The sequence below is a fragment of the Nicotiana tabacum genome, chromosome 3 (genome assembly GCF_000715075.1).
Source record: "Nicotiana tabacum cultivar K326 chromosome 3, ASM71507v2, whole genome shotgun sequence".
In the NCBI taxonomy this organism is placed as follows: Eukaryota; Viridiplantae; Streptophyta; class Magnoliopsida; order Solanales; family Solanaceae; genus Nicotiana; species Nicotiana tabacum.
The window spans coordinates 178,164,752-178,236,840 of record NC_134082.1 but is presented as its reverse complement, the minus strand read 5'-3'; the positions used below and the strand labels follow the sequence as shown (position 1 = coordinate 178,236,840).

General features: G+C 38.7%; 3 protein-coding genes across 7 annotated transcripts in view; 2 read left to right on the top strand and 1 right to left on the bottom strand.

Annotated features, from left to right (window-relative positions):
• LOC107810743 (uncharacterized) overlaps positions 1 to 2,930 on the top strand; it is a 6,750-nt gene extending 3,820 nt beyond the window's left edge. The window contains exons 3-4 of one of the 2 annotated variants that reach the window (XM_016635555.2): positions 782 to 868; positions 2,421 to 2,930. In XM_016635555.2, coding sequence (XP_016491041.1) covers positions 782 to 868; positions 2,421 to 2,579 — 246 coding nt within the window. In that variant the 3' untranslated portion in view covers positions 2,580 to 2,930. The remainder of the gene's footprint in view (positions 1 to 781; positions 869 to 2,420) is intronic. The other variant, XM_075250263.1, reaches the window with a different exon arrangement.
• Positions 2,931 to 34,160: 31,230 nt separating this feature from the next.
• On the top strand, positions 34,161 to 39,494 carry LOC107810741 (transcription factor VOZ1). 3 transcript variants are annotated; one of them, XM_016635552.2, is made up of 5 exons: positions 34,161 to 34,297; positions 34,877 to 35,144; positions 35,560 to 35,691; positions 38,131 to 38,644; positions 38,763 to 39,494. In XM_016635552.2, exons 2-5 carry the CDS (start codon positions 34,917 to 34,919, stop codon positions 39,317 to 39,319), a joined length of 1,431 nt encoding a protein of 476 aa, XP_016491038.1. In that variant the 5' UTR covers positions 34,161 to 34,297; positions 34,877 to 34,916; the 3' UTR covers positions 39,320 to 39,494. The 3 variants fall into 3 exon arrangements, with proteins under 3 accessions (XP_016491038.1, XP_016491039.1, XP_075106363.1); XM_016635553.2 differs by lacking the exon at positions 34,161 to 34,297 and adding an exon at positions 34,398 to 34,535; XM_075250262.1 differs by lacking the exon at positions 34,161 to 34,297 and adding an exon at positions 34,518 to 34,646.
• A 1,185-nt stretch (positions 39,495 to 40,679) lies between these two features.
• LOC107810742 (transcription elongation factor 1 homolog) lies at positions 40,680 to 44,356 on the bottom strand. 2 transcript variants are annotated; one of them, XM_016635554.2, is made up of 6 exons: positions 44,164 to 44,356; positions 44,034 to 44,070; positions 42,459 to 42,582; positions 41,750 to 41,820; positions 41,026 to 41,047; positions 40,680 to 40,934 (listed from the first exon to the last, which is right to left on the bottom strand). In XM_016635554.2, exons 3-6 carry the CDS (start codon positions 42,569 to 42,571, stop codon positions 40,871 to 40,873), a joined length of 270 nt encoding a protein of 89 aa, XP_016491040.1. In that variant the 5' UTR covers positions 42,572 to 42,582; positions 44,034 to 44,070; positions 44,164 to 44,356; the 3' UTR covers positions 40,680 to 40,870. The 2 variants fall into 2 exon arrangements, with proteins under 2 accessions (XP_016491040.1, XP_075106362.1); XM_075250261.1 differs by having other exon boundaries at positions 44,034 to 44,180.
• Between the last annotated feature and the right edge of the window lie 27,733 nt (positions 44,357 to 72,089).

Below are 72,089 nucleotides of genomic sequence, written 5' to 3'. Positions count from 1 at the left end.
TCCATAATGAGGAAGAGCTAATACTTCGTCATGATCTTTTTTCATCTTGAAGATTGACACGACGAGTCAACAATTGTTAGCCTATTGATAAAATTGGGAGATTAAAAAAATCACAATAGTTGCAGCTGCTTGCCAATGTTGACCTTTAACTAGTTTTCAATGGCCATACAACAACAACAACAACAACAACAACCCAGTATAATCCCTCTTAGTGGGGTTTGGGGAGGGTAGTGTGTACGCAGATCTTACCCCTACCCTGGGGTAGAGAGGCTGTTTCCAAATAGACCTCCGGCATCCTTCTCTCCAAGAACTTCCCACCTTGCTCTTGGGGAGACTCGAACTCACAACCTCTTGGTTGGAAGTGGAGGTTGCTTACCATCAGAGCAACCCCTCTTGTCTCAGTCAATGGCAATAGAGAATGAAAATAAAAGATTTATTGGTCTCTGTCAGCAGCTGGATAATTAGAGCAGCTATGCTGCGATGGAGATGAAACACAACTTCCAGTATAGTTAATGGAACAGATTTCATTCCATGATTCACTTCCTAAATTTCAATTTCAGTGCAACAATAATCTGTTCCATTAGTTTGCCCATTTCATGCAAGTGACACAGTAATAAATCATGAGTAATGCACCACGGAGGGCATCCTTATATTTGGTTGATTCTGTTGATAGTGGCGGTCAGTTTGGAGCGGTGTAATGGCACTTGACTTGGATATCTTGCATCTAGCACCTCTATGTTGCCTAATTTGTGCTTTGGCAACTTTTTAAATCGCTGAACAGGTTGCAGTTGCTGCACTTTACTTTGAGGTGCAAAGAAGTTCTCGATCAGAAGCTAAAAAGGAGGAAGTTCGCAGGCAAGAGATGGAGGTATACTCTCAAATTCTTTGATTACTTGTTTGGTCTTGATAAACTCTTCCATTTTATCAATGACCCAGGCCAAAAACATTGGACACCCCTGAAAGTATTTGCGCTGTTCCTTTAATGTTATCTCAGTAAACATCTACTTTAGCATTTCCTTTTCAAGTTTCTGGTTACTGATTATTATTCTTAAGAGTATCGTGCATTGATTGAGGAATAAGTTGTTATCTCCCTATGGTCTTTGGCATTACTCACCTGATGAGCTAACATTTGAGGTTGAGCTAGACCAAGGTCCATTATTATTTCTTCATTTATTCATTTATTTTGATAAATTGGTTTATGGTTATTTCTATCTCAATGTGATTTCATGGAATGGCACCAAAGCAAGCACTTTTTGGTATACAAGTTGCTGATCTAGTCCCTGTGATTGCCAATTAACAGACCAATTTTGCTTCACATCCATTAATACTGTTGCCTATAGCCCTTAGAGCAGATAGGTGGATGTGCCATGTATCCCTCTAATTACATGCTGTTATTTCTATTACTAAACCTGTAAAGCACCCTAATTTACCTGGCTCATTATTGCTCCTTGCTGCAGAAGAAGGAATTGTTGTAATTTGCTATTTTGAGTTCTGGAGTATTATGTGACAAAATAGTACCACTGATACTCAAAGGTAAGTTCTATAAAGCGGTGATTAGGCCGACCATGATGTATGAGGCTGAGTGTTGGCCGGTTAAGAAATCACATATCCAGAAGATGAAGGTAGCAGAAATGAGGATGTTGAGGTGGATGTGCGGGCATAGTAGGATGGATAAGATTAGGAATGATAATATTCGAGAGAAGGTGTGCGTGGCTCCCATTGATGACAAGATGCGGGAAGCAAGGCTCAGGTGGTTCGGGCACGTTCAGAGGAGAAGCCCAGATGCTCCGGTAAGGAGGTGCGAACGACTGGTTGTGGAGGGCTCGAGAAGAGGTAGAGGGCGGCCTAAGAAGTATTGGGGGAGGTGATTAGGCAAGATATGGCGATGCTTCAGATTTCCGAGGACATGACACTTGATAGGAACATGTGGAGGTCGAGTATTAGGGTTGTAGGCTAGGAGTTAGTTAAGTCTTGCCTTATGCCATAACTTTGGGAGACTAGTTTGGTAGGGATACTATTTTGCTTTTGCTTTGTATCATTCCTCTTGATTTCATGTTCTTATTTTTCATATATATATATATATTTCATATTATTTCTGTGGTGTTACTAATATTGTCTTCTTTTGTCCTTTTGTCTTCTTGAGCCGAGGGTCTTTCGGAAACAGCCTTTCTATTCCTTCGGGGTAGGGTTAAGGTCTGCGTATATATTACCCTCCCCAGACCCTACTAATGGGATTTCACTGGGTTGTTGTTGTTGTTGTTGTTTGAGTTTCTATAAATTCTGTCTAAAACAAGTGCTTTTCTTTTCTATTACATCATTAGTGGAGTTCAAAACCTCTGTTAGTTGTCATAATAAACTGAAATTCTATCATTCTATAACTTTGTTTGAGTTATATCTGAGGTCCTTGTGTTTTTGTTCAGCAAATGCGGGAACGAGATGAAGCATTGGCAAGAGAAATGGAGAGCCTAAAAAGCAAAATTCAAGAGCTTGAACAGCTAGCTAGGGGACGAGGACTTGCTGGAGTGTTCAATCTGAGACCTTCTCACGTTGAAGAAAGCAAATCCCCAACACCTGCATGATCTATTGCGTGAAGTTTTGGCGGCAAAACGATACAATTGTTTTTCTCATTCTTTGGATCCAAGAATCCTATCTGGCTTTTTTAAAAGCATGACAAAGCCTAAGCTTCTGTCACTGAAAATGAATTTGAATCGTGAAAGTTTCCATTGATGTGATCAATGTTGCTAGGTTATGTAGTAAGAATTGCATGAAGCAGCTTGAATTTTTGTTATGTCCACCTTTGGATTGTGCACTTTCCTCCTGAATTTTACATTTACCTAACACCACAGGCTTAGCTTAGGAGACTTGTGTACTATGCTGATTATACTGTGCAAAATTGTGAAATATTGGGTATTTTGGAGATTTTTTGTTCAGCCATGTTCTATAGTACTGGTGAAATTATGTCAAGATGCTCCTTACCTGCAAAAGTTGTACGATGCATTACAAAGAAGAGGTATTTACCTTTAATACAATCAGACGGGCTTGAATTGAGCAACATTGTGATGACCCGATAGGTCATCTTATGAACTAAAACCAAATTTTGTGTTCCGATGCTTTAAAAACTTCATTTTATCCCTCATCGATTTACGTGCGCAGTTTGGACTTGTTTCCGGATAGCTTTTATGTTGAAAGTTGATAAAAATAAGGAATTTTGCTCAAAAACCTCATTTGAGTTGACTTCGGTCAACATTTTTGGTAAACGGACCCAGACTTGTGTTTTGACAGTCTCGGTGGGTCCGTATCGAAATATGGGACCTAGGCGTATGCTCTGAATCGGATTCAGAGGTCCCTAGCCCAAGTTATGATTTTTTGTTAAAAATTGAAAGTCTGAAAATTTATTTATTTTTAAGAAATTATTGATGTTTGATCTCGTTGATATCGAGTCCGTATTTTGGTTCCGGAGCCCGGTACAGGTCCAATAATATTTTTCACTTATCTGTGAAATTTGGTAGGAAACGGAGTCGGTTTGACGTGATTCGGACGTCCAGTGGTAAAAATAAAGATTTCAAAGCTTTCTTGAAAATTTCATTTGATTTGGTGTTCAATTCGTAGTTCTAGGTGTTATTTTGGCGATTTGATCGCGTGAGCAAGTTTGTATGATGTTTTCAGACTGGTGTGCACTTTTGGTTTGGAGTCCCAAGGGGCTGGGTGTATTTTTGGATCTTTGGTTGAGAGACTAGTAAAGTTAAGAAATTTGGGAGTTTGACCATGGTCGATATCAGGTTAAGACGACCTTTTTTTAGTGTTTTAAGTGCGCGAACAAGTCTGTAGCGTGTTTTATGATTGAAATTCATATATGGTTTGTGTCTGGGAGGTTCGGATGAGTTTCGGAGTGGTTTCGAATCATTTCAGAGAAGTTTTGGGCTTTGCTGGTTTCTGGTGCGATACTGTTCATTCGCAATTGCGAACCTTTTATGACAATTATGAAAATACTGTTCATTCGCAATTGCGAGCCATTTATGGCAATTGCGAAAACACTGTTCATTCGCGAATGCGAAGTTTTGTTCGCAAATGCGATACCTGCAGCTGAACAAAAGATGACTTAGACGAGATTTTTGATTCATTTCCCAAATTTTCAAAACCTAAACTACAAGAGACGATTTTTCAAAGAACTTTTCTTCCTCAATTCATTGATAAGTGATTTTAAACTAATTTCTTTCAATATTTCACTACTTTTTCATAAAATTCAACCAAAAATCTAAGGTTTTCATGGTGAAATTGGGGGGTTTTGGGGTAGAAACTAGGCATTTCGAAATTTGGGGATTTAGACCTTAAATTGAGGCCAAATTCCAAAACCAATTATATATTCAGGCTCAGGGGTGAATGGGTAATCGGTTTTGGTCTGAATTTCGAGTTTGGACCAAGCGGACCCGGGTGTTGACTTTTGTTGACTTTTTCAAAAATGGCCTAAATGAAATTCTTTGCAATTGTGGGTAGATCCTAATGCTTTATTTGAATCGTTTGGTTGGTAAATTGCTAGATTCTATCAGTCCGGAGGCTTGTATGAAGGGAAAAGCTGTGATTGAGCTGTGAGTTTAGCCATTGGAGCGAGGTAAATATCGTGGTTAACCTTGACTTGAGGGATTAGGTATTATTTGCCTATTTGCTACGTGTTTGGATGTTGAGTACAATGTATAGGTAAGGTGACGAACACCTATGCGTTGCTGTCGAGTCATAGCATGCGAGTGAGTCTTATTCTTGTAATTGTTGTATTCTTTGATCATATTGTTCATGCTTAGACTAGCTATTCGTTATGTTGAGAAACTCTTATCATGTTTTACGGAATTTGGTATTGATTGAGTATTGACTCAAAGTTAAGGTTGGTATTGTGAAACTAAATGTTGAAGTATGACTGGTTGTTGATATTGCTATCCCGCTGTTGTTATTGTTCATTGTTTTGGTAAGGGATAGTGTTAAAACACGAAGGGTGATGCCGTGCAATATTTTGTGAGTGAGAGTTAATGTACGAAGGGTGATGTCGTGCCAGATATGTGAGTGTTAATGCACGAAGGGTGATGCCATACCGTTTTTTTTGTTTATATGGTGAGGATGAGAGGTAATGCACGAAGGATGATGCCGTGCCGTTTCTGTTAATTATTATGGTGAGGTTGAGAGTAAAAGCACGAAGAGTGATGTCGTGCACCTGTCTTTATTGTGTTTAATACTTTCATTGGTGCAAAGCATATTGTCTGCTGTGGTTTCTTTACTTTTACAGTTTTCTTTATCTTGTACTCCCCTCAGCATGTTTCCCCTCCCGTTATTATCTATTCAGTTTCTATTAGTTGTTATCATGCTCGTATATTGTTTAACTGCACAGGTTTATGAATGCGTCTTGTCTTAGCCTCGTCACTACTTCGCCAAGGTCAGACTTGACACTTACCAGTACATGGGGTCGGTTGTACTGATACTGCACTCTGCACTTTCTGTGCAGATTTTGGTACCACAACGAGTTGACCTTGAGTCTAGCTGTTGGCTTGATATGTTTGGAGACCCAAGGTAGTCCTGTTGGCGTTCACAGAACCTGGCGTCCGTTTCTATGCATATCCTTTACTGTTTCATTTGTATTCATAAATAGTTATATTTCCTTCAGACACCTTACTTGTAGCTAAATCTTAGTAGTTCGTGGATTGTGACACCAGATTTTGGGTAGTTGTGTATAAGTATAGAAGTTATGGATTTCCACGTTTTTCTTTTACCTTGTTATGGCTTATTTGATGTTTATCACTGAAAAACTTAAGAATTTGGCTTAATGATCTCTATCGTTGGCTTTCCTAGCAAGTGAAATGTTAGGCATCATCATGGTCCCGACGGTGGGAATTTCGGGTCGTAACAAGTTGGTATCAGAGCACTAGGTTTCCTAGGTCTCACAATTCATGAACATGCTTAGTAGAGTCTGGAGAATCGGTACGGAGACATATGTACTTTTCTCCCAGAGGCTACAGAGTTTAGGAACAATTTCACTTCTATTCTTCTCTGTCGTGTGATTTTATTCTCTCCATGCTAATCGAACTCTTCTACTCTTGTCCTTCGCAGATGGCGAGAACACGTACCGCATCTTCAGCTGAGCAGCACCCAGAGCCCCAGTGGCAGCTTCTATAAGGGGCAGAGGTCGAGGCCGAGGTCGTGCCAGAGGACGAGGCAGGGGCAGAGCTCAGCCCCGAGCTCGAGCAGTAGCACCAGCAGTGGGGCCTCAGGTTGAGTTTGACAAGGAGGTTCCAGCCCGGACTGTTCCAGAAGGACCAGTTCAGGTCCTGGAGGGCTTCATTGCCACCCCAGTGCTTCAGGACGCCTTGGTCCGTTTAGTGGGCCTTATGGAGAGTGTAGCCTAGACTGGAACATTCCCTATGGCACCAACGTCTTCAAGGCTAGGGGAGGAGCATAGACTCCCGCTACTCACACTCCGAAGCAGATGGCTCCCCAATTTCAGAATCCAGCAGCCCAGCCAGTTGGGGTAGTTCAGGCGGGTGTTGCGACACTGACCGATGATGGATCAACTATGTCTGTCGATGCTTTATGAAGGTTGGACAGGTTTACCAAGCTCTTTCCAGTTCACTTCAGTGGTGCATATTTAGAGGACCCCCAAGATTATCTTGACAACTGTCATGAGGTGTTATGAAACATGGGCATAGTAGAGACCAATAGAGTCGATTTTGCTGCATTCCATTTGACGGGTTCCACCAAGAGATGGTGGAAGGATTATATATTGACCAGACCAGCTGGGTCGCCTGCTCTTACTTGGGACCAGTTCTCTCAGCTATTCCTCGAAAAGTTCCTTCTTATCACTCAGAGAGAGGACTATCGGAGGTAGTTTGAGCTTCTTCAGCAGGGCTCTATGTCTATTACTCTTTACGAGACTCAATTTGTGGACCTGGCCCGTCATGCTATTCTTCTATTTCCTACCGAGAGAGAGAGAGGGTGAGGACGTTTATTGAGGGACTTGCTCAGCTTATCAAGTTGCATATGGCTAAGGAAATTGAGAGTGAGATTTCTTTTCAAATGACTGTCAATGTTTCCAGGCGAGTCGAGATGGTTTTAGCTCAGGGGAGTGGTCAGGGATCTGACAAGAGACCTCGTCATTCTGGTAGGTTCAGTGGTGCCTCATCTGGAGGCAGGAGTACTTTTGGTAGAGGCCATCCTCCCAGGCCGTTTCATTCAACACTCCAGGCTTCTCATGGTGCTTCACGTAGTCGTGGCCCTCATATGCATTATTCCGATTAGCTAGCCTATAGTGCACCACCAGCTCCTATTAGTGCACCTCCACTCCAGAGTTTTCATGGTGTTTATTCAGGCCGACAGGGTTAGTTTGAGGGTCAACAGTCTCAGCAGTCGAGGTCTTGTTATACTTTTGGCGATCCGAGGCATATTGCTAGATTTTACCCTCGAGCATCGAGCAGTTCTTAGCATCAGGGTTCTCGTGCCATGGTTACGGCACTAGGTGCTTCACTGCCTGCACAACTAGCTAGAAGTAGGGGTCAGACAACTAGAGGTAGAGGTCGAGGCATTAGAGATGAAGGTCAGGCCGCTAGAGGTGGAGGCCAGCCAGGGCCCGTCCTTGAGATGTAATTGAGAATGGTGGGCCCCAACCCCGATGTTATACTTTTCTAGCCAGATCGGAGGCTGCGTCATATGACACAGTTATCTCAGGTATGATTTAAGTTTGTACTAGAGATGCCTTAATTCTATTTGATCCGGGTTCTATTTATTCATACGTGTCATCCTATTTTGCTTCATATTTGGTTGTGCCTCGTGATTCTTTGATTGCTCCTGTGTATGTGTATACACCTGTGGGTGATGTTAATGTTGTAGATCGGGTTTATCATTCGTGTGTGGTTACTATTGGAAGTTTTGAGACTCTTGTAGATCTCCTACTTCTCGATATGGTCGACTTTGATGTCATTTTGGGTATGGATTAGCTGTCACCTTATCATGCTATATTAGATTGTCACGCCAAGACAGTGACCTTAGCCTTACCGGGTTGCCTCGATTAGAGTGGAGAGGGACTCCTGGCCATTCTACTAGCATGGTTATCTCTTATGTGAAGGCTCGACATATGGTCAAGAAGGGGTGTCTAGATTATTTGGCTTATGTCCGTGATTCTAGTACGGAGGTTCCTTATATGGATTTTGTGCCCGTTGTTCTTGATTTTCTTGAGGTGTTTCCTGCAGATCTTCCAGGGATGCCACCCGACAAAGATATTGACTTCTATATCGATTTGGCCAAGACTGCTTTGACTACGACATCAGTATTGGTGTTGCCCATAAGTTCAGGGCCTTATATAGTATATTATGATTAATCTCGTATTGGACTTGGTGCGGTATTGATGCAGGGTGGCAAGGTAATTGCATATGCTTCAATACAGCTGAAGATCCACGAGAAGAATTACACTGTTCATGATCTAGAGCTGGCATCCATTGTTCATGCGCTGAATATATGAAGGCATTATCTTTACGGCGTGTCATGTGAAGTGTTCATAGATTATCAGAGCTTGCAGTATTTGTTCAAAAAAAAGGAGCTCAATTTGAGGCAGATGAGGTGGTTAGAGCTACTAAAAGACTATGATATCACCATCTTGTATCATCCCGGGAAGGCCAATGTGGTGGCTGACGCTTTGAGTAGAAAGTCAACTAGTATGGGCAGCCTTGCGTATATCCAATTGGTGAGAGACCGCTTGCATTGGATGTTCATGCCTTGTCCAATCAGTTCATGAGGTTGGATGTTTCTGAGCCCAGCTGTGTTCTAGTTTGTACAGTTGCTCGGTCTTCCTTGTTTGAGCGCATCAGAGATCGGTAGGATGACGATCCTCATTTTTTTGTCCTTAGAGACATAGTGCGGCACGGTGGTTCCAAGTAGGTTACTGTTGGAGATGATGGAGTTTTGAGAATGCAGGGTCGTATTTGCGTGCCCCACAGTTCCCGATATTCTATTTATCCAAGCGCCGCCAAGATGTATCAGGACTTTTGGCAGCATTATTGGTGGAGGAGGATGAAGAAGGATATAGTTGCATACGTAGCTCAGTGTCTAAATTGTCAGCAAGTGAAGTACGAGCATCAAAGACCTGGTAGTTTGCTTCAGAAGATAGAGATTCCTGAGTGGAAGTGGGAACGTATCACTATGGATTTCATTGTTGGACTCCCACAGACTCAGGGGAAGTTCGACGCAGTTTGGGTCATTATGGACAGGCTGACCAAGTTAGCGTATTTCATTCCCATGGTAGTTTCTTATTCTTCAGAGCAGTTGGCAGAGATCTATATCCGTGAGATCGTTTGTCTTCACGGTGTGCCCGTGTCTACCATTTCTAATCAAGGTACGCAATTCACCTTACATTTATGGAAAGCAGTACATCATGAGTTGGGCACGCTGGTTGAGTTGAGCACAACATTTCATCCTCAGACGGACGAACAGTCCGAGCGCACTATTAAGATATTGGAGGATATGCTCTGCGCCTGTGTTATTGACTTCGGAGGCTCTTGGGATCAATTCTTGCCACTTGCAGAGTTTGCCTACAACAATAGCTACTAGTCGAGCATTCAAATGGCCCTTATAAGGCATTATATGGTAGATGGTGTCGATCGCTTGTTGGATGGTTTGAGCCGGGGGAGGCTCGATTATTGGGTACAGATTTAGTATAGGATGCCTTGGATAAGATTAAGATCATTCAGGATAGACTTCGCTCAGCTTAGTTCAGGCAGAAGAGTTATGCCGACCGTAAAGTTCGTGACGTTGCGTTCATGGTCGGAGAGAGAGTGTTGCTCCATGTGTCACCCATGAAGGGTGTAATGAGATTTGGGAAGAGAGGCAAGTTGAGCCCTAGGTACATTGGGCCTTTTGAGATTCTCCAGAGAGTGGGTGAGGTGGCTTACAAACTCGCATTGCCACCCAGTTTATCAACAGTTCATCTGATATTTCATGTGTCCATACTCCAAAAATATCACGGAGATCCATCTCATGTATTAGACTTCAGCATGGTCTAGTTGGACAAGGATTTGACCAACGAGGAGGAGCCGGTAACTATTCTAGACCAAGAGGTTCGTCAGTTGAGATCGAAGAGTTATCCTTTAGTTCGAGTGTAGTGGAGAGGTCAGCCTGTTGAGGCAGCTACCTTGGAGTCTGAGTCCGATATACAGAGTATATATCCCCATATTTTCACCAGTCCAAGTACTTTTCTATGGCCGTTTAAGGACGAATGATTGTTTTAAAGGTGGAGAATGTAATGACCCGATAGGTCATCTTATGAATTAAAACTAAATTCTATGTTTCGAGGCCTAAAACCCCTCATTTTATCCCTCCTCAATTTACGTGCGTAGTTCGAACGTGTTTCCGGAAAGCTTTTATGTTGAAAGTTGATAAAAATCAGGAATTTTGCTTAAAAACCTCATTTGAGTTGACTTCGATCAATGTTTTTGGTAAACTGACCCGGACTCGTATTTTGACAGTCCCGGTGGGTCCGTATCGAAATATGGGACCTGGCCGTATGCCCAGAATCGGATTCAGAGGTCTCTAGCCCGAGTTATGAATTTTTGTTGAAATTTGAAAGTCTAAAAATTTATTTGTTTTTATGAAATTATTGATATTTGATCTTATTGGTATCAGGTCCGTATTTTGGTTTCAGAGCCCAGTACATGTCCAATATAATATTTTTCACTTATTTGTGAAATTTGGTGGGAAACAGGATCGGTTTGACGTGATTCAGACGTCCGTTGGTAAAAATAGAAATTTCAAAGCTTTCTTGAAAATTTCATTTGATTTGGTATTCAATTCGTAGTTCTAGGTATTATTTTGGAGATTGATCACGCCAGCAAGTTCGTATGATGATTTTAGACTGGTGTGCACTTTTGGTTTGGAGTACCGAGGGGCTTGGATGTATTTTTAGATCTTTGGTTGAGAGACTAGTAAAGTTAAGAAATTTAGGAGTTTGACCATGGTCAATATCGGGTTAAGACGACCTCTTTTCAGTATTTTGAGTACGCGAGCAGGTCCGTAGCATGTTTTATGATTGAAATTCATATATGGTTTATGTCCGGGAGGTTCCATATGAGTTTCGGGGTGGTTTCGGATCATTTCGGAGAAGTTTGGATTTTGCTGGTTTCTGGTACGACACTCTTCATTCGTTATTGCGAACCTTTTATGGCAATTGCGAAAACACTGTTCATTCGCAATTGCGAGCCATTTATGGCAATTGTGAAAACATTGTTCATTCGCAAATGCGATACATGCAGCTGATCAAAAGATGACATAGATGAGATTTTTTATTCATTTCCCAAATTTTCAAAACCTAAATCACAAGAGGCGGTTTTCCAAAGAACTTTTCTTCCCCAAATCAGTGATAAGTGATTTTAAACTGATTTCTTTCAATATTTCACTACTTTTTCATAAGATTCAACCAAAAGTCTAAGGTTTTCATAGTGAAATTGGGGTTTTTGGGTAGAAACTAGAGATTTCGAAATTTGGGGATTTAGACCTCAAATGGAGGTCGGATTCCAAAACTAATTATATATCCGGATTCGGGGTGAATGGGTAATAGGGTTTTGGTCCGAATTTTGGATTTGGACTAAGCGGGCCCGAGTGTTGATTTTTTCAAAAAATAACCTAAATTGAATTCTTTGCAATCGTGGGTAGATCCCAAGGCTTTATTTGAATCATTTGGTTGGTAAATTGCTAGATTCTATTGGTCCAGAGTCTTGAGTGAAGGGAAAAGCTGTGATTGAGTTGTGAGTTTGGCCGTTGGAGCGAGGTAAGTGGCGTGGTTAACCTTGACTTGAGGGATTAGGTATTATTTGCCTATTTGTTACGTGTTTGGATGTTGAGTACAACGTATAGGTGAGGTGACGAGCACCTATGCGTTGTTGTCGAGTCATAGCATGCGAGCGAGTCTTATTCTTGTAGATATTGTATTCTTTGATCATATTGTTCATGCTTAGACTAGCTATTCATTATGTTGAGCAACTTTTATCATATTTTACGGAATTTGGTATTGATAGAGTATTGACTCAAAGTTGAGGTTAGTATTGTGGAACTAAATGTTGAAGTAAGACTGGTTCTTGATATTTCTATCTCTCTATTGTTATTGTTCATTGTTTTGGTAAGGGATAGTGTTAAAGCACGAAGGGTGATGCCGTGCAATGTTTTGTGTGTGAAACTTAATGCACGAAGGATGATATCGTGACATGATATGTGAGTGTTAATGCACGAAGGGTGATGCTGTGCCATTTCTTTTGTTTATATAGTGAGGATGAGAGTTAATGCACGAAGAGTGATGCCGTGCCATTTCGGTTAATTATTATGGTGAGGTTGAGAGTAAAAGTACGAAGGGTGATGTCGTACACTTGTCTTTACTATGTTTAATACTTTCATTGGTGCAAAGCATATTGTGTGCCGTGGTTTCTTTACTGTTACAATTTTCTTTATCTTGTACTCTTCTCAGCATGTTTCCCCTCCCGTTATTAATTGTTCAACTTCTATTAATTGTTATTGTGCTCGTATATTGTTTAACTGTACAGGTTTATGAATGTGTCTTGTCTTAGCCTCGTCACTCTTCGCCGAGGTTAGACTCGACACTTACCAATATATGGGGTCGGTTGTACTGATACTACACTCTGCACTTTCTGTGCAGATTTTGGTACCGGACCGAGTTGAACCTGAGTCTAGCTGTTGGCTTGATCTGTTTGGAGACCCAAGGTAGTCTTGTTGGCGTCCGCAGGCCCTTGCATCCCCTTCTATGCATTTCCTTTACTGTTTCATTTGTATCGAAAATAATTGTATTTCCTTCAGATACCTTACTTGTAGCTAAATCTTTTTTGTGGATTGTTACACCAGATTCTGGATAGTTGTGTATAAGTATTAAAGTTGTTATGGATTTTCGCGCTTTTCTTTTTACCTTGTTGTGGCTTATTTGATGTTTATCACTGAAAAACTTAAGAATTTAGCTTAATGATCTCTATCGTTGGCTTGTCTAGCAAGTGAAATGTTAGGCGCCTTCATGATCCCGACGGTGGAAATTTCTGATCGTGACAAACATGGAGGGTGATGATTCATAGAGTTAGTCCAACAAAGCATTTGAATTCAGAATTGGTCCCCCTCCCATAATATATACACTTTAAATTTGCAATATAAGATGATAATTTTTCAATTATTTGAAAGTCACACTAAATTGCATTTTATTATATCTCCTCTCCTTTCTACCTGTTCCAAAACAAAAGATGAATGAAGAGAGAAGGAAAAGAAAAAACACCCTAAGAAAGAAGAGGAAAACAATGAAAGATTAATTAACAGAGTCATACACCTTCACCAATAAAAGAACAATTCCAGTTAATATATAAATTACAATTAACATAATTCACTTAATACAAGGACTTAACTTCACCACCTGCATGTAATGTTCAACTATCAATCCATAATCTACATTGAACTGCAAAAATACTTTTAGAAAAAAAATAGAGTTAGCATCACGGATCTTTATATTATTAAAAGCCAAAAAAAAGGCACCTCATTAAGCTAAATGACAGTCTAGAAAAAAGCCACATGGCATATATATATATAAAATAATAATAATAATTATTATATGATGCCAGATGGCATAACATACAATAGCAAGTGTACACTTTTAAGATAAAAAAATAAAAAAAATTACCAATTCAAATTGGGGAGTAGTTTCAAGTAGGGGTTTTAAAATTATTTTAAAATAAAAAAATTAAAAACTTTCAATTTAAATTTGGGAGTAGTTTCTTCTATGATAGTCTATATCCATATCAATATCTATCTATCTATCTATCTGTCTGTCTGTCTGTCTGTCTGTCTGTCTGTCATGACCCGGATTTCCCACCTTCGGAAGTCGTAATGGCGCCTACTCGTGAAAGCTAGGCAAGCCGCGTAATATAGTATCACTAACCCTTTTATTTATCCCTTTTAATAATTTAAGTTAACAATGAAATAACAGTGAAATATTAGCGATAACTAAGTACAAGTGGAAGACTTAATCTGATAAATTAACCATAAATAGTACGACAATACCAAATACATCTCTACCCGGAATCCGGTGTCACAATATCATGAACTGTCTATGAATACTACATACAAGTGTCTGAAAAGAAAGTAAAATTTGTCTCGGAAGCAAATGAAAACAGAATACACATAAAGATAGAAGAGAACGCCAGGCCTGCGGACGCCTGCAGAACTACCTCGGGATCTCTAACTAGACTGAAGGCAGCCACCCAATGCTACTGTCCAAAAGCTGCCGCTCCGGGATCTGCACATAGTGCAGAGTGTAGTATCAACATAACCGACCCCATGTGCTGGTAAGTGTCTGGCCTAACCCCGGCGAAGTAGTGACGAGGCTAGGACCAGACTACCAAATAAACTTGTGCAGTTTTATAATATGTAGCGGAAAAATAAAACAGGAATAACAAGTAAAGATGGGAGGGGGTACATGTTGTGGGGGAATATCAGTACCAATAGTAAATTAAGAGAAAAACATAGGAACAATTTAGAATTTACAGCAAAACAATAAGGAACTCGTAACCAATCTATAAACACTTCGTATTATCATTTGTTGCGGCGTGCAACCCGATCCATATTATTTATCAATGTTGCGACATGCAACCCGATCCAATTATATTATTGTTGCGGCGTGCAACTCGAAACAAATATAATATTGTTGTGGCGTGTAACCCGATCCAAATATAATATTGTTGCGGCGTGCAACCCGATCTAGATATAATATTGTTGCGGCGTGCAACCCGATCCAGATATAATATGTTGCGGTACGCAACCCGATCCATATGTACAGTTCAACACCAATCACAATAAGAGTCCCGACAAGGGATCAATAAAGAAACAACACTATCCCGGCAAAGGAATCGACAATATAAGTAAATACGTCCCGACAAGGAAAAATCAGTTATAACCAAACTTGTTCCAACATCTAACCACCTCAACCAGCACCAATACTCAATCATAAGTAATTTCCACGAGGATAATCATGATCCTTATTCAACTTAGAGAATCAACAACTTAGGCATTCGTAAGATTTATCAAGAACACAACAATTTCAATTTAAGACTCACAGTCATGCTTGACACCAACGTATAGATGCTCATCACCCTATCTATACGTCGTACTCAACAAACAACATGTAGCAAATACGACTTAACTCCTAATCCCTCAAGCTAAGGTTAGACCAAACACTTACCTCGATGCCACGAACACAATTCAAGTCTCTACTATCGCTTTACCTCTTGACTCCACCACCCATTCGCTCGTATCTAGCCACAAGTTACTTAATTACATCAATAAATCCTAAATGAATCAATTCTAATGCATGAAAATGAGTTTTCTAAAGTTTTACCCAAAAAGTCAAAAATTTCCCCCGGGCCCACATGGTCAAAACCCGAGGTTCGAACCAAAACCCAATCACTCATTCCCCCACGAACTTAAATATATAATTTGTTTTGAAATGGGACATCAAATCGAGGTCCAAATCCCCAATTTTTGAAAAACCTAGGTTCTACCCAAAACACCCAATTTCCCCCATGAAAATTATTGATTTTGAGTTAAAATCATGTGAAAAGATGTTAATGATTGAATAAAACGAGTTAAAATTGACTTACAATCGATTTGGAAGAAGAGTTGTCTTTGAAAAATCGCCCAAGAGTGTTTTGGTTTTGAAAGAGTGTGAAAAATGAAAGATTTTCGGCTAAGTTATAAAATTGCAGGTTGCAGATGTCGCATTTGCGACCAGGGTTCGTAATTGCGAACTCAGACTTTTACTAAGTTGGGAATTGCGAACAACTTCTCGCATTTGCGAGTTGGGAATTGCGAAGAATAGGTCGCATTTGCGACAACTGGCTAAAAGGGGAGGCATCGCATTTGCGATCAGTGCCTCGCATTTGCGACAAAGCCTTCACATTTGCGAACTCGCATTTGCGAGCCAGGCTTCTAAAATGCGAAGCCAGCAAGCCTGCACTGAAACAGCTGAAAACCTGCAATTCTCCAAGTCAAAAATCCACTCCGTGGTTTATCCAAAACTCACCCAAGCCCTCGGGGCTCCAAACCAAATATGCACACCAACCTAAAAAATCATACGGACTCGCTCGTGCATTCAAATCACTAAAATAACATCAACAAATATGAATTTAGCATCAAAATCATGAAATTTCTTAAGAACTTCAAATTTTCCAATTTTTCTCAAAACGATCCGATTCACGTCATTTCAAATCCGTTTCTTACCAAATTTCATAGACTTATCTTAAATCACATATAAGACCCGTACCAGGCGCCGGAACCAAAATACGGGCCCGATACCATCGAGTTTTAAACTCATTTCATTTCCAAAACTTAGAAATAATTTCAGAAAATAATTTTCTTTAAAAATTTATTTCTCGGGCTTGGGACATCGGAATTCGATTCCGGGCATATGCCCAAGTCCCATATTTTCCTACAGACCCTCCGGGTTTATCAAATTACGGGTCCAGGTCTGTTTACCCAAAATGTTAACCGAAGTCAACTTAAATCTATTTTATAGTCAAAATTCATTATTTTTCACAGATTTTTACATAATGGCTTTTCGGATATGTGCCCGGACTATGCACACAAATCAAGGTGATGCCGAAAGAGATTTTTAAGGCCTCGGAACTCAGAATTTATTTTAAAACAAGTAAGGTCATCCCACTATCTATCTATCTAGAATAGGAGAAGCAAATCAATGTGATGATGCCAAGCGTAACAACAAAAAATTAATAATTGTCACATTTTAGGACAAACCTCCTACACATTTGACGATTCATAAATTATTTAAAAAAAGAAAAAGAAAATAAAAATAAAAAAAGGCATGAAGAAATTAACTACCTAAAATTAACTACTCAAACATGGGTGAGTGTTGGTTTAGACTAGTTAATTTTTTGTTTCTCTTGTTTAAATAATTTAGTTTTTTTCATAAATAAAAATATATTTATTCATTAAAATTCAGACAACATTATTGAGACAATAGAATAAAATTTAAAATAATAAATATTTATATTTTATTTATATATAGAATAGGAGAAGCAAATCAATGTGATGATGCCAAGTATAACAATAAAAATTTAACAAGTGTCACATTTTAGGACAAACCTCCTACAAATTTGGAGATTCAAAAATTATTTTAAAATAAAATAAAAAAAATACATAAACAAATTAGCTAGCTAAAAATTAACTACTCAAGAATGGGTGAGTGTTGGTTTAGGTTAGTTAATTTCTTTGTTTCTTTTTGTTTAAATTATTTTCCCTTTTTATAAATAAAAATTATATTTATTCATTAAAATTTAGATAATGTTATTGAGAACAATATAATAAAACTTAAAATAAAAAATTATTTTAAGAGTAATAAAATATATATCTTTTATTATATTGCAACAAGAAAGTAGCAGACAAAAATATTAAGTAAAATAATATGTTAATAAAATCTATCTATAATTAAAAGTAGAAGAAAAAGGAATTTTACTAAGCCAAGTGGCTTAACAACAAAAACCAAGTGGCATTGTTATTAGAATTACGATGAGAAAAGTCGTACATATATACATAACATACCCAAGATCGATCCTGCTCTCACTCATATTGAGCCAATTTAAGCCTGTGGAATATATGGTTAGCCTGCAATAAAAATATTTATAAGTTCACTAGAGATAGAGCTACAGTCAAATATACAACTTAGCAAGCAGCTGAATTTTCCTATCTGGCAGCTAAATACCACAAAAGTGTTAAAAGAAAATAACTAAGCCAGAAGTGGAATCCTCTAAAAGAAAATTTTTATAAGTTAAACACAGATGGAGCACACACAGCAACAACTGCTGACATTGGTGGAATAATTCGAAACTCAAAAGCGAAATGGATATTGGGTTTTTCAGCTGCTGTCACCAGGGATACATCTATTTCAATGGAATTGCATGCATTGATACATGGTCTTAGGCTGGCATATGACTAAAATTTAGTACCATTGGAGGTGGAGGTGGATGCGAATGAAATTGTCACAATGCTTCAATTTAATAATATCTCATTTGCTAATATGTTAATTGACTGCAGGTACCTCCTGGACCAGTTAGGTAAGCCAGGAGTTCAACATGTGTACAGAGAACACAATAGGGTTACAGATCACCTAACTAAGGCATGCAGTAATTTTGGACACAACCCAGTACCACATATTTTTAAAGTAATCCCAATTTTTGCTCGACAAGTTTTTGAAGAAGACAAGAATGGAATATTAGCACAAACAACACGACAAGGGAATGTTTTGAATGATATCAACACTGTTTCAATCCATTGTGATGCTTTTCCCAGTAGATGCAATATAAATGTAGTAGATAATAATAGTAGTATGAGTCAGTGTAATAGTATATTTCCTGACAGTAGTATGTTATCTTGTAATACGATGCACCATATGCATCAACTCTCTCTAAGAACCACTTAAAAGTAATATATATTTATCTTTTGAACAAAAAAAACTAATAAATAAATAGTTATAGAGGAAGAATAAAAAAAATAAAATTCAAATGATAGCGTAAAATATATATACTAACTAAATTTCTCATTCAGGAAATTTAGTTAATAAATACAACTCATAATTTCATAATGAAAATATAAAGATATTATTATGATATTATATATAAGATAAGTGTCACGACCCTAAACCTGGACCCGATCGTGATGACGCCTCTCGTGAAGACAAGGCCAGCCAACTATTCCCAATTTGATGTTAAATAGTTAAACAACAAGAAAACAGTCTAAAACATGATTTAATAATACTAAGTAGCAGATAATATCATAAATGTGCGGAAGAATAACCCAACACTGCCCGATATCGGGGTGCCACTAGTCATGAGCATCTATAAATCCTGCTACAAATCTGATAAGTCTATAAACTATTACAATTGTCTGATCAGAAATAGAAATAATAAAGAGGGAGAAACACGGGTTTGCGGATGTCAGGCAGCTACCTAGTGAACTTCGAATGTCCGCTGGGAGCTCTCAACTCACACGGGAAGGATCAGCAACACCTGAATCTGCACACAGGGGTACGGGGAGTAAAGTGAGTATTCCAACTCAGTGAGTAACAAATGCAAATAAGGACTGAAAGCAAAAAATCATGTAAGGCACAAAGCATTCTATAATGAAGTAGTAAAACCATTTAAAATCAGTAAATCGGTGAAAGATAGGTAAAATTCTTTAAGTCAAATGTAGTTTCATGAAAGACCTTTTTCAATGATTAAGCATGTAATTGACAGTCAATTATGAAAAGTAAACACATAAAGGTTCGCCCCTCGGGCACAGTATCAACAAATCCGCCCCTCGGGCAATATCTCAGAACAGTACCAGCCCCTCGGGCAATCACATAGAACAATACTAGCCCCTCGGGCTCAATCTCACATCACAATGGGTACCCGCGCTCACTAGGGGTGTACAGACTCCTGGAGGGGCCCCTTACGGCCCAAACACAATATCAAGCCACCTCGTAGCATCATCACTAGGCCCTCGGCCTCAAATCAATCAAGCCACATCGTGGCGTACATATCTCAAGCCCTCGGCCTCATAATCAGTATCAAATGTTTCCTCACAACATAGGCCCTCGGGCTTACTCAGTCAAAATCCTCACAAGCCACTCAAGGCTGTAGTAAAACATGTTTCTCATCCCAAAATATCATTTAAAAGATCATTTAAGTGTTAAAACAGAGTAAACATGGCTGAGTACGAAAACAGTGAAATATAACATGACTGAGTTCAAGTATAAAGTCAAAACAGTGAGGAAATACCAGTAAAAATTTTCGAAGGGTTCAAATAGTTGGCACAAGGCCCAAATATGGCATTTAGCCCAAATCATGATGATAGCAAATAGATTTCAGTCAATTATGCGGTAAAATAATCATCTGGGATGGACTAAGTCACAATCCCCAACAGTGCACAACCCCACGCTCGTCATCAAGCGTGTGCCTCACCTCAATATAGCACTATGATGTACAATCCGGGGTTTCAAACCCTCAGGACATCATTTACAATCATTACTCACCTCGAACCGGTCAAATCTCTAGCTCGCGACGCCTTTGCCCCTCGAATCGGCCTCCACTCGCGTTGAATCTATCCAAAAATCAAAACGAGATCGTCAAAATATGCTAAAGGAATGAAGCCCAAGCGAAAATAATCAATTTACAACACAAATTCCGAAATTACCAAAACCCGACCCCCGGGCCCATGTCTCAGAATTCAATAATTTTTACATCACTAGATTCCTTATCTTCCCACGAGTTCATACACATCAAAAGTTCTCAAATCCGACCCCAAATGGTCCTTCAAATTGCCAATTAAAGGTCTAAGTTCCCAAGCCCTAGTTTCCCCAATTTTCATCCTTAACTTCCATGATTTCTAGCTCTAATCCATGTAATAATAGCATAGGAACGAGTTTTAGGTCCAAATTCCTTACCTCAATGAAGTTCCCTAGAAATCTCTCTTTCAAATCGTTCAAAAAGCTCCAAAGCCGAGATAAAAATGGTGAAATTAGCTAAAATTCGCGAAGGCCACAATTTATACTTTCTGCCCAGGCTTTTTCGCACCTGCAACACAATACCCGCTTCTGTAGTACTGCATATGCGGCCAAATTACCGCTTCTGTAGTACTGCATATGCGGCCAAATTACCGCTTCTGCGGTTATTCACTTAAATGGCCCAATCCGCGTCTGCGGTCAACTTTCGCACCTGCGCCTTCGCAGGTGTGGTCACACTACCGCATCTGCGGTTCCTGACGATTCCTCCAAAATACGCTTCTGCGGCTCCTCTTCCGCGCATGCGGCATTGCACCTGCAGTCCTCAATTCGCATGTGCGGAAATACCAGAAACAACAAAGTTCAGCAGGTGCAACAAGGTTTCAAACTTCTCCGTTAACCATCCGAAATCACCCCGAGGCCCCCGAGACCTCAACCAAAAGCACAAACATATCCTAATACCTTATTCAAACTTGTACCAATCTTTAAAACACTTCAAACAACATCAAATCAACCAAAACACATCGAATTCAAGCCCAATTTTTTAAAATCTTCCAAATTCCGCTTTTGATTAAAAACCTGACCAAACCACATCCGAATGACCTGAAATTTTGCACACACGTCCTAAATGACACAATGGAACTCTGTCAACTCTCGAAATTCCATTCCGACCCTTATGTCAAAATCTCTCCTACCAACCGAAAATCGCCAAATTATCAATTTCGCTAATTCAAGCCTAAATCTACTACGAACCTCCAAAATTCATTCCGATCACGCTCTTAAGTCACAAATCACCTCCCAAAGCTAACCGAACCATCGGAACTCACATCCGAGCCCTCTAACACATAAGTCAACATCTAGTTGACTTTTCCAACTTAAACTCACTCTAAAGAGATTAAGTGTCTCAAATCTTACCAAATCCTTTCCGAACTCGATCCGAACAATCCGATACCACATAACACGAATAAACAAAGCATAACGAAATAGAAATAAGAAAAATGGAGTAGTAACTCATGAGACGACTGGCCGGGTCGTCACATCCTCCCTAACTTAAATAAACGTTCGTCCGTGAACGAATCAAGAAACATACCTGAAGCCTCAAACAGGTGAGGATATCTGCTCCGCATCTCCCGCTCGGTCTCCCAGGTAGCCTCCTCCATCGGCCGACCTCTCCACTGCACTTTCACTGAAGCTATATCCTTTGACCTCAACTTTCGAACCTGTCGACCCAAAATAGCTACTAGCTCCACATCATAAGTCAAATCATCATCCAACTGAAAAGTACTGAAATCCAGAACATGAGACAGATCCCCAATATACTTCCGGAGCATAGAAACATGAAATACCGGATGCACACTCGACAAGCTGGGTGGCAAAGCAAGCTCATAAGCCACCTCCCCAATCCTCCGAAGCACCTCAAAAGTCCCAATGAACCGAGGACTCAATTTACCTTTCTTCCCAAATCTCATAACCCCCTTCATGGGCGAAACCTTCAACAGAACCTTCTCGCCAACCACGTAGGACACATCTCGAACCTTCCTGTTAGCATAACTCTTTTGCCTTGACTGCACGGTACGAAGCCTCTCCTGAATCACCTTCACCTTTCCTAAGGCATCCTGCACCAAGTCTGTCCCCAATAGCCTAGCCTCACTGGGCTCGAACCAATCAACTGGAGATCTACACCGCCTCCCATACAAAGCCTCATACGGAGCCATCTGAATACTTGACTGGTAGCTGTTGTTATAAGAAAACTCCGCAAGTGGTAGGAACTAATCCCATGACCCTTCGAAATCAATGACACAAGCACGCAACATGTCCTCCAATATCTGAATAGTGCGCTCGGACTGCCCGTCCGTCTGAGGGTGAAAAGTTGTGCTCAACTCAACCTGAGTACTCAACTCTCACTGCACAGACGTCCAAAACTGCGAAGTAAACTGAGCACCCCTATCTGAAATAATGGAAACTGGGACACCATGCAAACGAACAATCTCCCGGATATAGATCTCTGCCAACCGGTATGAAGAATAGGTAGTACACATAGGAATGAAGTGCGCAGACTTGGTCAGCTGATCCACAATCACCCAAATAGCATCGAATTTCCTCAAAGTCCGTGGAAGTCCAACTACAAAGTCCATAGTGATCCTCTCCCACTTCTACTCGAGAATATCCATCTACTGAAGCAAGCCACCCGGTCTCTGATGCTCATATTTAACCTGCTGACAATTGAGACACCGAGCTATAAATCCCACAATGTCTTTCTTCATCCTTATCCACCAATAATGCTGTCTCAGATCCTGATACATCTTCGTGGCACCCAGATGAATGGAATACCGTGAGCTATGGGCCTCCTACAGAATTAACTCCTGAAGCCCATCCACATTGGGCACACAAATCCGGCCCTGCATCCTCAACACCCCATCATCACCAATGGTGACTTCTCTGGTCATCATCATGCTCAACTCTGTCCTTAAGGGCAAGCAGATGCGGATCATCATATTGGCGCTATCTGATGTGATCATATAAGGAAGACCAAGAAACCACACAATCTAATACCCTACTGGGCTCTGAAATATCTAACCTCACAAACCGATTGGCCAATGCCTGAACATCAACTGCAAGAGGTATCTCCTCAACTGGAATATATGCCAAACTCCCCATACTCACTGCCTTTCGGCTCAAAGCATCGGCCACCATATTGGCCTTTCCCGGATGGTACAATATAAAGATATCATAATCCTTAAGCAACTCCAACCACCTCCGCTGCCTCAAATTGAGATCCTTCTGTTTGAACAAGTGTTGGAGGCTACGATGATCAGTAAACACCTAACAAGACACACCATACAAGTAATGCCTCCAAATTTTCAATGCGTGAACTTTGACAGCCAACTCCAAATCATGAACGGGGTAGTTCTTCTCATGGGGCTTCAACTAATGAGAAGCAGATGCGGATCATCATATTGGCGCTATCTGATGTGATCATATAAGGAAGACCAAGAAACCACACAATCTAATACCCTACTGGGCTCTGAAATATCTAACCTCATAAACCGATTGGCCAATGCCTGAACATCAACTGCAAGAGGTATCTCCTCAACTTGAATATATGCCAAACTCCCCATACTCACTGCCTTTCGGCTCAAAGCATCGGCCACCATATTGGCCTTTCCCGGATGGTACAATATAAAGATATCATAATCCTTAAGCAACTCCAACCACCTCCGCTGCCTCAAATTGAGATCCTTCTGTTTGAACAAGTGTTGGAGGCTACGATGATCAGTAAACACCTAACAAGACACACCATACAAGTAATGCCTCCAAATTTTCAATGCGTGAACTTTGACAGCCAACTCCAAATCATGAACGGGGTAGTTCTTCTAATGGGGCTTCAACTAATGAGAAGCAGATGCGGATCATCATATTGGCGCTATCTGATGTGATCATATAAGGAAGACCAAGAAACCACACAATCTAATACCCTACTGGGCTCTGAAATATCTAACCTCACAAACCGATTGGCCAATGCCTGAACATCAACTGCAAGAGGTATCTCCTCAACTGGAATATATGCCAAACTCCCCATACTCACTGCCTTTCGGCTCAAAGCATCGGCCACCATATTGGCCTTTCCCGGATGGTACAATATAAAGATATCATAATCCTTAAGCAACTCCAACCACCTCCGCTGCCTCAAATTGAGATCCTTCTGTTTGAACAAGTGTTGGAGGCTACGATGATCAGTAAACACCTAACAAGACACACCATACAAGTAATGCCTCCAAATTTTCAATGCGTGAACTTTGACAGCCAACTCCAAATCATGAACGGGGTAGTTCTTCTCATGGGGCTTCAACTAATGAGAAGCATAAGCAATAACTCTACCCTCTTACATCAATACACAACTAATGCCAACTCTCGAAGCATCACAATACACGGTATATGAACCTACTGCTGATGGCAAAACTAACACTAAAGTTGTGGTCAAAGTTGTCTTGAGCTTCTGAAAGCTCTCCTCACACTCGTTCGACCATACAAATGAAGCACCCTTCTGAGTCAACTTGGTCAAGGGCGATGCGATAGATGAGAATCCCTGAACAAACCGGCGATAATAGCCTGCCAAACCAAGAAAGCTACGAATCTCTGTGGTTGAGGACGGTATGGGTCAACTCTGTACCGCCTCTATCTTCTTCGGATCAACCTGAATACCCTCGCTGGACACCACGTGCCCCAAGAAAGCCATTGAGCTGAGCCAAAACTCACACTTGGAAATTTTTACATAAAGCTTCTCCTCTCGCAATCTTTGTAACATAACTCTCAAATACTTTGCATGCTCCTCCTGACTACGCGAATATACCAGAATATTATCAATGAAAACTATGACAACGAGCCAAGATAAAGCCGGAACACACTGTTCATCAAATGCATGAACGATGCTGGGGCATTGGTCAGTCCAAAGACATCACCAAGAACTCATGACCATATCTGGTCTTGAAAGATGTCTTAAGAATATTTGGGTCCCTGATCTTCAACTGGTGATAACCTGAATGGAGATCAATCTTGGAGAACACCCTCACTCCCTGAAGCTGGTCGAATAAATCATCAATGCGAGGCAAAAGATACTTGTTCTTAATTGTTACCTTATTCAATTGCTTATAATCAATGCACATCTTCATAGTGCCATCCTTCTTCTTCACAAATAGAACCGGCGCACCCTAAGGTGACACACTAGGCCGAATGAAAGAGTTCTTAAAGATGTTCTTTTAATTCTTTCAACTCTGCTGGTGCCATACGATACGACAGAATAGAAATAGGCTGAGTTCCCAGCACCAGGTCAATACCAAAATCAATATCCCTGTCCGGTGGCATGCCTAGCAGGTCTGCAGGAAACACATCGGGAAAATCCCTCACAACTGGAATAGAATCAATACTGGGAGTCTCAACACCGACATCCCTCAGAAAGGCTAGGTACGGAAGACAACCCTTCCCAACCATACGCTGGGCTTTCAAGAAAGAGATCACTTTACTAGAAACATAATTAGTCACACCTCGCTACTCAATCCATGGCACACCCGATGTAGCCAATGTGACTGTCTTAGCATGAGAGTCCAGAATAGCACAACACGGAGATATCCAATCCATGCCCAAAATGACATCGAAATCCACCATACACAATAATAAAAGATCCACACGGGTCTCCAGACCCCCAATAGTCACCACACACGACCGGTACACATGATCTACAACAACAGTATCACCCACCGGGGTAGATACATGAATAGGTAAAGCAAGAAACTCACAGGACGTATCCAAATAACGAGCAAAGTATGATGACACATAAGAAAAGGTGGAACCGGGATCAAATAATACAGAGGCATCTCTATGGCAGACTGAAACAATATTTGTAATAACAACATCTGAAGTAATGGCATCGGGTCTAACTGGAAATGCATAGAAACGGGCCTGACCGCCACCTGATCGACCTCTCCTTTTGGGGCGACCTCTAGCGGACTAACCGCCACCCTTAGCTAGCTGGACGGGTGGTGGTGAAGTAAATGGCGCTGAAGCCGATGACTGACCCCTCTGCTGAGATGAACTTGCAAGATGACGAGGGCACTACCTCCACATATGAACCATCTCACCACACTCATAACAACTCCCAGGTGCTGGAGAAGGGGACTGAAGGGAACCCCTTGCACCGGAGTGACTAGCAGATATACTCGACATAGAAGAGCCCTAAGCTGATGGAACACGGGACGAACTCTGAGCTGGAAGGGCACTAAGTGATGACTGGCTCTGATGAGAACTATGAGAACCATGACCCGATGACGCCCCACGATAACTTGGGCGAGCTGGCTGAGCATGCCTGAATGGACGACCTCTGTCGTGCTGAAACTAACCTCTCGAAGGAGTACCACTGTAACTACCAGATCCTCGAGGCCTCTTGGCCTCCATCTCCTCTCGCTCCTGGCGACAAATAGACTCAATCTCACGAGCAATATCCACAACCTCCTCAAAAGTAGAACCAATCACCCTCTCCTTAGTCATGAGAATACGAAGCTGATAAGTGAGGCCATCAACAAACCTCCTAATCCTCTCTCTATCTATCGGGACCATCCAAATGGCATGACGAGCTAACTCGGAGAACCTAATCTCGTATTGCACCACAATCATCTCTTACTGACACAACCACTCAAACTCCCTACGCAGCTCCTCCCTGCGGGACTGCGGCACATACTTCTCCAGAAAGAGAACGGAGAACTGCTGCCAGGTAAGGGGTGCTGCACCAACAGGCATACACCTCTCAAAAGCCTCTCACCAAGTAAAGGCAGTTCCAGAAAACTGATAAGTAGTGAAAGCGACCCCGCTGGTCTCCAGAATACCTGTTGTACGAAGCATCCTCTGACACTTATCTAAGAAACCCCGGGCATCCTCGTCCTCTGCACCACTGAAGGTTGGAGGCTGCAGTCTACCAAACCTCTCCAACCTACGCTGCTCATCCTCCGACATAGCAGAAACTACATAGTCCTGAGCAGCTGCAACTGGCTGGGCTGGATGTGCCTCCGGCATCTAAAGTCCCTGCACGACCTGCTCAGGTGTGCGAGCGACGGGAATCTAATTGCCTCCCCCAGCCTGAGAAGTAGCTGCGGATGTAGTGGCTGAAACCGCCTGAGCTAGGCCAGTGCAAACTGATAAGATCTGAGCCAAGGCCTCCTGAAGACCTGGAATCACAATAGGCACAGCTGGTGCCTGAGCTGGTGCTGCAGGAGCGTCCATAACTGGGACCTGATCCTGAACTGGGGCATCTGGTGGATCTGCAGGTGCTGCCCTAGCTGCTCTGCCCCTACCATGACTATGGCCGCGTCCTCGGCCTCTAGTGTCCATAGCCGGTGGTTCTAGTGGTCATCTATCCTGACCGGTAGCGCGTGTCCTCACCATCTGTGAGAAAATGGAACAACAGAAGTTTAGTACTCAGATCAACAAATTCGCACGATAAGAATTTCAAGAATATGAAGTTTTTCCTAAAGGTTCTGTAGCCTCTCGAGGATAAATACAGATGTCTCCGTACCGATCTGTGAGACTCTATTAAACCTGCTCATGACTCGTGAGACCTATGTAACCTAGGGCTCTGATACCAACTTGTTACGACCCTAAACCCGGACCCGGTCGTGATGGCGCTTCTCGTGAAGACAAGGCCAGCCAACTATTCCCAATTCGATGTTAAACAGTTAAACAATAAGAGAATAGTTTAAAGTATGATTTAATAATACTAAGTAGCAGATAATATCATAAATGTGCGGAAGAATAACCCAACACAGCCCGATACCGGGGTGTCACTAGTCATGAGCATCTATAAAGATTCCTGAAGATTCCTGAAGAATATATTTATCTATTTAGTACTCTATTGGAAATAAGATTCCTGAAGAAGCTTATCACTTCGGTACCCGGTTATGGATAAATATTACCCCCGGTAGAAGATTATCCATACCGAATATAATAAGCTTATCCTTTCAGTACCCAATTATGGATAAACATTATCCCCGGTAGAAGATTATCCATACCGGATATAATAAGCTTATCCTTTCAGTACCTAGTTATGGATAAACATTACCCCCGGTAGAAGATTATCCATATCGAGTATAATAAGCTTATCCTTTCAGTACTTCGTTATGGATAAACATTGCTCTCAGTAGAAGATTATCCATACCTGGTATAGTAGCAACTTACACAGCAACTTCCTTTCTTCTATAAATAGAAGAGATTTCAGTTCATTATGTACATCAGTTTGAATTCGAATAATATAACAATTTCTCTCTATACTTGTCTTTACTTTACAATCTTTATTTTATAACACGTTATCAGCACGAGACTCTGACATCTCGAGCAAATACTTTGAAAGTATTAGAGGTAAGAACTTTCTTTTCCTAAATAACATCAAATCTTTCTAAACTTGAATTTGTAGCCCTGGATATATCAGGCAAAAGCTACATGTCTTGGGTGCCTGATGCTGAAATTCATCTTGATGCGATGGGTCTGGCAGAAACCATCAAGGATAAAATTCAGGCATCAAACCAAGACCGTGCCAAAGCAATGATATTCCTACGCCATCACCTTGATGAGGGCCTGAAAATGGAATATCTCACTATTAAAGATCCAATCATACTGTGGAATAATTTGAAAGATAGATATGACCACCTGAAGATGGTCGTTCTTCCACAGGCACGTTATGATTGGACTCATCTAAGGCTACAAGATTTTAAATCTATCAGTGAGTATAATTCTGCTATGTTCAGAATTATTTCCCAATTGAAATTATGTGGTGATAATATTACTGATCATGATATGTTGGAGAAAACTTTCACCACTTTTCATGCCTCGAATATGCTCCTACAACAGCAATATCGAGAGATGGGATTTAAAAAGTATTCTGAACTTATCTCACATCTTCTTATAGCAGAGCAACATAATGGGCTATTAATGAAAAATCATGAAAGCCGACCTATTGGTTCTTGTCCATTCCCTGAAGTGAATGAGACAAACTTCTACCAAGCTAAACGTGGAAGGGGTTGTGGTCCCAGTCGTGGTCATGGCCGTGGTCGGGGAAGAAACCCCAATCATGGTAATAATAATGCACCAAAAAAGCCTTCTCACCACCAGCAGTGGAAAAGGAAGGAACAAAAGCATGAAGCGGTGCAAGCGCCAAATGCAGAAAATGCATGTTATAGATGTGGAGGAAAAGGGCACTGGTCACGTACCTGTCGTATGCCAAAACACTTGGTTGAGCTTTATCAAGCCTCCCTGAAGAAGACAGATAAAAATGCTGAAGCAAATTTTATTTCTGAAGATAATTTAGACTTCATGGATTTAGATGTAGCTGATTACTTTGCACTCCCAAAAGGAGAAACAAGTCATGTAATCGGTAGTGAATCTGTAGAAATGTAAATATTTTAATTTTTGTTGTTTGTAATAGATAGTATGGTTATGTAATTGTTGTACATAAATAAAAATTATGCTTTGATAATGATGTTTACTATAATATATTTTATTTATGTTATTTTGAAGAATATGGATAACCCTCAAATTATGTTTGGATCAAAGTCAAATCATGAAGATATTTGTGTTATTGATAGTGGAAAAACTCATGCCATATTCAACGATCAGAAATACTTTTCTTATTTGCATAAGGAAAAAGCAAATGTTTCAACAATTTTTGGTAATATAAGTTTGATTGAAGGCTCCGGAAGAGCCATAATATTTATGTCTAAGGGAACAAAACTTATTATAGACAATGCATTGTTCTCCTCCAAGTCCCGAAGAAACTTGTTGAGTTTTATAGATATCCGTCGAAATGGGTATCATGTTGAGACAATAGATGAAATGAACAGGGAATATCTTTGTATTACAAAGAATATTTCTGGCCAAAAATGCATTGTAGAAAAGTTACCAACTTTATCTTCTGGCTTATACTATTCAAAAATTAGTACAATTGAAGCACACTCTATCGCAAACCAGAAGTTTACGGATTCAAATACTTTTGTGCTTTGGCATGGTTATTTGGGCCATCCCGGATCAATAATGATGAGACGAATTACTGAAAATTCGAGTGGGCATCCATTAAAGAACTTGAAGATTCTTACAAATGATGAATTTTCTTGTGATGCTTGTTATCAAGGAAAAATGATCACTAGACAATCACCAATGAAGGTTGATATTGAATCCCCTGCCTTTTTAGAGCGTATACATGGGGATATATGTGGACCTATTCACCCACCAAGTGGGTTGTTTAGATATTTTATGGTCCTAATAGATGCATCTTCAAGATGGTCTCATGTGTGCCTACTCTCATCTCGCAACCTGGCGTTTGCAAAGCTATTAGCCCAAATAATTCGATTAAGGGCACAATTCCCAGATTATCCTATAAAGGCTATTCGCCTTGATAATGCTGGAGAATTCTCATCTCAAGCTTTTGATGATTATTGTCTATCCGTTGGGATAAAAGTTGAACATCATGTAGCTTATGTTCATACTCAAAATGGCCTTGCAGAGTCATTTATTAAACGCCTGCAATTGATAGTAAGACCACTACTTATGAAAACAAAATTGCCCACTACTGCTTGGGGCCATGTTATCTTGCATGCAACATCACTTATCTGTCTCAAACCGACACGTTATAATAAATATTCTCCGTCACAATTAGTTTTTGGTCATGAACCAAATATTGCCCATCTACGAATTTTTGGATGTGCTGTATATGTGCCAGTAGCACTACCACAACGTAGTAAGATGGGACAACAAAGAAGGATAAGAATATATGTTGGGTTTGAATCACCCTCTATTATTCGCTATCTTGAACCATTGACAAGATATTTATTTACTGTTCGATTTGCAGATTGTCGGTTTGATGAAACAAATTTTCCACAATTAGGGGGAGAGAAAAAGGAAATCAAAAGAGAAATTGTGTGGAAAATTTCATCATTATCTCACTTTGATCCCTGTACCCCTATATGTAATCAGGAGGTCCAGACGCATTTACTGATTTGAAAAGGATAACTAAGTCACATATCCCAACAGAGAATGTGCCTATCCGAATTGATGTCCCAATAGGACCATCTATTAGCATAAGAGATAGTGAACCTAAAGCACGCCTAAAGCGTGGTAGGCCTTTGGGTTCTAAGGATCGAAATCCTCGAAAAAGAAAATCGACAAATGATCAAAACGATACTATGAAGGGATCTCCTGAAGAGACCCAAAATCTGATTAGTTTTGAGATTCCTGAAGAAATCAATGAACCCGAAGCTTATGTGAGTGAGGAACTTTTAATAAGTTCGATCGGTGATGGGATTAATTTAAATCGATCTGAAATAGTGGTGGATAATATTTTTGCATATAATGTTGCACTTAATATTATGCAAGATAGTGAGGATCTTGAACCTCGATTTGTCGAAGAATGTCGACAAAGATCTGATTGGACAAAATGGCAAGAGTCAATTCAATCGGAGTTGAAGTCACTTGCTAAAAGAGAGGTCTTTGGATCAGTAGTCCAAACACCTGCTAGTATAAAACCAGTTGGTCATAAATGGATTTTTGTGCGAAAAAGGAATGATAAAAATGAAGTTGAAAGATACTAAGCTCGCCTTGTTGCATAAGGATTCTCACAACGACCTGGAGTCGATTTTGATGAAACATATTCACCTGTTATGGATGCCATAGCATTTCGATATCTCATCAGTTTAACACTACATGAAAAGCTTGAAATACATCTAATGGATGTAGTTACAGCTTATCTGTACGGTTTACTTGATAATGAAATTTATATGAAAATCCCTGAAGGATTTAAAATGCCTGAAGCAAAATCTCAGGAAATGTATTCAATCAGATTACAAAGATCTTTGTACGGTTTAAAACAATCTGGGCGCATGTGGTATAATCGCCTTAGTGAATATTTGCTGAAAGAAGGTTACATAAATGATGTTATTTGTCCATGTATTTTTATAAAGAAAATGACATCAGAATTTGTTATACTTGCTGTTTATGTTGATGACATAAATCTTGTTGGAACTCCAGAAGAGCTCCAAAAGGCAATTGAATATCTTAAGAAAGAATTTGAGAAGAAAGATTTTGGAAAGACAAAACTTTGTCTTGGTCTGCAAATTGAACATTTAGCAGACGAGATCTTTATCCATCAATCTACCTATACAGAAAGGGTCTTAAAACGCTTTTACATGGACAAAGCGCACCCATTGAGTACACCAATAGTTATTCGATCACTTGAAGTGAATAAGGATTTGTTCCGACCTCCAAAAGAGGACGAGGAACTCCTTGGTCCCGAAGTACCCTATCTCAGTGCAACTGGTGCACTAATGTATCTTGCTAATGCTACAAGGCCTGACATAATATTTTCTGTTAATTTACTAGCAAGATATAGTTCTTCTCCTACACGGAGACATTGGAACGAGATTAAGCATATATTGAGATATTTAAAGGGAACTCTTGATATGAGTTTGTTTTATGCTAACAAAAATAGTGCAGACCTTGTTGGTTATGCAGATGCAAGTTATTTATCTGATCCCCATAAAGCTCGATCTCAAACCGGCTACATATTTACATATGGAGGTACTATCATATCATGACGCTCCACAAAGCAATCTATTATTGCTACTTCTTCAAATCACGCTGAGATAATAGCTATTCATGAAGCAAGTAGGGAATGCGTATGATTGAAATCAATAATTCATTTTATTCGAGAAAAATGTGGTTTGGAATGTGAAAAAAGACTCACAATTTTATACGAAGACAATGCTGCATGCATAGCCCAATTGAAGGGAGGATTTATAAAAGGAGATAGAACGAAGCACATTTCACCAAAATTATTCTACACATACGATCTTCAGAAAAGTGGTGACAATGATGTGCAACAAATCCGTTCAAGTGATAATCCAACAAATTTATTCACTAAATCTTTGCCAACTTCAACTTTTGAGAAGATGATATACAAGATTGGAATGCGGAGACTCAAATATTTCAGGGGGAGTAAAATACGCGATGCACTCTTTTTCCCTTACTAAGGTTTTTCCCATGAGGTTTTCCTTATAAGGTTTTTAATGAGGCACCTAGCAATGCATCTTACTAAATATGTGTACTCTTTTTCCTTCACTGGGATTTTTTCCCATGTGGTTTTTCCTAGTAAGGTTTTAATGAGGCACATTATCTTTTAATGAACATCCAAGGGGGAGTGTTACAAATATATTATATTATGGATGTTCATTTAATACTCCGTTGTAAATAAGCTTCTTGAAGAAGCTTATCCATATGGGACTCCCCGTAAATATGTTTATCTATTTAGTACTCTATTGGAAATAAGATTCCTGAAGAAGCTTGTCACTTCGGTACCCGGTTATAGATAAATATTACCTCCGGTAGAAGATTATCCATACCGGGTATAATAAGCTTATCCTTTCAGTACCCAGTTTTGGATAAACATTACCCCCGATAGAAAATTATCTATACCGGGTATAATAAGCTTATCCTTTCAGTACTCAGTTATGGATAAACATTACCCCGGTAGAAGATTATCCATCTCGGGTATAATAAGCTTATCCTTTCAGTACTCCGTTATGGATAAACATTGTTCTCAGTAGAAGATTATCTATACCTAGTATAGTAGCAACTTACACATCAGCTTCGTTTCTTCTATAAATAGAAGAGATTTCAGTTCATTATGTACATCAATTTGAATCCGAATAATATAACAGTTTCTCTTTACACTTGTCTTTACTTTACAGTCTTTATTTTATAACAATTGCTTGTTTGCTTCGATTTTTCAGGCTTAGTTTTTTGTTCAAAACTAACCAACTATATACTATCCATTTTAAAAATATAATTCCAGACTTTATGAAATCGTACAACGCACCAATCAAAGTCAAATTTTTTGTGGGATTTAATTTTTTTAGCTTATGTTAAACAGTCAACGTAAGGAAACCACAGCTTCAATCACCCATGCTTTTGCCACGTACATTTCTTTTCATTTTTATAGTATTTCTTTTCTTTAAGGGGGGCGTTGGGGTTGGTAAAGCAGTTTTCATTTTTATATATATATATATTGATATTGAATATATATATATATATATATTGATATTGAATTAGAGAGAGAAAATCACAGACACGAAATCAAAACCCAAAAAGGCAGTTCCTACACATATTCTCTCTTTTCACTGTCTCAGAGGCCGCAGTCCGACCCACCGGTAATTGGTATGAATCCATCTTCATTCTTCCCTGTTGCTAATGTTTTCCTGTTTTACTTTACCAATTTCCCCTTTTTTCTTTTCTTTTTCTTTTTTCCAATTGACTAATTTCTGAGTAGTTGTCTATTCTTTTCCTTGCTTTATTCTCCCTTTTTCTTAACCTTGCTTTATATATATTCCCTTCACAATTTTTTAGTTATTGATCTGCTGCAACTGCTCTTTTGATTCCTCATAATTAGGGTTTTGTAAGTGCTTTAAGATCGCCTTACTTCGTGTGGCTTTGTCGAATCGAGCCTTTTCTTGGGAAATTGTGCCTTTTTTGGGATTGGGATTTCCCAGAGTTTTGGTTGTAGCTAGTATGATTAAAATTGGGCTACTTTTGGTTGTTGTTGCTTATGTTTGATTATTTTTCGTAATTTTGATTCTGCAAAGGTTGAATTTTCTTATTTATTGCTTTTCTAACACGAAAATCCCTAATGTTATCTTGTTGGTTATGCTTAGCTTACGTGTTGTGCTTGATGGTGGAATGGAACATATAAAGATGGTGATTTATGCTAAAGATGTTTTTTTTGTTGGTTTTCTGCAGGTGAAAGATTGAGGGGTTTGTTTCTTCTGCTTTGATTGGAATGGGGAAGGGTTCGAAGAGCGGTGCGGGCAAGTCTGCGTCGCACCAGCTCTTCAAGGACAAGGCGAAGAACCGCGTGGATGATCTGCAGGGCGTGTTCACTAACCTGCAATCTGCAAGGAAGGAGAGTCGAACTTATGATGTTGGGGTGCTTGAAGAGCAGGTTCACCAGATGCTTCGTGAGTGGAGGGCTGAGCTCAATGAGCCTTCCCCGGCTTCTTCATTGCAGGCAAGAACCAACTTTAATTCCCTTTAGTGGTGTGTGCCAAGTGGTTTTAGTTTCCTTTGATATGCACGATTGCCCATGTTTTGATATTGTCTGGTTCACATTAGTCTTTTATTAATGGGATCAAAGTTTGATATTTGCATGTCCACTTGTGTTTGTCTTTGTCTGTGTTTGTGATGTAATGTTATTTTGGGTTGAAGCATCTTGAGCAAATGCTTACAAAAGTCTTGGATCTATTACTAGTGCAGACTTGTATCTCTATGAGATTCAAGTGTAATTGTGTCCGTGATGGTGTAATTGTGTGCAATCGTGGATACGCTAGTGTTTAAGTATGTTTCAATGTTCAAGTCTTGGTGTATAGGTTTAATGCACATGAAAATATTAGTCGTAAGTGTTCTTCTTGATGCTTGGAGTGCAGGGAGGAAGCCTTGTCTCATCAGATATCTATAGACTGCTGCTTGGTGAGGAGGAAGATGACGCTACCAGCGCATTAGCTGCACCTAAGCCTGAGCCTGATGCTCAAAAAAATGACGTTGCTGCATTTCAAGAGGTAATGAGGTTCCTTGAAATAAGCTTGTGCATGTAATGGACTCTCTTAAGTGGTATCATTTCTAACAGAATGAAACTTGTTGGAAATCCATTTTAGAATGATGTTGATATTTTATCTTAGGAAGTTTTGCTTTCATTATAGTTTGTGAATTGCTAGGCTCTCGTTTCCCTTATATTTGACTCGGTCTCTGCTTTTATGTGTCCCGGCTTACTTGATAGTTGACCCACCCTTCTCTGCAAATGGAAAAACATAAAAGCTTCTGAACTGATATCGTTGGTTGTTAATGATAACAGATCCAAACTGGACTAGTTTTGCAGATGCCAACTATTATTTTAAGCTAATTGCCTAGTTGGCTACAGCATATTCCTTTATGAATAAGGGACCACAGGGAACGACCCGGTTTGGTCTGCTGGTGATATATTCTTTGTCTACTTTGTCACATTGATGAACCCTTTTAAAATTAAATGTATAAATTAAGAAAAGAAAAAAAGGTCTACCATTGAAATGTGAGAACTAGGAATAATAAAGCAACAGTTGAAAACATAATGGTCAAGAGGAGTTTATTTTACTGGCTAAAAATGGCAAGCAACTCAAATAAATCACAAAGTACAACATGTCCAAACTTTGTCTAGTTTCATGCATTATGAATGTATTTCTTGTGTTTAAAATGAAATGCATAGATTAATGACATAAGAATATGTGTAACCACGAAATGCCAGAATTTAATATAATAAATGACCAATTGAAAACTTAATGGTCAAAGAGGAGTTTCTTTTGATCTCCGAAGTGCAAGCAGGTGAAATAAATGACAAAGAGTATGACATGTTTTCTTGATCAGTAAGAGTATGACATGTTCTTTTTTATAAGAGTATAACATTTTTCAAACCTTTACGTAGATAACTCCTGTATGTAGTTCACCTCAGAGCTTCTGTGATCACTTTACCTGGAATATGTTTGTATCTGTCCTGCTAGACCATAGTTTTAATTTTGATGACATTTGTAGCTCTTACGATCTCACAGAGCAGGTATGCCATTATTTTGGTTCATCTGGAACATGTTTTTCTTCCTTTTTTTGTAACTTGAATCTTCTGTTGGATTTTTGTTTTATAAAATTTTGTGTTATTTCCTCCTTTATTTTAGTTTCTTTGACCTACTTTTCTACGGACTTGATATCTGGAATATGTTTGCATCTCTCCTGGTTCACCATTGTGTTGAATTTGATTACATTTATAGCTCTTTTGATCTCATCAAGTAGGCATGCCATTACTTTGGTATATCCGAAACATGTTTTTCTTCTTTTTGTAAATTGAATCTTCTGTTGGATATTGCTGTATAAAGTTTCTGTAATATTGCCTTTATTAATTTCATTGATCTACTTTTCCCTGGAAGCTTGTAGGTTCTGAACTATGATTTGGTCTTTCACTCACGATTTTGCTATTTGTTTTGTGTTTAGATAACACTTGGATCTTTGTTGAATGCATGGATCCTTTCTTGATATTGGTTCAAAGTTCAAACCAACTTGCTGTCATTTGGATGTTCAATTTTTCCTTGGACTCGCTTTGAGAGTTCCAGGCCTGATTGTGGTTGTCTTACATTTGCCTACGTAATAGGAACAGATCAGCAGATGCTTTGAAATAATATTTTTAAACCACAGAACTGAAAATTATATTACCATGTGAGACTTGTTGGTGAGGGCGTGGTTGATGGTGGAGATCTGTCTAAGGAAATTATCCCAGAAAGTGCTTTGGAAGTACCTTAAACTTTTGAAAAATATGAACATTATCCAGAGTCCTCCCCTAGTCCCTCGTTACATATCAATCAACAATTCAACTATGTTTCACCAAATTAGTTAGGCTCACCATTATGAATCCTTTGTATCTATTCTGCTCTATTGACTATTAAGGATTCAGTATTTGAAGGATCATCATAACTAGACTAGTTTATATTATTGTTTAACCTATCACAGTGTTCTTCCTTTATCCCGCTGTGACCAGTAATGCTTTGCGAAGTTCACATAAACAAAGTTCTCTCTTTTGCATATGTTTAATAATTTAATTCCCACCAGCAGTTAGCTGTTTCTTATTCCTCGCCTTTTGTTTAAAAGTTTCAAGATAGTGAACTTGACTAATAAGCACTTTGTTCTTTTTATATAGCTAGCTTGATATCTTGAACTTGAAGACGTTTTCCTCCAAATTTTGTCTTCATAATCTGGTGTGTCTCATGGCTGACCATTTTGTTGAACTTTTACTTGTTTCAATTTGATCATCAGTTTGCAGTCTTCCTTTCTTTTCATCCTCTTAGAATGTCACCCCTTTAAGAAACCTCTTGGCTCTCCTTTTTCAGATAGTTTTTCTTGCAATCTTTTTTTCTTTTATCGGTTTACACTTGCACTAAGTTTATCATTGAATCCTCACGACTTAAGCGATGTTTTTTCTGCAGGGTTTCAATGTAACTCCAGTGCTGCAGGAGCAAGGTTACCAGTTGGTTGATCAGTGCAAAAGTATGCCTTTAGTGGTCAATAATGCAGGGATTAACAACCTAGGCATTGCAACACAACAAGATTACAATTCTTTTGATCTGCAGCAAGACTTTGATCAGTACTTCCCCGGATTTGATGCTTTAAATCTTTGTCTAGAGGATGTGTTGCCTCCTGTTCATATTAGCCCTCCACCCTCTGCTTTCCTGGGTCCTAAATGTTCACTTTGGGATTGTCCGCGACCTGCGATGGGGTCAGATTGGTGTCAGAAGTCTCATGACTACTGCAGTGACTATCATGCTTCTCTTGCACCTAATGAAGGCTATCCTGGAACACCTCCAGTTGTTAGACCGATGGGTATTGGCTTAAAGGATAATTTGCTTTTCCAAGCGCTAAGTGCAAAATCACAGGGGAAGGATGTTGGTATTCCGGAGTGTGAAGGTGCTGCCACTGCAAAATCCCCTTGGAATGCACCAGGTTAGTGTGCTAAGACACTGTATTTCTGATTGCTGTGTGTCATATACCAATTCAGTTTATTCCTCTTTTATTTTACTTGTAAAATCTGATATCGATTCGTTTGCTTATGCTTCTGCAGAGCTCTTTGACCTTAAAGTTGTTGAAGGTGAAACAATCAGGGAATGGCTTTTCTTTGATAAGCCTCGAAGAGCATTTGAAAGCGGAAACAGAAAGCAGAGGTCACTGCCAGATTATAACGGGCGGGGTTGGCATGAGTCTAGGAAACAAGTTATGAATGAATACGGAGGGCTGAAGAGATCCTACTATATGGATCCACAGCCGATGAAAAATCTGGAATGGCATCTGTATGAATATGAGATCAACAAGTATGATCCGTGTGCCCTGTACAGATTGGAGCTGAAACTTGTTGATGGGAAGAAGAGTCCAAAAGGGAAAGTAACGAAGGAATCAGTTGCTGATTTGCAAAAACAAATGGGAAGACTCACTGCTGAATTTCCTTCGGAGAACAAGCGCTCTGTTAAAGGTAGAGCAAAAGCTAACTCAAAGGATGTTGCTGTTAACATGCATGCTGTTCCAAATCTAATTGTTCCAGCTAGTGAAGGGCTTAATTATGGGACCGGTGCACCTTTTCCTGACTATCTCGTTGATAATTTAGGTGGCTACTACGTAACGTAGATTGGATAACTACTTGGATGCTTTTAAAATAAGAGTCTTTTTGTCTGTGTATTATACATAGGGGTGTCTATAGGTCGGTTTGGTACGGTTTTGAAAGATTCGGTTTGATAATCCTTGGTGATTTTGAAAATGTTATACCCCATACCAAAATAAATTCGGTATGGTTGGTTTTCCACTTTTCGATTTTGGTTGTGCGATTCGGTAACTTCGGTATTAGCCTTTACGGTTATGCTCTGTCAACCAAACTTAGAGCAGAGAACTAAAACTTATAATTGTCATTTATAAAACTGATTTTCTAGACTCAAGCAAAAAAAAATAAAAAATTAAAAGAGAACAAATTTAAAACGAACATGTTTGCAACCATTTAACAAATTAAATTTACGATAACAACTTACATTTACCATGTTAATACTAAGAAAATCCATAATAACTAACGGTTAGAGCAAATTCTTTGACCAGGATTAACGATACCCATCAAAAGTTAAAAATTATTTTTTCACTTCAAAAAAAAAAGAAGGAACACTTGCCTTTTAGTTATTATAAAGGACGACTATCGTAGAAAGATCCGGCGGTAACTGGCCTTAGACATAAGAGGGGTTTCTACTCGACTGTATGATACTGATAGAGGATATAATATTAAAATAAGTTCAGTAAACGCCTGCTTTCTTCTATATTTATACTTTGGTAGCTTATCAAATGATGATTAACGAATTCTTCACTTCAAAGTCTACTGTTGGTTACGTAACGGAGGTGTTTCTCTTAATTAAATTAACTTTATTTATCATAGTTTATGTGAAATTCAATTTGTCGAAAACTATGCATAATTGCAAACCTCAAGCACTTCATATTAGAAATTCTTAGAACTCCAGTCAATTCAAGCAATGCATCTTGGAGTTGCTATACAAGATGAAAAGCTGTCCACCCAAAAATTTTCGAGCTTCACATCGCTATATCACTTATGCTGCGGACACTAACTATAAACTATCACCTTGAGCACATTTTTTTTTCTTTTTTTTTTTACAATCAGTGATGTCTGAACCAACTTGTGTACACTCTATTAATCCACCCGATATCTCCTACCTTCCACCCGCACGCATACTGAAGACATACTGAAAAATCACATTGTATTGCTCATTTGAACCTAGTGTCCCATGGTTCATTCAGTGAAAAGCGAGGCCACTACCGGATGCCTATCAGTCACGGCACACAGCCCAAGCAAAGCTGTATACAAGCATTTTATAGCACATTTAAGCTGTTGATTATCTGCATGCTTTGGGTACTATTCACCTAAGCGGAAACCTACTTGATTATGCGTTTAGATTCGACCTCACACGAGCTATATAATAGACCATTCAGGATATAATACACGATAGTAATTGCATCTATTTGAACAAAGAAAACCTGTCACATAGAGCTTATTTATCGAACCAAGAGGCTTTCATAAGTTTTGGTACAACTGAAGTAGTGAAACATAGGAGTATCACCAGAACTGACATCAAACTAAAGGCAGCAGGCTACTGTCTACACAACTAAGCAGATTGTCACTAGAACCTAAGAACCATCATCGTCTTCGAGGTTGTTGACTCTTTCACACTCGTCAATCCATTCACTATATCTGTGAGTTTTCAACAAAGAGATATGAGAGAGGGAGGGCGGGGGCACAAAGGGAGGAAATAAAGGCACATAGCAATGCTAGATGAACTTACATATCAATAGGCTCTGTCAGTGCTGCAGGATAAAAAAGTAAGAAACTGTTAGCCAAACAATAAAGTCCATTTCGAGGGATCCATCAAGTGTTCAAATGTTCAATTCTTAAGAAGCTAATCCCTTGAAGAATGAAACCGAATCATCTAAAAGCTTATGCTGTACGAGAGGACACTTTATCATTTATTTTAGATTTGTAACACGCCTCTATCTGCTACCGGTATGCAGGCCAAGGACATGAAAATGTGCTAAGCAAACTTGAAAGAAGTGAATGCAGATTGTACTTTTTTCTGGATAACCGAAAAATCCCTGATGGCCAATGGCGAACGGTTGGAAGCTCGGAGGTTAATGGGGCCAGGCACTACCCTTCCGCATTAAGATACCATGTTCTCGTCTGTGGCAAGAATCGAACCCATGATGTATACCTAACCCACACATCATGCGCTGCACTCTTACCACTAGACCAAAACCCTTGGGACACAAATTGTACTCATTATCTTACAGAAGGCAGATCATCTAGAGAACTATAATTGAACATAATATTGATTTGATGCATAAAAAGCTGGTGTAGAACATAAAAAGAAACATCTCTAGTTTCTTTTCCATCTCTTTTAGTTAGTCCTCAAATATTTTACGTTGTCAAAATAATTGCACCATATTTTCTGAAATGAATGCAATGCAGTGAAAAACAAATAGATAAATTAGAAACCAAATATCTAGATGTACCCGTAACAGTGGTGCTGAAGCTCTCTTGACAAATCCTGCATGTTGCCTCCCCAATCAAGTTTTTCATATCACTGAAAACCAGCAAGTGCAAACTTCAGCATTGGCACATCATATAAACGGCCAACAAAAAATGAGAAAAAAAAAATTATTACAAGCTTTTGTTAATGAGTAAAATCTATTAACACATGACATGTGCGGAACTAGAAACTGCTATTTGGAACAGAGAAGTATAACAGAGCTTATTCATCCGAACCAAAAAGGAAAATGCGGCTTATTCCTCTCAGAACTCTTCTTCTGCTATTTTGGCTGGCGGAAAGGACAGGTTTATGTTTTCCTGTGTTAATCTTTCTGCAGACCATCCTTTTAGCCTAACTTAGGAGTTATCATCCACATCTAACAGCCTCCAGAGAGTGCACTATTTCCAAGGGGTATTTAGATGTGCACAGAATCATCAGCACAATCACTCATAGGAGAAAGTCAATGTATGTGGTAACACGTATGGGTATTGAATCACAACTAAATATCCTTCCATCTATACCCACAGAAGAAGTGTCTAAAATGGTGTGCAGGTGAGAAGGAATAGCCGCCAACCCCAACCTGTTTGGGACTGAGGTGTAGTTGTTGTTTGTGAGAAGGGAATAACCCAATCTAGCCCATGGCTATGCAGAAAAATGACTTGGACATAGAAATGCAAAAGCAATTAATTTACATGCGACATTCAACGCTGGTGCCATGGCTACAGAAAGGACAGCTGAAGACAGTGTCAAGTTTGTCCATTCTCTTCTTTGGAGGCGGCTTTGATTTTGACTTCCTCTTGCCCATAGCTCAAGCAACTGCCGGGCACAAATTTAGAAATGCAAATCAGCTAAAAGAAGACAAAGCAAATTATTAATGGGGAGTGTGACATTTATAGCTCTTCTGCACCCTATATTAATTGGTTCAAATTTTGTAAAGAATAACCATCAATATTTGAGTTACTTTGGTTCATCGCACCAAGATAGAATCAGAGAAGAACTATGTTAATTTGACATAGCATTGATTAGTTCGCAAAGGAAGCCAGATATTTAACCAAGAAGAATTAAGAAAACACATTTGCATGCCGTAAACACATACTCTCTCTCTGTCCCCCCCCCCCCCCCAAACTCTCTCTCTCTCTCTCTCTCACACACACACACACACTCAGAGTTCAGTTCCACAAGAAGTGATCCTATCATGTTCAGGACAGTGATATTAATGGGTGAAGTCTACGTCCTTCGAAAAAATGTGCGCTTCAAATAATGACGTGCAAAGAGATCTCAATGAGAAACTGTCGATTCTTTGAATCTCAACTTTGAGGGGTTGGATTAATATCAGAATTGTTGTATATTAGATGTTGAAATGTGGTTATTATAGTACTACATTTATATATGGATGATATTTTTTATATTGTGTGTTTCACTTTAAAGAAGCGATGTTTCACTTCTAGCTTTTCGCTTCAAGCCCCCATTGACCTTGTCATTTTATTGCACTTTTCACTTTAAAAACCATTGATTCGGATATACTTGTTCCACCTTTAAGACCAGACCCTTCTGTCCACCTGTTTAAATTTGAAAACAGCCAAGTGATGACGCATCAATCAAATGTTAATAAGGATCCTAAGCAGTAAATGCCCCTCAAATGATCCATTAGATATGGGCTTCAAAGCTGAAGAAGCAGACATGCAGCATCATGCAAGATCACAAAATTTAGTATCTAATTTTAAGCAAAAAACTTGCTCTAGTAATCTCAGTCCAAAAAAAAGGTACACTAGACCTTAAAAGACATGAAACTTTAGAAAATTTCCTTACACCAAGGCATTCGAAAAAGTACAACAACCTCAAATTCTGAAGCCATGTTCAAGTGCACATTAAATAAGCTTAGACCAGATAATAAGCATATTTTGGAACACAACCAAGTTGAAAAGTAAAAAAAAAAAAAAAAAAAACCTCTAACATGATAAAAAAGAAAAAAGGTTAACAGATTCTCCGGGAAAACTCATTTCTCGGATGAAGGTAAATTCAAAATAACAACAAAATTTCATAAAGATCCACAAAACAAAACAAAACAAAAAATTTACAAAATATCCCAAAAGCCAAAACCCTAGAGCTCAGCTGAAAAACTATTTTCCTTCCTTTTTTTCAACAAGTGATTCATATGAAGCACCAGCCGCTAGAAATAAAAAGACATGATTTTGGAAAATTGCTAAAGCATAATCACGGGATATTAACAAAATTTCTTTATTTTTACCGTAGAAAGAGAGAGATACCTGATGAAGAACAGAGATTGAGGTCGCCTTATGTAATCTGCAAAATAACGATTGAAGTTGTACCGGAAACTCAATAGATGATTATATGATGAGATATTCGGTGCTGTAGACAGAAAAATAGGGAACTCACCGACTCGGTTCCTTGACTCAGAAAAGCCGACAACTGAAAATCACTACGTATCAATTTATGTCTGTCGAAAGAACATTTATTGAAAAATCAGATTGGATAACCTTTTTTTTTTCTTTTTCTTTGCCCTTTTACAACAACAACAACGGACCGAATGAAATCTCCCTAGGTCTGAGGCGAGGCGAATAGTGTGTACGTACACCTTACCCTATCCCAAGGGATAAAAAGGCTATTTCCGAAAGACCCCCGATTCAAAAGAACAAAAAGATAAATATAGACAATATTAGTATTACCACAGAAATCATAAAAAAATAGGAATAATATGAAATCTAGAAGAAAGATGTAAAGCAAAACCGATAGCTAGTAAATAGGCATGCACTGAAAAATAGTAAAACACAACATTGCCACTAGCTATCTTAGACAAAAACCTTACCAGACTAGTCTCACAGAGGTATTAGTAAGGCAAGACTCAACTACCTCCTAACCTACAACCTTATTACTCGACCTCCACAACTTCCTATCAAGTGTCATGTCCTCGAAAATCTGAAGTCTCGCCATATCATGTCTAATCACCTCTCTCCAATACTTCTTAGGCCGCCCTCTACCTCTTCTCGTCCCTCCACAACTAGCCGCTCACACCTCCTTACTGTAACATCTGGGCTTCTCCTCTTAACATGCCCGAACCATCTGAGTCTCGCTTCCTGCATCTTGTCATCAATGAGAGCTACGTGCACCTTCTCCCGAATATCATCATTCCTAATCCTATCCATCCTAGTATGCCCGCACATCCACCTCAACATCCTCATTTCTGCTACTTTCATCTTCTGGATATGCGAGTTCTTAACAGACCAACACTCAGCCCCATACATCATCGCCGGTCTAACCACCGCTTTTATAGAACTTACCTTTGAGAATCGGTGGCAGTCTCTTATCACACAGGACTCCAGATGCTAACCTCCACTTCATCCATCCTACCCCAATACGATGTGTGACATCTTCGTCGATCTCCCCTTCCCCCTGGATAACCGACCCAAGGTACTTAAAGCTGTTTCTGCTTGGGATGACCTGTAATTGAAGCCTCACATCCACGTCGACTTCCCTCGGCTCGGCGCTGAACTTGCATTCCAGGTATTCCGTCTTCGTCTTGCTCAGCTTGAAACCCTTAGACTCAAGAGCTTATCTTCAAACCTCCATACTCTCGTTAAGACCGGCTCGCGGCTCATCAATCAAAACTTTTTTCTTTGGCCTTTTGCGTTTTCTTATTTCTGGGAAAACATTTATACTTTTTGCCTAAATGCCTAATGCATGCATCAAATTTAACCAATCTAATTCTATGAAGAACATTGCTTTCGAAGAAAAAAGAGTTAGGTTTACCCCACAAAAATTTATAATTTAATAACATTGAGGAGAGTCTTTCACGAGATTTAGTTTTCATTGTTCTTTCTCTTTTAAGCATGAAATTAGATATCTTAATTTTTTTTCCTTAAAAAGGAGGTAGAATTTACGTTTCATAATCATGAATCTTGACCATGGATTTTGAAATATTTTATTCTAATAATTGAGTTTTGCTATTTCACATTTTTTAGAGACGATATGTGTTAGCACACTATAATTACATCAACTACAAAAGTAAATAGCCATAAAAAGGTTTTATGTTATTTTAGATGTTTCTTCAACATCATGTGCTTAATGAACATTGTTTAAGTGATGTAACTCTATGAGAAGCATTTATCGTAATCTAGAGTGAGTTGTCTTCATATTGATTATGAATCATCTGCGAAATTTAAAGTGTCTTGTTATAATATTTTAAATTTGTTGTTTTTCATATCTAACGCGACGTCATACTACTGTATTTTAACATAGAATATAAAAAGTAAGTGAATAAGCTTTACTGTATTAGCAAAAGAAATCTTATTTAACCAAAAGTGTTTAATTTTTTTTTTAGGTATAAATGATTTAAGACACATCATATACTTATTTATTAGTAACTGCCTGGTCTATATAATCTTTAACCCAAAACCCCATCGGGCTCTGATACCAAGGGGATACCGGATCGCTTCCGAATAAGGTTCAGGAATTGGATTACAAAGACACCAGTGGCCTAGCCACTAATCTCTAAGGAAACCTTAAACCACGGTGTTCTCCACAACCCTTCAATGGCCTTCTGCCTAAACGGGTTAACGAGCACCACCTGTTAGCTTGGGACTAACCAAGGTTTACTGTTGAGATTAGTAACTGCCTGGTCTATATAGTCTTTAACCCAAAACCCCATCGGGCTCTGATACCAAGGGGATACCGGATCGCTTCCGAATAAGGTTCAGGAATTGGATTACAAAGACACCAGTCCTGGCCTAGCCACTAATCTTTAAGGAAACCTTAAACCACGGTGCTCTCCACAACCCTTCAATGGCCTTCTGCCTAAACGGGTTAACGAGCACCACCGGTTAGCTTGGGACTAACCAAGGTTTACTGTTGAGATTAGTAACTGCCTGGTCTATATAGTCTTTAACCCAAAACCCCATCGGGTTTGATACAGTAGACTCCTAACTACCATTGATATGAATAGTAAATAACCATCGAGAACCAAGTCTAACACTTACCTGTTTAGCCTGTCATTTAGGCTAACAGTAATTCAAGATTGGGGGAGGGGGGGGGGGGTGAAGGGAAGAAGATCAGTAACATACCTGAGACCCCTCTTTCTGGCCAAGTGACCTTTTCTGGATTTTATTTGAAACGTTGAAAATATTACAAGAAAGATTTTACAAGGGAGAGAAAGCTAGAAAGAAGACATAGCTGATGTTAGCTAAAGCCTGCCTCTAAAGAATGAAAAATGATCCTTATATAATCGATCAACCTACTAACAAACAAAACTAGAAAGTAACAATTTGCCGACAAAATAATTACAGGTGTGGCCGACCAGATAAAAAGATAAAATTGAATAATTACAAACGGACAAATTGCTTTATAAAAGCAGATTCCCTTCAATAATGGAGGGACCCTTTATTAAAGTTGTTTGTTTTTATTACCCCAATAATTTATTATATGGGGCCTTCTTCATATCTTTTCTTTTCCTTTGTCATTTTTCTTTGTAGAAGATTCTTCTGCGGTTTCCTTCAATTTTGCAAGGAAGTCCTCAATTTCTTCTAAATTTACCTCTGTGTTTGCAGTGCTTTGAGCTTCTCCTGCTACACATCCTTCTTCATCTGAAGTAGTTGCTAGTGAGGTCATGGATATATCATCCCTTATTTTTGCCTCGAAATTCTTCGCAAGATCCTTCTTTATTTCTTCGAAGTATGAAGCAAGAATTTCCTTTTTAGACATGGCTCCCTTTTTCATTTGGAGTCTTTTGGTGACTTGTTGGAAAGGACTGATTTCTCCTTCATTGGTATCTACCCTTTCTTGTTTAACATATTCATCTATTTTGTCATTAATCTGTTGGATCAATTCTTCACCAAATAATTTACCCTGCTGGTTTGTTTGGACCAGTTTTGTCCAAAACTTGTTATAAACAATTCTCTGGAGACAAGGAATTCCTTCACTAGTATAACCAGTTTCTACATCCCATTTCATGATCCAAGGGATCGAAAATTCTATAAAGAAATACATAGCGGCAATTCTATCAAAAAAGATATTATCTTTTTGTAACGAAATAATCTTGGGAGATATATCTTCCCATTGAGTATATAAACTCTTAAAAAGACGGGGAAGTATTTCTAATGATGGACCATATGATTTCCACCATTTAAAAAACCAATTCGGAATTTGTTGGCTGTTCATATGAGAACATAATTTAATAAACCATGAGTGTCTCCTATTAGGATTCTCATAAAGGAAGGTTTTATTAAAACTTTCAATATAGTCCCAATAGTTAAATTTAACAGAGACTTTTTGATCAGGATGAGTATACTCCCGATCTTTAAGGGTATTCATGCCCCATTCCTCTGCAGGTATAACCTTCTTGATAATAATCTTTGAAAAACTATAAGTTTTCTTGGTATTCGCAGGATAAAAATGCTGAATTTCAGCTGATCCTGTTGTTGAGAGTATTATCTCATAGTGCATCCTGTATTTATAAGCAGGAGTAGCGTATGACGCTGTATCCAAATATCTAGCCATTAATTGCCATGGGTTATCCTTCCATTTAAGGTCGGATTGCTCCAAAAGAATTATTAACTCTTTTGTATCCTTTCGGTTATAAACCTCAAGGTTTTCATTGATTTCCTCTGTTATTACTGAGGAATAGGTTGGTACGTTAGATGATGTACCCTCACCTTTCTTGGATTGTATAAAATCCATGAATTCCTTATATAAAGGATGATTGGTATTACCTTCTGCTAAATTAGCAGCAATCAGCTGTTGGCTTCCCATTTGGGAAAGAATATTATTGCTTCTGTTTTCAGAAGTCCTTCCTCTCCCCCTTCCTCGAGGAGGTTTGTATATTGCCCTCATAATCTGTAAAGTCCAATAAAGAACTATGAGTTCAGATATTCTCTTGTAAGCAAATCAGGAAGGGTATTATCAGACCTTTTTTTGTAAATGATCTCAAAATCAAAAGAGGCTAATAAAGCTTTCCACCTTGCAAACATTTGTTTGGATACATCATGTTTGAAATCCTTATTAAAGATAAACTAGCTGCCTGGCAATCAGTTTTAACAATAAATTTCTGATTATATAAGTCAGTCTGAAATTTCATCACACATTTAACAATAGCAAGAATTTCTTTAGCTACAGTTGCATAATTTCTCTGGGAGTTATTCCATTTACCAGAATAAAATTGAACAAGGTATTTCTGTTTATCTACAGGGGAACATTGTTTCAGTATTCCTCCATAACCAATATCTGAGGCATCAGTTTCCACAACTTTTGCCCAAGTAGAATTGGTGAGAGTTAAACAAGGGAGGTTATTAACCTTCTGCTTAATTCTCTTGACTGCTTCAGTATGACTGTCAGCCCATGCTTTGGGGTTCTTCTTTAATCTTTCATAAAGAAGAGCAGTGTCTTTTGCAAGGTCCTTTATAAAAGAGGAAATATAATTTAAGCTTCCTAAAAACCTTTGAAGCTGAGTTTTATCAGTAATAATATCGCGGAATTTGGATGCAAATTCAATACTTCTATTAATGAGGATGATCCTACCCTTCTCAATGTTATGACCCAAAAATCTAATAGAAGTTTGGAAAATCATCATTTTCGGTTTTGATATGACTAAACCATTTTGTATAATAATCTTTTTAAGCAGATCAGGATGTTTAAAATGAGATTCTATATTTTTTGAAAATATAAGAATGTCATCAATATAGACAATTATGAAATCCGTATAAGAAAGAAAAATATCATTCATAATTTTTTGAAATTCTGAAGGTGCATTTTTCAAACCAAAGGGCATAACATTTCATTCATATTGACCCATTGGCACATTGAAAGCACTTTTATACCTGTCTGATTCAGATATCTGGATTTGCCAATAACCTGATTTTAAATCAAATTTTGAAAATATAATGGCATCATGTAATCTATCAAGTAAATCCTTCTTATTAGGAATATGATATCTAATCCATTTCAAAACCTTATTAAGGGGTTTATAATTAATAACTAATCTCGGAACTCCTCGTTCCTGTTCCGCATGCTTATTAACATAAAAAGCAGTGCAAGACCATTTGGACTTTGAGGGTCTAATTAAACCCTTCTGCCTTAAGGAATCAATTTCCTTTTTGCATAACTCCAAGTAATCGGAGTTCATTTGACAGGGTCGAGCCTTGGTGGGGATATTTCCCTCTGAAAAGTCTTCTTCATAGGGAAGACTTATAATATGCTTCTTTCTACTCCAAAATTGATTCGGATGGTCACCACAAATAGAAGCAGTAAATTGATTTTTAAGGAAATTAATTTTTCCTACTAGCTTAGGATTTTGTAGATCCTGTTCTATAGTAATAGAACAAATCTCATGCTTCAGAAATTCAATTTGACTGACTTTTGAAGAGATATTATTAGATATAATTTCATTCAAAAATCTTTGAGCTGGCTCAGTTATAAACTCAAAACTGATACTTTTACTATTATAAGTACCTGTCAAGCTTTTTGTATCCCAATATAAAAACGGGCATTAATTTTATAAAAAATGGGACACCAAGTATAACATCACGTTCAATATCTTTTACCAAAACAAAGCTTTCTGGTATACAAACATCTTGTTGGCAAATATAAGCCCTAGGCAATTTATATGAAATTCCCATAGCACCACCACTAGCATTTTTCAAGCGATGAGTGGTTTTATGAAAGTATCTAGAGGGTATTACCCCTTCTTTCACGCAATTCAAATCTGTTCCACTATCAAATAAAGCAATAAACTCTTTTTTAAAATTATAATCAATTAAAAGAGTTATTTTTATTAAAAACTTTTGGGTGATAAAATATTGTAATTTTTCTAAAAATTCATTTTCAGGAAAATCCATTGCTGCTAGTAAAGTATTAGCAGTTCTTTCCTCAGAAGAACTAGCAATATTATCTAGCTCAGCAATTAGAATTTTCTAATTTGAAAATTCTTTCATCTAAAGCCACATTTGAAGCTTTTAATTCCGAGATTTCTTTCTTGAGATGATTGATCTCAATACTTAAATCTTGGACAGTGGCTAGCCTTTCAGGCTGAGATTTGTTTTTCACCATTTTTCTTATTTCAGACATGGTGTAAGGTCCTTTTTGAGATGGAATTTCTTCCTTCTCTGTTCCCACTTCTGAACTTGTAGGAAGCTTATCTATAAGCTGAGACCTTATTTCAGGGTCTTTAATAACCCTTAAAAGATCAATAAGATTGTCATTAGAAATAACATTGATTTTTAAATCTCTAAAATGGTTATAAATATTAAAGAGTTCATCATCAGTATTACAGCAATGATTCGAGCATTGTCCCTTATTACGGGATTGTTGCTCATCTTCAGAAGATGAAGTATAACTTTCTTCATGAAAGACTCTTAGGTCGTCACTGGTTGAAGAATCATCTTCATCAGTGTCAGATATTTCTGGAGAAGAATTTAGAAGAATCTTATATAAAGAATCTTTGATAGTATCATCCAAATCCAGCTCCTTAATCTTATCCTTAATCTTGCAATCTTTTGCATAATGGCCTACTCTACCGCATTTGTAACAGGCCTGAGGGTTCTTAGATTTAACATAACCCTTTCTGTCTTTATGAAAAGCCTTTCTACGAAGGGTCTTATCTCTCCTTTTCTCCGGCGAACCCTTTCGTTTCTTAAAATCCTTTTTATGGGATTTCTTCCTCTTAGAAGGTATATCAATGGCAAATTGTTCACAGAATTCACCCAATTGTTGTCTCTCCGTAAGACGGTGTTTCTTAATTTGCTGGTTTAGCTTGATCTCATTACACAGAGCTAAACCTTTCTGAGTGCATACACTGAATAGTTTCCCATATGAGTAACTATTATAATCGATACTCATTCCTGTGCCTCTAAGGACCTTACGAATCCTTTCAGCAAATAAGGGAGGGAGTCCATCTATAAATTTAGATTTCCAATGAGTACTATTACTCTTTGGTAATTCCATCACTCTGGATAAGAATACATCTTTATACCATCTAAAAGATGTGAGTGTTTTACATCTCAAATTCTGGAGCATTGTCCTAATGGTCTCACTATTATCAGACCATCTTCCAGAAAAGTGTTCAATGATATTCATGACTAAAGAATAGACTGAGTTTTGAACTGTCTTATCATCTTCAGTTTTGGTTGCATTCATTATTTGAAAGCGCTGATCATGGGTGAGATAATTATCCCACCAACCTTTCAGTTGACCAGTAAATCCGGCAATAATCATTTCTGCAATTGCCCTATCTGTATTTTTATTAACTTTACAGATAGTACTGTACATAAGCATTCTATGTACTATTGTATAGATTTGCCTTTAGGCAAGACCATCTATGTTCCATTCATAGATATCTGACCCACTATAACCCTGGTGGTAGTGGTCATTACCCTGTTCCTCTATCAGGACATCTTGAGGCGTAGGTCTTGGGTAGTAAAACATTCTTTGGTATGGTTTTCGAGCATATCTTTCAGAGATTTTATTAATCTCGTCATCTACTTTTGTTCCGCTAGAAGATGCATGCTCTAAACTTAGAGGACTGGCTCTAAATTCTCCAAACTTCTTATTAAGAAGTTCCTCAATGTCATCAAGACTCTTTAATTTAAAGTCTTTTACCTCAGGAGGTGGTTGGATACTAGTGGTAGCGATCTTTTCTTTACCTTTGGTATCCCTCTGTTGACTTTTTTGGACATCAGCTATAAGCTTATCCAACTTCTCATGAATCTTAATGACCTGTTCACCCAGAATACTCACATACATATTAGTATAATTATTTTGGGTAAGCATGGTATTCAAATTCTTGGCAGTTATTGTAGCAACATCATTTTCAAATATTTTTGAAAAAGCAGTACAGTAAATGATTTTATCTTTTTCCCCTATATGAAAAGATTGCTGGGGTGGAAAGATAGAATTTACATTATTACCATTAGTGAGCGTATAATCTCTTTCTAACACAGAAACATAGTTATAGACATGCTTGGACATAAACCAAGGAACAAAAGCAATAATCTTATTTTTCTTGCTAATGTCTATATAAAAGTCATGTCTAAAAAATTGTATCAATTCAGGAGACATATTTTCATGAAACCATTTTCTGAAGACTGCCCATCTGAGTTTTAGAAATTCTTCTAAAATCATTTTTCTTGCCTGTGAACCCGGACTAAAATCAATTTGGTTTTCAGTCATTTTTTAAAACCATTTAAAAATCCATTTCGGATACCGTAGGTTCAAGATCTGAGTTATTATCGATCTTAACAATATTATCACTACTAATGCTTACTTCATTGATTCTATTGTTTTCTCTAATTTGTGATGTGGAAGCTCTAGATGGAAAATCTACCACATAATCAATTGGAGAAATATAAGAGGAATTAGATCTAGTTAATCTAGATGATAAACTGATATTATCAGTTTGTTCGGGTTCATTGAACCTGATCTTAACAGTACCATCTGAGGTTTGTTCTATTTCTGTAACCTCAGTATTACCAGTGTTTCGCGGAGCAACCACTTCTTCTATGACCCATTCTCTTGGGAAATCAATTTCATCCCATTTAATAAGTCTTCTGGTCGTTACTTTGGATTTACCAAAGTTGGTTTCTATAAGAATAGTTTCATTCTTCATATCCATTATTCTACACATAGGATTTAAAGTGTATAATGGTTTGAAATGAATTTTGTAACAGATGCATATAACTTCTGTACCGGGCAAATAGTCATAACCATGTAATTTGATGCTGAGTATTAAAGCATTCAAAGAATTCTCATCATTAAGAGAAATTTACAAATTAGGATAGGCATTAAAATAAACAGGGCCATAGGCCAAACTGGTTTGCACAGTCCCTATTAGAGACTTTTTCCAGTTCTGGTTTCTGCCATCTCTGAGTGCTGCTATAAAGCTCTCAGGTAAGCCTCTTAGAGTTAGTGGCTTGAAGGCAACTTGTATTAAGCCTATATGCAAAAATCTATGTGAATCCCTATAAGGGGCTAGATCATTTTCAGATAACAACCTAAAAGTAGCATGGTCACTATCTACCGTAAGTGTTTCTTCAGTAGTTTTAACCACTTGCTTTAAACCAATTCGTTCAAAGGCACCATTTGAACCTAAATTGCCATGAATATCATTAGACCCTCTTGGGAATTGGATATCCATTTAGGAACGAGGGTACATCTTGAGGGGTATTCTTTTAGGTCTTCATCTAAAAGATGTGATGGACCTTTTCTACTTCTATTCGTTCAAAAGAACCCTCAGGCCTGTTACAAATGCGGTAGAGTAGGCCACTATGCAAAAGATTGCAAGATTAAGGATAAGATTAAGGAGATGGATTTGGATGATACTATCAAAGATTCTTTATATAAGATTCTTCTAAATTCTTCTCAAGAAATATCTGACACTGATGAAGATGATTCTTCAACCAGTGACGACCTAAGAGTCCTTCATGAAGAAAGTTATACTTCATCTTCTGAAGATGAGCAACAATCCCGTAATAAGGGACAATGCTCTAATCATTGCTGTAATACTGATGATGAACTCTTTAATATTTATAACCATTTTAGAGATTTAAAGATCAATGTTATTTCTAATGACAATCTTATTGATCTTTTAAGGGTTATTAAAGACCCTGAAATAAGGTCTCAGCTTATAGATAAGCTTCCTACAAGTTCAGAAGTGGGAACAGAGAAGGAAGAAATTCCATCTCAAAAAGGACCTTACACCATGTCTGAAATAAGAAAAATGGTGAAAAACAAATCTCAGCCTGAAAGGCTAGCCACTGTCCAAGATTTAAGTATTGAGATCAATCATCTCAAGAAAGAAATCTCGGAATTAAAAGCTTCAAATGTGGCTTTAGATGAAAGAATTTTCAAATTAGAAAATTCTGATGTTATCATTATAGACCCTAGGATAAAAATTGCTGAGCTAGATAATATTGCTAGTTCTTCTGAGGAAAGAACTGCTAATACTTTACTAGCAGCAATGAATTTTCCTGAAAATGAATTTTTAGAAAAATTACAATATTTTATCACCGAAAAGTTTTTAATAAAAATAACTCTTTTAATTGATTATAATTTTAAAAAAGAGTTTATTGCTTTATTTGATAGTGGAGCAGATTTGAATTGCGTGAAAGAAGGGGTAATACCCTCTAGATACTTTCATAAAACCACTCATCGCTTGAAAAATGCTAGTGGTGGTGCTATGGGCATATCATATAAATTGCCTAGGGCTTATATTTACCAACAAGATGTTTGTATACCAGAAAGCTTTGTTTTGGTAAAAGATATTGAATGTGATGTTATACTTGGTGTCCCATTTTTTATAAAATTAATGCCGTTTTTATATTGGGATACAAAAGCTTGACATGTACTTATAATAGTAAAAGTATCACTTTTGAGTTTATAACTGAGGCAGTTCAAAGATTTTTGAATGAAATTATATCTAATAATATCTCTTCAAAAGTCAGTCAAATTGAATTTCTGAAGCATGAGATTTGTTCTATTACTATAGAACAGGATCTACAAAATCCTAAGCTAGTAGGAAAAATTAATTTCCTCAAAAATCAATTTATTGCTTCTAATAGTTGAGATTTCTCTTAATGATGAGAATAGAAAACTGTATTTCAACCTATTATTAGATATAGGTTCTATTAACCCTTTCTGGTTTTATGCAAAGCCTTTCTACGAAGAGTCTTATCTCTCCTTTTCTCCGGCGAACCCTTTCGTTTCTTGAAATCCTTTTTATGGAATTTCTTTTTCTTAGAAGGTATATTAATGGCGAATTGCTCGCAGAATTCACCCAATTGTTGTCTCTCAGTGAGACGATGTTTCTTAATTTGCTGGTTTAGCTTGATCTCATTACACAGAGCTAAACCCTTCTGAGTGCATACACTAAAGAGTTTCCCATATGAGTAATTATTGTAATCAATACTCATCCCTGTGCCTCTAAGGACCTTCCTGTGCCTCTAAGACACATCATATACTTATTTATTTAATTAAGGTGCACTAAAGTCAATGTACTATGTAGGGTCGTCTTCATGAATCCTTTTCTACTCTACATGCACGGTATAGCCAGTTTTCGAACTGGTCATTTAAAAATAGCCAGCGTTTACGAAGTCACTGAAAAATAGCCACTATTTTGCTGCAACAGAGACCGGTCCAACATAATATACTGGAGTTCGGTGCACCTCACTGGTGCTCTAAACTCCAATATATTATACTGGACAATTATACTTGCTGGAACTCCAGTATATTATGCTGGAGTTCTAGTGTACTTATGATGGAACTCCATCATATTATGCTGGAGTTCCAGTATACTTATCCTGGAACTCCAGTATAATATGCTGGAGTTCAAGCATACTGGACAATTATACTTATGCTGGAACTCCAGTATAATATACTGGCGTATTTTTCAGGTTTTGAACACTGTTTTCGCTTAATTTTATCTTTACATGAAAAGTGACTAAATTTCGATTACTTTTGAAACTGGGCTATTTTTCAATGACCAGTTGTAAATCTGGCTATTTTTGAATTTCTCCCTATATAAGCTCGTTTTATTAACATACATAATAATTTATCGTTTAAGATAAATTAGGACTTTTAGGATATTCTTCAAAAAAAATAATACGTAATCATTTGTTCTGTATATTACATAGAAGTCTCTGATTAGCCAAATAGAATTTTGGAAAATATGGATCACTCCCTGAGGAATAGGACACAATAATATAGCGCACCCTTTATTATAAGACAGACTCTCGCGTCCTTTCTTTAGAGATGGAGTAATCGTCACTCGACAACTCAAAGCTGACCGGTACAATGTAAGTATAACAACTAATCGTTTAACCTAGTTACTTAGTGTTGCTTATATAAATTACATTGTGCTATATATTAAGTCAGTCAAAATGATTCATAGAGATCATATGTTTGAGACAATTTCCTTTCGTATGATCTTAGATTTATATCATCCTAGTTTAGTACTTCTAATTATCATATTATTTGACCAAAAAGTATTAAACCCTTTTGTCAAACTAATTATCAGATATATAGAAGGTAAATCTTAGTGAAACATAATTAATTCTAGATCCAAATATATTGAGTACGAAAAATCGAAGAAGAACATGAACGTGTAATATTTCTTAATATAATTATTGTACATCGAATATGAATAATAGGCTTACATCTAAGACAAATTTGCACTATGATCATGGAAGTAAGGAAGGAGAAGAGAAGGAACTGTTGATGAGAGAGAGATTCCCTTTTGTTAATTCTATACTGATGGCTAGCAAGAATCATCCCCCCTTTATCTGGACTCAACTCCCTATATATATATATTGACAATTTTCCCTTTTATCCAATGGTCTTTGATCGACGTACTTTCTTATGACTGTACCCTTCATCACTCGCTCAAACATTACGCTTGTTCTGCGGTGTAAGCTTTTCGATGATTTGACCCCGGTGATAGTCGAGGTGCTCTTTGCTATCTCGCTCCGTGGGCATAATTATGGCTTGGTCGACCCCTTATCATTCCTTTTAGGGACAACCATCCCATGGTCAGATTTTGACCCATACAGTTAGTCCCTCCGTCCGTCGGGTTCGCCTCTTCGCGAGCTCAATAGGCAGACTTTGTTGATTCAAAAGTTAGGAGAAATATGAACATTACGCGTTGAACGAGATCCTTAGGTCGAGGTGATGACATGATGCTTCAATGGTACCATCAGACCATTACGTCAGTTCGGAGCTGAATCGTTGCATCGATTCGAAACATCATGAATACCCATTATACATCATTATGGCACACATTTCCCAAACACCGTATCATTTCACGTGCCCTTTCAGGTTTTGGTTGGCGGCTCTTGGATTTTCCGCTCAGGACATTTATATTTCTATAAATAGGGGGAAACCACCATTCGATTGTTACACTTTTCGATTCATCTGAGAATTTTGCAAACATCCACCTTCTTCAGTATTTCATACTTCTGATTTTGTTAGAATTTGATGTGACCATCCTCTCTTTTCTTTCATCATTATTGTTTATTTCAATCAAGTTTAGACAAATGGCTGGCACTTCTTCTAAGACTAATAGATTTGTCAAAGCTCCGACGTCGGAAAATGACGTACCTCCTCTTGGAGAGGGAGTGGAGGTGACGGAAGATGAGGGAGTTCCGACAGTGGCTAAGATACTACCCCGCCCGGGGAAATTATGGACTAATTTTAACAGCCCCACCGGAGAAGAATCAGAACCTATCCCTTTTACCATGGATGAAGCGACGATTACGACGCTCAAGACTAAGTGGGGAATTCCAAACCATATCGAAATGGTGACGGCGACGGGGACGGACATTGTGCACTTGCACCACCTGGGGTACTGCACATTTTACGCGTATCCTTTTGTTGTAGGATATATGCTTTCTCTCCCCTCTCTCATGGTAGACTTCTGTCGCTTTTACGAGGTATGCCCGGCTTAGCTTTCACCGTACGCGTACAAGCTCTTCCTCATGTTTATCAAGTACGTGGAGCTCGCTGGTCGAGGAATCACTTTGGGGCACATGCTTAATATTTTTGACCCCTCAATTTATCCGAGGCACGATGATCCACATGCGCCATCAAGGAACCGAGAGTTTGGTAGTGAAGATAGACGATAAGGTTAATCACCGATTCTAGGAAAGTTATTTTTATGTTCGGACATAGCACCTTGTGGCAGACTTGACAGGGTTCCCTGAGATGTGGAACTTAGCGCGTAAGTTTTCCTTTATTTATTTTGTGATTCCTCTCGATGCGGTCATCGACCATTCTTCTTTAGGTGGCATTTCTAATGACTTGTTTTTGCTTTCGTAGTCGATAGATTGCCTCATCCGCAAGTTGACGACATCCGTGAGTAGGTAAACGCCATCCTTCCCCATATAGTGGGGGTTCGCGAGTGGGCGTCCTTCAACTAGAGATATGGGCGTAAGCCTTCCACTGGTGAGCCAGCCCGTGGCAGTTCTTTGTTCTTTGCCTTAATAGTTTGATCTTGTCGTTGTATGATCATTTTTCTTTGTGACAGGGAGAGTGCGAAGGACGAGGGATCCTCCGTTCATGTTTCATCAGCCGGCGCCTCTTACCCGACCTATATTGAGAGCTACCCAATCTGCATATGCGGACAGAGTCGTGCACGCGGAAGCTACTCCTCAACCTGAGACTCCGGCTTCTACCGTTCGCTTAACAGGCAAATCTTCCCATGCTAATAGTGGAGAGGGTTCGTCGAAGAGACGACGAGTGGAGTTAGAAGTGGCTCCTCCAGCCGAAGCATCTTCGAGGGGAGACCTTCCCTTGGCGGTATCCGAAATTGATGGTGGTACCAACCCCGTTGCAGGGGTTAACCCGGTGGTAGGAGCTGTGCCTGTGGTGAGTGATCAATAGACTAATATGGCGGAGAGATGGAGTCCTGAGGCTGCCATTGCTGTCTTGGGCGGCCCTTCGTCATCCAGGCCGAATCGCGCCTCTACATTGGCCGTAGAGAGGGGAAAATATGTCGTGGTTGATGATTATGAGTCTGACTCCAACCTCGATCCTGATGACGTTAGGATGTTCGAGGATGGCTTTACCCGAACTATGGTAAGAGCGGGAGGTCCTTCCTGAATACTCGAGATTCCATCGGACCTCAATCTTCTGTGAGACACGATGGATTTGGTGTTGCAGTTCGACCTTCTATGCTCTGCCGCAGAAAGCAGAGCTCTTCCAGATGTCAGTGATGCCGAATTATTGCATGAAGTGGCTGCGATGGGCCTGAGGGTAAGTTTCTTCTCTTAGTTTTTTGTTTCCTTTTTTCTTTTGCGGCCTCAACCTTCACCGAATTTTTTCTTTGTTTTTAGTCTTATATACTGGAAATCGAGAGTGCTCGTAGGGCTGAGACTCGGGCCAAGAGTTTTCTGATAATGCTTGAAAAGTATCAGCTCTATCGCAACAAATGTCGTGAGATGCATGAGCGGCTCAGAGCGAACACTGGTAATCAATCCCTCGGGAAGGAGTTGGAAAAAAGGGATCGGGAGCTGATGTAGTCCATTCACAGGAGTAGTGAGCTTGAGGAGTTGCGTCGTGCCAAGGATGAAGAACTTGAGTTGGGAAAGGGGGTCGCTGCAGAGTGTGATCATCTTTAGGAGAAGGTGCTATCGTTGCACTCCGAACTTGATCAGAATGCCGCCAGCAAAAAAACTTTGAGTGCCAAATTGATGGGGAAGTTAGCCAAGCTGGAGAGAAAAGTGGCCGAGTTGGATAATGCCAAGAACACTCGGGCATCGACTTTAGCAAGAGCGGCGGCTTTGGAGGACACTATCCGTGTCCTTCAATCCGAAAAGGAATCCGAGAGGGAAACGGCCATGCTAAGGGAGGCGAGGCTCAAAGAGTGCATCAGTGAGATTGATTAGGAGGCGTCGCACCTAGGGTATCAGGTCGTGGCGCTTGAGGCTAAGAGGGCACAGTTGTTAGCTTAAGTTGAATCTGCCTCTGCCGCTATTCCTCGGCACTTGCATGAGCTGGGGGTCCATGCTGAGGCTCGACGAGACATATACAAGGGCTTGTGGGAGACGGGCAATGTTTCTGAGGCTTCTTATGAAGAAGATCGGGCGAAGGCACGAGATGCTTGTGTCAACTGCGGCTACGACCCTGTGACACCAGAGGCCGGCGAGGACACTGATGTTGAGGAGTTTCTTGAAGACAATGATGGGGAGAACGATAGTGATGATGCCGAGTGAAAAGTTGTTGCTGCTGCTTTAGTGTTTATTTTTTTTGTTGTTCATTTTTGTTTTTCTTTTCTTTGTTGGGCCCATTTTGGCCTTGTGTAAGGTGCGGCTATTGCGCACATATAAATAAATAAAAAAGTTGTTTCGCCTTTGTATATCCTTTGATCTTCTTTCCCTTCCCCTTGCTTGTTACATCTTTTTGTTTTGGCGTAGACCTTTGGATTTTTACGTGGTGAGTCCCTGATTTTTTGATTTGGGAATCCGACCTTGATCGGTCGAGTAGGGTCTCATCGCGTGAGTTCGAATGGAGTCGCTTCGGACTCGCACACTCGGGCGAGATCGACTTCCGATTTGTCGCTTTGGGCGGCATTATCCTTGATTCAAACGAGGTTGAATTCGGATCCGCCCTTTTGGTCAAAGTCATTTTTGACTTGAACATTCGAGTGGGGTTAAGTTCAGACTTGCTGACTTAGGCGGAGTTAATTTTTTCATGTGTATTCGAGCGGGGTCGAACTTGGAACCGCCGTCTGGAGCGAGGCCCATTTCTGACTTTGTTTGAGCAGAGTTCGAATTTGGATTCGCCGTTTTGGGTGAATTCAATTTCTCACTTGAGTGATTTCGAACTTTTCCTTTTATTTGACTGTAGCCGGTGGCTGCAAAGGTGTTGTTCTGAACGAGGTCGAACTGTGACCTACTTGTTTTGACAATGGCCGGTGGCCGTAAAGGTGTTATTTTGAGTGTAAACGATTATGTAGACTGCTATTATTTAATATATATATATATATATATATATATATGTATGTATGTATGTATGTATGTATGTATGTATGTATGTATGTATATATATATATATATATATATATATATATATATATATATATATATATATATATATATATATATATATATATATATATGTATGTATGTATGTATATATATATATATATGCCCGTTATTTTTATTTTAAACGATTAAGCAGAGGGTTATTTAGATTAATCCTTCCACTTTTAAACATGGAAGGACAAAGACTTGTTGGAAATAGTGCAGCCGGATCACAACTGGCCCGACTAACCCATGATAGAGGCCGAGCTGTTAGCCACTGATTTAATAAACCTTTACCCACCCGGACAAAAATACCCTTCTGTTGATAAAGTTCAGGACCAAGTGTCCTTAACTTATGAGCTTGTTACTGTAAGTTCAGGACTAACTGTCCTTAATTTATGAGCTTGTAAGTCTAAGTTGAGGACTACCTATCCTTAACTTTTGAACTTGTAACTCTAAGTTCAGGACTACATGTCCTTAACTTTTGAACTTGGAACTCGAAGTTCAGGACTATCTGCCCTTAATTTCTGTGCTTGTAACTCTAAGTTAAAGACTAAGTGTCCTTAATTTTTGAACTTCCAACTCTAAGTTTAGGACCAAGTGTCCTTAACTTATGAGCTTGTTACTGTAAGTTCAGGACTAGCTGTCCTTAATTTATGAGCTTGTAAGTTTAAGTTAAGGACTACCTCTCCTTAGTTTTTGAGCTTGTAACTCTAAGTTCTATAACGATTCGGCCGGTCATTTTAAGAATTTATGTCCTGATCCCCTTAACTGCTTTCCCCATGTTTGTTTATGCTATTTTGATTTGCCTGGATGTTTGGTTTTGAATTTCGAAGAGTTTTGGGACACTTAGTCCCTAAATGAGAGTTTAAGTTTTAGAATTTGGACCGTAGTTGGAATAATGTGAAGATAACCTCAGAATGGAATTCCGTTGGTTCCGTTAGCTCTGTGGAGTTATTTCGGGCTTAGGGGCATGTTCGGATTGTATTTTGGAGGTTCGTAGCTTATTTAGTCTTGAAATGCCAAAAGTCAAATTTTTGAAGTTTCCGGTTCGATAGTGAGATTTTGATATTGGGGTCGGAATGGAATTCCGGAAGTTGGAGTAGCTCCGTAGTGTTGAATGTGACGTGTGTACAAAATTTCAGGTCATTCGAACGAGGTTTGGTAGACCTTTTGATCGAAAGCGTAAATTGAGAGTTTTTGGAGTTCTTAGGTTTGAATCGATGTTAAATTGGTGTTTTAACATTGTTTTGAGCATTCCAAAGGTTGGAATAAGTTTGAATGATGTTTTAGGATTGGTTGGCAGGTTTGGTTGAGGTCCCGAGGGCCTCGGGTGAGTTTCGGATGCTTAACAGAAATTGATTTTGGACTTAGGCAAAAATCTGATTGCTGAACCTGTCATAACCGCACCTGCATGTGTGGGACCGCATGTGCAGCGTCACAGAAGTGGAATTTGGTCCTAGACCCAAGAGTCGCAGGAGCGGAAACTTGGGTTTAATGAAAAGTCGTAGGTGCGACTTGGTCTACGCAGAAGCGGGACCGCATGTGCGATCCCAGGGCCACAGATGCGGTTTCACTGTTCAGAGGCAGAACGAGGGTTTAATCAAAAAGCTTGGAAAATTGATTTGGGAGCTCGAGATTGGCAATTTTGAGGGGGATTTTTGCCTGAGTATTTTGGGTAAGTAATTTTTACTCGGTTTTGATTAATTTCCACGAATCTATGCTTAAATTCATCCTTTGAATTCGAAATCGGGATGAAAACTTGGAGAAAATTGGAAAAAGTTCCTAGGCTTAACTTTTGGAGTTTGATCTAAATTTTGATGTCGGATTGGGATAATTCTGATATAAATGAACTCGTGAGAGTATGGAAATTCTGAATTTGTAAATTTTACCCGATTCCGAGACGTGGACCCAAGGGGAGTTTTGGTTATTTTACCTAATTATGCATATTAGCTTAGAATTTATTTGTAGAATCAGTTATTTGAGGTTATATTTACATTATACAATTTAGTTGAATAGATTTGGGCCATTTGGAGTTGAGTACTCGTGGCAAGAACGTGGTTTCGGGTTGATTTTGAGCCGGTTTGAGGTAAGTGGCTTGCCTAACCTTGTGTGGGGGAACTTCCCTTAGGATTTGGTATTGTTGATATTTGAAATGCCTTGTACGTGAGGTGACGAGTGCATACTTGTGCTAATTGTTGAAAATCCTGTTTTCATTAAGTAACTTTAATTGTGTTTTCCCTTCCTGTTTATTCTACTTGCAATCAAGCCTACTGTTAGCTTAGGGAATCATGTCTAATTGCCTTAATTGTTTTATTTGCTCAAATTGCCTTATTTAGACTATGTGAAACATGTTAGGTTAGAGATACCTATTTTACCTTGGTGTGAACTTGAATTTAATTGAGTATTTTTCGTGTTGTTGCTGTGTGTTTACTTTGGGACTACGAGACGGTATCCCAGGAGATCCCCTGCACACATATATCGATTTGGACTGTAGTGCGGGATACCAAGAGATCCCAGCACATATTGAGGATACTAAGAGATCCTTGGGATACCGAGAGATTCCCAACATACATATTGAGGGTACTAAGAGATCCTTGGGATACTGAGAGATCCCCAACACACATATTGAGGATACTAAGAGATCCTCGGGATGCTGAGAGATCCTCGGGATACTGAGAGATCCTCGGATGTTATCTCTGTGTTGAGCTGTACTCCTTTCCGTGATTATTTTATCTCTGTTATAGTTACCGTTGTTCTTTATTTTCCATGTTATTTCATACCGTTGCCCTTAATTTTACTGCCTTATTCTATACTGTCATACCTTATATTTCATTTAACCTTAGTAGGGCCCTGATTTTTCTCATCAGTACCCGAGGTTAGGCTTGACACTTACTGAGTACCGCTGTGGTGTACTTATGCCCTTTTTGCGCATATTTTCATGTGCAGATCCAGGTACTTCCACTCAGTCTTATCACACTTGAGGCGAGGCGCTGTTGTAGAGACTCCGAGGTATATCTGCCGCGTCCGTAGACCGAAGATTCCCTTTCTATTCTCAGTACTAGTATAGCCCTTATGTATTATTCCTTATTGATAGACATTTCTGGAGTTAGAGCTTTTTATGTAATCTTTTAGCTTGTGATTCATGGGGTTCCAGATTTTGGGAGTGTTAGGTTGAGATTCTTGTACTGATATATGCCGGGCGGCATCTTAAACACTGTTTCCTTTTGTTCTCGGTTTTTAATTATTTTCTTTCCGCAATTGTTTCTTTTCCGCATTGTTAGGCTTACCTAGTCGTAGAGACTAGGTGCCGTCACGATAGTTCACGAAAGGCGAACTGGGGTCGTGACAAGTTCAAGACTACATGTCCTTAACTTTTGAACTTGTAATCTAAGAGCCCGTTTGGACATACAAATTTTTTCCTTTTTTTCAATTTTTTTTGAAAACAAAGTTTGGTTATCCCATTCTTACCAATTTTTCCTTTTTCAGTTGAAAATCCATTTTCAAATTTGAAAAACTGGTACTCACCAGTTTTTCAATTGAAAATAGGAATTTGCTAGTTTTTAATTTTGCAAATTTACCCTATACTTTTAAAATTTATAAAATGACCCCATCAGTTATTAACCTACAACTACCCACAGAAACCCAAAATGAGAAGTTCTTCTCACCAAAGTGTGCGACTGTTTGCCATCCCAATCCGGCAAGGGCTTGGCATCTCCCATCAGGTGCAAAAATATTCTTTGACGGTAATTGCTAAAATTTACTATTATTTACTTGATTTGTAAGATTTTTTCATAGATTTGTAAACTCTTACATGTCTGTGAGTCCTTCTTGCATTGCAATTTCTTTGTTTGTAACTCTTCAATTTGTGTTTATTTGAAACTACAATTTTTTCTTTGTTTGTGGTCGTATAAGTCTATAATTGACTGAATAATAACTTATTTCTCCCCACTTCTATTGTACTCTGAAGATTTTTTCCTTTTTCTCAATTTGCTGGAAATCTTTAATGCTTTACTTTTTTTGGTTGTGTCAATATTATCTGGTTGGTGCAATGATGGTTCAGGCTTCTTGTATTATGCATGTCACACCTAAAGTTGGATTTGGGATTTCAGACGAGAATTCTATGACTGCTCCTGTCACGACCCGGATTTTCCACCCTCAGGAGTCGTGATGATGCCTACTAGTAAATGCTAGGCAAGCCAACCAATTGAACTATCTACCTTATTTCAATTTTTAATCCGATAACGGTTAAGAGCCAACAATTAGATAACAACAGAATAGAATAAGCGGAAGACTGCATTGTAAAGATTTAATAATACTGCTAATACCAATCCATAACAAATCTACCCAAGACTGGTGTCACAACTTCATAGACTGTCTAGGAGTACTACAAATAAAGGTCTGAAAGAAATAAATACAACACTGTCTCTGAAAATACATGAAAGAAACAGGAATAGTAGATAGAAGGAGACGCCAAGGCCTGCGGACGCCTACAGGACTACCTCGGATCGCCTGATAAACTAGAAACAACAATCTCACTGCGGTCCAAAGTCTACCGCACTGGGATATGTACACAAAAATGTACAGAAGTGTAGTATCAGCACAACCGACCCCATGTGCTGGTAAGTGCCTAGCCTAACCTCGGCAAAGTAGTGACGAGGCTAGGACCAGACTACCAAATAAACCTGTGCAAGATAGCGTACAAAAATAATAGGAAGCAAATAACAATGATGGCAACAATGATCAACCAGGGATATAAATAGCAGGCGACAAGAACACCATAAATGCTTCTCAACAAATAATAAATACAAGTGCAATCAATTAATCAAGTCCTTCAAATATAAATCTTTCGCCTATAAATCCTTCAAGTAATAATCTCTAAGATAATATGTTTTTCAATAAATATATTTCGAATATATTTCCTTCAAATAAATATCTTTCAGATAAACATCTTTCGAATATAATTCTTTCGAGTAAAGGTCACCTTGTGACACCTCATTTCATAATCATAAATAATATAGGTCTCAGCCCATTTTCATATTTTCACGGCACCTCGTGCCCATATTTATGTCACAACCGCACGGACAACTCACGTGCCATTAAATAAAACCATAATATTTTCCCCGGCACCTTGTGCCCACATATTTCTGTCTCACATTGCACAACAATATTCTCATGTTACTCAGCTCATAGGTTCCATAACCCAATACAATTAAGAATGTTCAAGGAGCCTCCTTCACTTAACATAAAGTAGAGTACAACTTCCAACCCAATTAGGAAATCAACAAGAAAAGATGAAGTTATTTTTAGAAATTATTTGATAAAGAAAATACCATTTTCAATTAAAGTACAATATCGAAGGAATCATTACCTTTAATACGAGAAATTAATAAATCAAAACATAGTAGAAATTCCTTTTTAAGTAAAGTACAACCTCAAACGGTTTAAGGAAACTTTAGTTGAGAAATCAATTGAGTTAAAAATGTAACAATTCTTGAAATTTGAAGTATTGAACATATTAAAAAAAATAAGGCGAGGTATTGTAAACACTATGGATTCCAACACAAAGGATCACAACATTAAAGGGATCTAAACAGTTAATACACTTGAATTGTTAATAACAAGTAAACACAGCAACAGGAAGTGCACGACATCACCTTTCATGCTTTAACACTCTCTCACCAAAATAATACACGGCATCACCCTTCGTGCTTTAACACTCTCTCACCAAAATAATACACGGCATCACCCTTCGTGCTTTAACACTCTCTCACCAAAATAATATACGGCATCACCCTTCGTGCTTTACACTCTTCCTCACCCAAGCAACAAACACAAGGCAAATAGGGTAAGAGAATCTATAACATCGAAATAAAATCAAGTAATAACGGAAAATCAGTAAATAAATGTACAGGACAACATAACTCAGCTAGAATCAGGAAAATTCAAGGACAAGTGCACGACATCACCCTTCGTGCTTTTACTCTCGTCCTCACCATAAGAATCAATATAAACTGCACGGCATCACCCTTCGTGCTTTACACTCTTCCTCACCATAAAATCAATATAATCGGCACGGAATTGTACATCGTGCGGCACAACATCACCCTTCGTGCTTTACACTCTTCCTCACAAAATCATACACGGCATCACCCTTCGTGCTTTAACACACTTCCTCACCCAAACAACAAACACAAGAAATAAGGGAAAGGAAATAAATGAAATCACAATAAAATTCCGGTAAGGGAACAATAGTACAACAATCAAATCCCGACAAGGGAAACAACATCAAAACAATAACATCCCGGCAAGGAAAACAACATCAAAACAATAATACTTCCACAAGTCATATTCCTCAATAGAAATTATCATATAGAGCATATACACTACGAAACAGAGTCAGATTAATCAAAGTATAAGACTCACGGGCATGCTTGGCACCAACGTATAGATACTCGTAACCATGCCTTTACGTCGTACTCAATAAATAACACATAACAGATAGGACACAGCTCCTAATCCCTTAAGCTAAGGTTAGACCAAACACTTACCTCGCTTTGCAACCAATTCAAAATTCCAACAAGCCTTTGCCTTGCGAGTTCGTTCCCGAAATTCTCAAATCTAGTCATAAACAATTTGATTCAGTCAATAAAAATTATAGGAATTAATTCCATATGAAATTCTACATTTTCCATTAAAAATCCGAAATTGCACTAAAAATTTGCCCGTGGGGCCCACGTCTCGGAACCCGACAAAAATTACGGAATATGAAAGCTCATCCAACCACGAGTCTAACCATACCAAAATTACTAAATTTTGATAACATTTCGACCCTCTAATCCTCAAATCCATCCGAGAGAGTTTTCAAACTCTTCCAACTAAATTCATAGATTTAATACCAAAACTAGTAATAGATTCGGGTAATCTAACCAAAATTAAGTTAAGAACACTTACCTCGTTGTTTTCTCTGAAAATCTCCCGAAAATCGCCTCTTCCCGAGCTCCAATTTGACAAAAATGGAAAATGGTCAGAAATAAACATTCTGTCCAGAATTCGGGGGTTACTGTTCACGCGTTTTTACTATTCACGGGGTACTTTTCACGGGGTACTGTACACGGTACTGTTCATATGCTGTAAAAAAAATTCAGCAGCCTTTTTATATCCGTTAACCTTCCGAAATCCACCCGAGGCCCTCGGGACCTCAACAAAATACACCAACAAGTCCTAAAACATAATACAGACTTAGTCGAAATCTCAAATTGCATCAAATAATGCTAAAATCGTGAATCACACCCCCCATTCAAGCCTAATGAAACTAAGAACATCCAACTTCTATATTCGATGCAAAAACCTATCAAATCAAGTCCATTGACTTCAAATTTTGCACACAAGTCATAAATGACATAACAAAGCTAGGAAATTTTTAGAACTAGATTCCGACCCCGATATCAAAAAGTCAACTCTCCGGTCAAACCTAAGAAATCTTTAACCTTAGATTTCTAGATTCCGTTAAATGGCGATAATTTAATCTAGGGACCTCCAAATTCGATTTCGGGCATATGACCAAGTCCCAAATCACGATACGGAACTACCGGAATGGTCAAAACTTTTATCCGGGTTCGTTTGCTCAAAATGTTGACCGAAGTCAACTTAGTTGAGTTTTAAAGCTCTAGTTCACAATTTAATTCATTTTTTACATAAAAACCTTCTGGAAAATTATACGGACTGCGCACGCAAGTCGAGGAATTATCGATATCGCTTTTCAAGGTCTTAAAAATACCGAGATGATTATTTAATTTAAAGATGACATTTTGGGTCATCACATTCTCCACCTCTAAAACAAACGTTCGTCCTCGAACGTACTAAGAATTATTCTCAAGTTACCAAATTGATGATTTTACTTTTACACAATTATTCGCGGTTGATCCCACATTATCACATTCGACATAAGTCCGACAACACAATTTCAATTGAGATCATTTCCTTTATCCATATTCGTAAACTTCAAGACCAAATTTCTTACTCTCCAATCATTTCTTGAAAGGTATGATTTTTACGTCAACACACGATATTAGTCCCGACAAGCTATAGCAACTCGTGCCTATGCACCCATCAAATACGGGGTATTACATTCTCCTCGACTTCGGGTCATTCATCCTCAAATGAGAAGTAGAGTCTGTCCTCCAACACATAATGTAACATATCTTTTTCTTTGCACATCTCAATATCCCAAATTTTTCTAACTCCCAAATTTTGCAGAAATTTCGGCAGAGTATCCCCTGTAATTGGGCCTATCCACCTGTCAGAGTAACACCAAAACAACTCCTAACAACATGTCCACGACCCAACAATGCACCACAAAGTATATTAATAACACTAATCTCTGCATTACAAGTACGCCATTATCGCAATGATATCTTGACATAAAACGCATCATATGTATGACCATAACCACATCTCTGGTCTTAATGGTTGTTCATAATAGATTACAACATCGCCAATTAACCTCATGTTAACAAAATTTCATTTCAAACCTCCAGTTTACTAACAACAAGGCATGAAGATCTTATAATTACTTTCTCGAAGTAACGAGTCACAATTTAACGCCACCTGGGCTCTCACCTTGTAGGCTAAAACTCAATAGTTACAATACAATTTTGGCAAATTATGCACAGAAATATTCATACAAGAATTTTCAAGTAAGCCTAATAGGCATGACTCCCTACAAGTGCTATAGCACAAATTTTAATTTCACAAAGGAGAATTTAAACACATAAAATTTTCACCATCAGGACCTCGTCCTTATATAACATCCACCTCATCTTGTAGCCCGGTTTAAATATTTCATCTCATATAAAAATGTGAGGATCTCATCCTCAACTCTGAATCACAAGTATTTTGCACATTGTGCCAACTAAAATTTTCCATTTCCTTTCTTCCTTCTTTCAAATAATCTTGGTTAAACAAAATCAGAACATACAATGATCCCTCATACCGGTAGGGCTATATAATTTACAACTAAAATCAATAATTTAGAAATTACATTAAACTCATCGAATTGATTCACAAAAGTCACTTTTAGCCTCACAACTATTTTTAGTGACCAACACATAAAGATAGATATGGCTATCTCCATATAATCTCCCAACAGAATTATTCACATATGTATATTTAAGAATTACAAAGCTCACTCATAACTGGAGCACAATAGGAGAACATTCCTCGATACTCAAAACCGAATCAAGTTAAGGAAATTTTGACTTTATAATAATTCGAGATCGTACTTATAATGATACCGTCTGGTGTAGAAACCTCAGCCATACCATAGAAAATATATCAACGGACTGGGTCTCCACCTTTAAGAGTCTCACCTCCACCTCTAATATCCTGACCCCTACCTATGGTTGGTCATGTAAGTGGAGTAGTAATTGCAATGGGGCACGTAGCCTGAGTGCTTTGATGAAATATGTCTCTCCCAAGTCTAGGATAATTTCTCAGGATGTTCCTAATATCACCATTTTCATAACAACCTATCCGCAGTTCGACTGCTCATACTGAGTTTGTACCGGTTAACTTAAATAACCATTGCAGGAAATTCCATGCCACTGGTACATTAAAAGATGACTGCCCTACGCAAGTGTTGTGATTAACTTAAGCACTACGAGTATATTGAATATGTATCCATGACCCAGCTGATACTGAAATGTAGAATTATTAAGAACGAGTGAATATCTCAAGTCTCATCATCATCCCATTCAAATATCAACTCTTAATCATATACAAGTTTTTGGAAAACCTTTCAATACCACATAAATACATCTCAGGCCAAAATTGGTATAACACATGACCCCGCAATTTGACCGTTGATAGTGGACTCTCCTCACTTGGCACGAAGCCATAGGTCACAACATCCGATAATCCACAATATTTGACCTTCACACTCAAATAAATCAACTAGACGTCAAGGTACGTTGAACCCCAACATGATTCATTAGGTGATCTCTTGATACGTCTACATCTTCCGTTGGAGCCACAACTGGTCTAGTAAATACATTATCTTTCCACTACCTCTACTTGTCATCTGAAATACAGCAAAATCAACCCCATCGCTTTTGACTATTCTCACGTTTTGCAATACTTCATAGCAGTGGTTAAGATAATCCCGTGGGTCCTCAAAAGATGCACCGCTGAAAGTGGTAGCGAAGAGCTTGGTGAAACCTATCCAACCTCCGTAAAGCCTCCGAAGACATAATTGATCTATCACCGGTCTGTGATGTTGTTCGGCTGAAGAAGCGGCACGTGACTTCGCCATTCGTGAAAGGACAAGAGTAGAGGTTTCAATTTAGCAATGTGAGAACAAAATCGCACGACAGAGAAGAATGGGAGTGAAACTTTTCCTAACTCTATAGCCTCTGGGGGATAAATACAGACGTCTCCGTACCGATCCCTCAGACTCTACTAAGCTTGTCTGCGAATTGCGAGACATATGTAACCTAGGGCTCTGATACCAACTTGTCACGACCCGGATTTCCCACCCTCGGGAGTCGTGATGGCGCCTACTAGTGAAAGCTAGGCAAGCCAACCAATTGAACTATCTACCTTATTTCCATTTTTAATCTAATAACGGTTAAGGGCCAATAATTAGATAACAACAGAATTGAATAAGCGAAAGACTGCATTGTAAAGATTTAATAATACTACTAATACCAATCCATAACAAATCTACCCAAGACTGGTGTCACAACTTCACAGACTGTCTAGGAGTACTACAAATAAAGGTCTGAAAGAAATAAATACAACACTGTCTCT

What these genes read in the sequence shown, in the direction of transcription:
- LOC107810741 (XM_016635552.2), top strand. Translation starts at nt 34,917, where the DNA reads ATGGGGAAGGGTTCGAAGAGCGGTGCGGGCAAGTCTGCGTCGCACCAG. An exon ending in CCCCGGCTTCTTCATTGCAG is followed by an intron (nt 35,145 to 35,559) that starts GCAAGAACCAAC and finishes CTTGGAGTGCAG; the next exon opens with GGAGGAAGCCTTGTCTCATC. An exon ending in ACGTTGCTGCATTTCAAGAG is followed by an intron (nt 35,692 to 38,130) that starts GTAATGAGGTTC and finishes TTTTTTCTGCAG; the next exon opens with GGTTTCAATGTAACTCCAGT.
- LOC107810742 (XM_016635554.2), bottom strand. Translation starts at nt 42,571, where the DNA reads ATGGGCAAGAGGAAGTCAAAATCAAAGCCGCCTCCAAAGAAGAGAATG. An exon ending in CTTCAGCACCACTGTTACGG is followed by an intron (nt 41,048 to 41,749) that starts GTACATCTAGAT and finishes TTTATCCTGCAG; the next exon opens with CACTGACAGAGCCTATTGAT. An exon ending in CTGACAGAGCCTATTGATAT is followed by an intron (nt 40,935 to 41,025) that starts GTAAGTTCATCT and finishes GAAAACTCACAG; the next exon opens with ATATAGTGAATGGATTGACG.